This window comes from Gossypium hirsutum, chromosome D01, assembly GCF_007990345.1.
Source record: "Gossypium hirsutum isolate 1008001.06 chromosome D01, Gossypium_hirsutum_v2.1, whole genome shotgun sequence".
Taxonomy (NCBI): Eukaryota; Viridiplantae; Streptophyta; class Magnoliopsida; order Malvales; family Malvaceae; genus Gossypium; species Gossypium hirsutum.
In genome coordinates this window covers 48,297,363-48,358,548 of record NC_053437.1, presented here as the reverse complement: position 1 = coordinate 48,358,548, position 61,186 = coordinate 48,297,363, and the positions used below count along the sequence as shown (strand labels likewise).

The 61,186-nt window shown below is 33.7% G+C and overlaps 1 protein-coding gene and 1 long non-coding RNA gene across 15 annotated transcripts; both read right to left on the bottom strand.

The window, feature by feature from the left end:
* Positions 1–6,344: 6,344 nt before the first annotated feature.
* LOC107922420 (uncharacterized) lies at positions 6,345–10,575 on the bottom strand. Of its 14 annotated transcripts, none has more exons than XR_005909478.1 (6): positions 10,330–10,575; positions 9,738–9,995; positions 9,578–9,640; positions 7,899–7,988; positions 7,137–7,234; positions 6,345–6,756 (listed from the first exon to the last, which is right to left on the bottom strand). It is a non-coding gene; the product is annotated as an uncharacterized lncRNA (long non-coding RNA). The 14 variants fall into 14 exon arrangements; XR_005909479.1 differs by having other exon boundaries at positions 7,137–7,207; XR_001691260.2 differs by lacking the exon at positions 6,345–6,756 and adding an exon at positions 6,777–7,061.
* Positions 10,576–54,828: 44,253 nt separating this feature from the next.
* Positions 54,829–58,797, bottom strand: LOC107921494 (uncharacterized). Its single transcript, XM_016851338.1, has 6 exons — positions 58,585–58,797; positions 58,226–58,452; positions 57,904–58,072; positions 57,395–57,670; positions 56,308–56,314; positions 54,829–55,010 (listed from the first exon to the last, which is right to left on the bottom strand). Exons 1-6 carry the CDS (start codon positions 58,795–58,797, stop codon positions 54,829–54,831), a joined length of 1,074 nt encoding a protein of 357 aa, XP_016706827.1.
* Between the last annotated feature and the right edge of the window lie 2,389 nt (positions 58,798–61,186).

Below are 61,186 nucleotides of genomic sequence, written 5' to 3'. Positions count from 1 at the left end.
GATTAGTGGATAAAATTATATTTTTTATGTATTAAATATGTTTAATTTATAATAATTATAAGTTAAGTAATAAAAAAGAAAAAAAACATGGTTATCTTCCTTAATTTTCTTCCAAAGCCGTTTCCTCCATTAACAAAGAACCAAGCTAAAGCCATGGTTGAATTTGATGCATGTAAGTCATTTTCTCACCCGTTTTTCATGATTTTTATGTTTTTGATATTGCTGTAGTTTAATCCAGCTAACCCGGGATAGATCAAGAAACGGATCAATTGATAGACAAATGCGGAAAAGGAAAAATTGTTGATTAGACTTTGGAGTTATTTTTGCTGCAGAATCAATTTAGGTAATTTTGTATAATAACTGAATTAATTAAGTTGTTGTTTTGTGGATTATTAAATATCTAAGCATGTTGTATTTAGATTTTCTTGCATAGTAAATATTAAGTTTTGGAAATGGATCAAATTGAAATGAAATTATAATTGAGGGTCATGATTGAAAATGGAGAAAGTATATAGTTGAAATCATGTGAAAAAGAAATGTTTAAATAATTATATGATATTTTAATTATTATTTATGTTATGAATGGATTATTGATATATGAAAATTAGTAAATTGAACTAAATTGCATTATTAGCTAAATCGATGTATGTCTGATAAAAGAGAACTATATGGATGTGTGCTTGTAATGGTATAATGTGAAGAAAGTTAAATGAAATGGATATGAAATGTGGCTCGTATGAACCTCGTGAATGCTTAGGATACAAATGACAAGTCATTAGGGTATTTACTATTTCAGGTTCTAGTCTTGGATGTCCTACCGATAGTTGGGGTCTTGCATTTGTTGCAGATTCTCTACAGCTTGTGTGAGTAGCATCATGTAGCCTAACATCTCGACCCAAAGCTCATGTAAGCAGGCCCATTTCATAGCTTGCATGAGCATTTACCGTCACAGCTTGTGTGAGCATTGTTCTTGCGTATCCAACGCTATTTTATTATGGTTCATCGGGTGAAAAATGAGTAAACAGAAATGGTAATATGAAATGGATATATGAAATGTTTATATGGAAATAGATATATGAAATAGTTATATGAAGTGTTTATATGAATATACTTATGTGAAAAGGGACATTTGAAATGATTACTTGAAATAAATATGTTAAGTGTTAAATGATTATGCGATGGTTGATTTATTTACCGTGTTTTTGAGTACATGTTTGATAACATGATAAAGTTACATGTTTTATATATGAACTCACTAACCTTGTGAAACTTGTGATGTTTATAGGTAATTAATGAACTCATGTCCAGGATATTGAGTTATCTTGTAAAATGTTTAAATTACATCCTTTATGGTAAGTTAAAGTTAAAGTTTATTATGAACTTACTAAGCTTTACGTAAGCTTACTCTATTTGATTTTTCTTCTTAGTAGATCATCGAATACGAGCAATTGATTGGATTGCTTTTGGAGATCACAATATCCATCAAGTCTTTTGGTAGCTATTCGTTTATTTTGACTGGTTATAAGTGGTACGTAGATAGGAAATTTTGGTACATGTGAGTTTATTATCATTTGGTTATGTTTTGTGCCATTTGATATGTTAATCAATGTATAAGTTTGTTAGTTAAATGGTTGTTTTTAATGCCCGTGAATGTATGAACTTATTTTATATTGAACATGTACTTCGTTGCTTTTTGGAAGGTACCTTATGCTGTGGTTGGTTGAAGAATTTGGAGTGATGATTTGGTCATGTTAAGATAAAGTTTAAGTGATGGTTGATTGAGTATGAATTGTTAAGTAGCTGTATTTGAATGGTATATGTCTAAATGTTTGAATCGTGGTGCCAATGAGGGCATATTGATTAGGCACTTAGGTTGAATGTTTTTGGTATGTTTAAATGTGTTTTGAGTACGTAAAAATGGTTGGAAATGGTATGGCTTAGGAATTAAGATTTTGTAGGTGAAATGGCTTGGTTTGATGACACTTTTAGGTGCACACGACTTGTGACACAGTCTGCCACACGGTCATGTGGTCTATTTGATTTTTGAAATAGGATTGCCCTTACGGCCTCAAGGAGTTACACGGCCTTGTGACTAGACCTGTCCATGCCCGGCCCGGCCCGACGGCTCACCCGAAATATGGGAGGGTTCAGGTAAAAATATAGGCCCGAAATATGGGCTTTGGTAAAAAAACGAGGCCCGTTTAAAAAACGGGTCGGGCCTCGGGCACCACTTTTTTGGCCCGGGCCCGGCCCGGCCTGGCCCGAATATAATAAATATATATTTTTATTTTTATTTTTTAATTTTAAAATACTTTTAAAATATTTTTATTTTTATTTTTTTTATTTTTAAAATAATTTTTTAATGTTTATTAAAAAATGGGCTGGGCCGGGCTGGGCTTGGGCTTATGATATTTTTCCCGGGCCGGGCCTGGGCAAAATTTCAGGCCCATATTTCGGGCCGGGCCGAAAAATTTTTTCAGGCTCGGCACCAACCCGGCCCGGCCCGGCCCATGGACAGGTCTACTTGTGACCCCTGTTTACAGTATTTTTCATATTTTTCTACTTTGTTTTAGATTTGCCCTTACTTGCTTCTAAATTGATTATTAGGTTCCGTAGGCCCGATTTAAGTTTCATTTTTGCATATATGCTATGAATAATGATTGGCTATTGATTTATGATGATTAAATTGAACACTGAATTGTTTTGATTTACTATTGGACTTGTTAATTGTCATAACATCCTGTAACCCTAATCCGGTGAATGAGATGGGTTAGGGGTGTTACACATATGTAACTTAACATGTTGCCATCATAAACACACTTATATATATAACCATTAACAATCTAGAATCAAACATTAACCAAGTTTCAAATTAAACTATCATCCAAATTAACACACATATGATAACACCTACGTACATGCCACATAATCGGACCAAAAACAATTAAAAGACTACCATTAACAAGTTGATAGCGTGAGCTTGTCAACGATCCGACCAACACGTTTTGAAAACCAACAAATACAAGATAAAAGAAAGAGATGGTTAGCAAATTGAGTGTTTAGTAAGTTCATAATAGAAGTACTCAAATTACCTTAACATTACAACAAGTTAAATGATAGAAACACATTGGCACAAACATGATAATCTATGGTATTTGTATGCATTCATACTCAATCTATCAACATAACAAATGCATTAGTAACTTAACATAATAAGATCATACTTTTTAACTCAATTACATAAACATTCATGCCAATTTATACCATTTTCCATCCAATTCTTACTCATTTTGCAAACATGGAAATCAAAATCAAAATCAATCTTTCTATCCATTACATTTTCATTTAATTACTGTTTCTGCCCGAAGAACCTTAGAAATTTGAGTTTGGATACACGGAACTAATTTGCTCAAATAAGCTCTCGTATTTGGGTTGCTCATACAAGCTTCAAATCAGGGTTACTATACAAGCTTTATTTGATGCTACTTATACATGCTTTAGAGAATCCGCAACACGTGTTGGATTTCAAGCCATCAATAAATAATGATTCGATACTATTCACACAAGCTTCATAGAATCCACAACACATGTTGGATCTCAAGACATTGATCATTAAATCCCTAATTAAACACCAATTCCTTTTTGGACCCTAATGGCATACCATTCATGTCATAATCATTTACTAAGTTCACACGAGCATTATTATTATATTTGTACCATTACAATCTTTGTATCATCATTTTATATATATTTCAACCAATAACATAAACATTTCATATCTATTTGGCATTCTTGTATTTATTCATAAATGTTCTATATATCATACTTTACGATTTAGTCCATTCAATGCCAAAAGTTATTCTTTTCACATTAATTCAATCAACAAGAAAAATAATACAATACAAACATAACAAAAGTTAACATAGTAAGTTCACTATGAACTTACCTAGTAAAAACAGCAACAAGCAAGACATTGAGGACTAATCCATAATTTTACCTTTTCCTCGATTATCTTTCGATTGATTCAAATCTTGATCTATACAACTATTTATTTCAATTTATTAATTATAATTACCTTATATTAACCTATGAAATGCATATGAAAGTTCAATTTTACTTTTTGAGTGCTCCTTAAAGTTTTGCATTTTATTCAACTTAGTCCTTAACATCGAAATTGCTATAACTTTCAAATTTGAGCTTCAGTTTTGAAATCGATCTCAATTTAATCCTTACTGCTCCCTATTATCTATAATTATAGAAATTTAACATCAAATTTCAAATTTATGCACTTTAGTCCCTATGTTTAAAAATTAGCAATTAAACTTTACAACCTAGTCTTTTTCATTTCTATGCTTAAAATATAACAAAATAACACCAATTTCATCAAGTATTCAACAATGGAAACTTTTGAAAATTTTAATAGTTTTACAAATTGGTACCGAGCTTGCTAAATCAAGTTCCCAAGACCTCAAAAGCCTATAAATTACAAGAAAATGACTAAATTGAACTAACCAATTGAGGGACTAAAACTTGAACGAACCCTTTGGTTTCTTAGCTATGGAGAATCAGAGAATGAATAAGAAGAAAGGTATTTCTCTGTCTTGTCACATTATTTCCTTTATTTTTTGTTTTATAATTATAACATTTTAATATTATTTTCTCATAAAATATCAACCAACCGTCCACCATAATCTAAAGTGGTCTATTTGTCAATTAAATCCTTATTTTAATTACTAAATAAATCCTTTAAACCTTTGGCCAATTAAAAACCTATAGCAATTACTCTTTTACCACTTTTACAATTTAGTCATTGTACCTTAATTAACTACCTAATTGGCAAAATTAAAAGGCCAAACTTTAATGAAACTTTATATTAACATCGTTAATATTAAAATAATAATATTTACGGGATCAATCATCAAAAATGGGTTCCAAAACCACCATTTTCGACACTAGTGAAAAACGGGTTGTTACAAACTATCTCCATGTTGAATAAGAATGCATCCTCATCTTCCCCACCCTCACCATCAACATCGTCCCCACCCTTCGTCCTAGAATTTGCTCCCACCTTAGTATCAGTGTTTTCCCCAATCACAGTCCCTGTAGCACATATAACACCTTCACTAACAATATCCACCAAACCCTCACCAACACCAAACCCACCATTATTAAAGTTTTCACTACCTTGACCTACCACTATTTCTGGATGATCTTTAGATTGAAAGAATTCCCAATATAGGTCTACATTACCCCTCTTTTTCCAAAATTGTTATTACTTGCCTAACTGTATTGTCATCATGTATTAGGACTAACCCGTTAGAAACACAAAAATATATAGGCTTTTTAGCAACTTTTTAGCACTAATTCTTGCACTTTCTAAGTAATTTTTGTCAAATTTTATACTTTTATTATATAATAATTAATTTAAACTTAATTTATAAAACATTTTTAATTTTAGTTATTTTTATAGTAATTTTGCATAATTTGGGTTATTTTTTATAGTTTTCACAAGTGGTGAAAAATCAGCTCGATAATTACCTTGAAAGAATTAATTGTTGAGGCATATTTGAAGCAAAAGCTGATGAATTAATTCTTGAATTAATATTATTTTGGCTTCGAAAAATCACCGGGATTTGTTTTCTAGTTCCCTTCTCTTTATCTTTTTTTCCAGTTTATTCTATGATCATAAATATGAATACTTGTATGTTGATGTTCCTAATTTAATTAAAATGACTTAAATCTCATTCGTGTTAGATTAATTGTGTTCTATTACTTAAATTGTTAAAATCATGTTTGTATTGTTATAGGCCTTGGTAGTTTGTTCAATTAAATAAATCATGCCTATGTTCTATTAACTTTTATATCAATTGTTGTTTAATTTTACGTTTCATAAATATTCACTTGTATAGTCCCTGTGGGTACGATAACTCGACATACTTGTTACTTTATTACTTGATACAGTTGTGTACACTTGCACATTTTCGTCCTTCCACCCGTCCCCATTAAAGGCAACATCTAGGACCCTATAATAAGCATATGGTTTAGATTCATATCCTAAGTCTTTCACATTTTTTATAATATCCTAGTAGTATAATATATTAGGGTCTACTTGGAACTTTTCTAAGCTACTAGCCACATAGCTTAACACACACACCATTCTTCACAAGTAGAAACAAACAAACAAGCTAATGTCATACATAAATACATAAATGATGTCATACAAACAAACATACACATTGTATTCACGTAGCACTTTAACAAATATATTATAATAAATACCAATAAATAAAAAAATAGACAAGATAAATTATATTTAACAGTCATACACAAAAGACAAAATCATATCTAATGTTGAAATAAACTCATCATACAAATTTAATTAGAGACTTAAAATATAATTCAGTTAGAGGCTTGTAACACCCCTTACCAAATTCGATCGCCACATTTGTTTCCGGAGCAACTATCGTCATATACAACAATTATAACATTCAACCATACATTCAAGTCATAAACACATTCATATTAAGATACACAATCAATTCCGAGTCGCAATCAAGCTTACGAAAGCTCCTTTGTTCACTCAAGCAATATGACTAAGCTAAAAAGTTTCTAATGTGATAGGGCGGTATTGCGATATCCATATCTTGGTATCGTGATACCAAAGATAGTATCCAAACTTAAAAATATATCAGATGGGTATCGTGATATTGAAAGCTTGGTATTGCGATCTCGAAGGCAGTAGCCAAACTTCCCAACCTGAGGACCAAATTGCAAAATTATCAAAACATACAACAAAAGTTACATATCCAAACTTAAAAATTATAAGTACCATACACACAACATTACATATTACCAAACTTACATATACCAATTGACATTAACCTTGACAAGATCAAGCATTAACCAAAGTTCAAACCAAAACTATCATTTTAGGTTACCATAACAACACCTATGTACAAGACACATAATCAAGTCTAAAAACGATCATAAACTACAGAGTCTATCGTAGGATAGTGTGAGCTTCGGGACGATTCGATCGACACATTCTACAAGTCAACAATCTACAAAAAAAAAAGGAAACAACGGGTAACCATATTGAATGCTTAGTAACTCCATTAGAAATTTACTCAACTTACCATGACATTACAACAATTTAAGCAATTGAATCTCATTGGCATAATCATGGTATTCCCTTAGCATCCTTATACTTCCATGTACAATTCAACAAAACAACCTATAGGTTAGTTCATAAGCATAATAAGATCATAATGCTCAAATCATATACATTTACAATCATTCCAACTTAATTCATATACAATTCAGACTACTCAATTTGCAAATATAACAATTCAGTTCATGTTCAATCATCTCAACCGTTTCATTACTGTTTAATTACCGTTTTCGCCATGATAACTATAGTAAATTGAATTTGAATACGGGACTTGTGTGCTTTAATAACCTGGCATATTTGGGTTGCTTTCACAATTTTTTAGATTAGGTTCGATGATTGCTCACACAAGCTTTAGAGAATTCACAACATATGTTGGACCTCAAATCATTATATAAACCCTTGATTAGACATCTATTTTCCTTGTTTAGACTAAAATGGTATGCCATTTGTATCCTAATCATTTACTAAGTTCACATGGGAACCGTTACCATTATCGTATCATTTCAAACCCTGTAGTCGTATACACGCTTTTTATATTTCAAAAAAAAAAAATCCATATACATTTAAATTTTTCATACCAATTCAAAATAATCATAACTTTTAGATTTTATGATTCAGTCTAATTGAAGCCAAAACTAAAAATTTTACATTTAAATAGGCTATCAAACAAAGTAAGAAAAATTTAGTCATAAAATAATAAAATAATGTAAATTCCATATGAACTTACCTGGCAAAACATCAAGCAATTGAATCTTTAAGGACTAATAAACAATTTTGTATTTTCCCCGATTATCTTCAACTTGGTTCAATTCTCGATCTAAACAATAATTCATTTCAATTTATCATTTCTAAATATATTATATCATCCTATTATATGCATGTATCGGTTCAATATCACTTTTTGAATACTCCCTAAAGTTTTACATTTTATTCAATTTAGTCACTAAAACTGTAATTGTCATAACTTTCAAATTTGAGTTTCGATTTTAAAACCGATCTCAATTACAATATTTTATATCCCTTTATCATCTACTATTATAGAAATTTTGTACCACTATTTGTGATTTTTACACTTTAGTCTTTTTTTTTATAAAACTAACAAATTCACTTTACAAATTAGTCATTTTTTCACATCTAAGCTTAAAATCTATCCATTTGACACCAAAAAGTTCAAGAAATCATCAATGAAAACTTTTGAAAACTTTCAAATTTTTACAAATTGGTACATGTGTTAGCTAAACCAAGCTCCCAAGACCTCAAAAACATAAAAATGACAAGAAATGGACTTGAAATAACCTACCAATTGCAGAAGTAAAGTTTGAAAGCTTTGAAACCCTTTTTTTCTTCTTAGCTACGGTGGGGAGAAGATGAACTTGAAAAATGCCCATTTGTTTCTTTAATTTATCTTTTATATTGTTTAAACTTTAATTAACCTTAACTAAATTAATTAGAGATTAGTTAACTTAATATAATCATAATTAACCACTAGATAGTGGAAAATAATGTCACTTTCCACCGCCCACTAATAGGAAATGATTTAATTACTCATTTGGTTATTTATCTAATTAAAAATTCATAGCGATTGGACTTATACAACTTTTACGATTTAATCTTTGAATCTTAATTAATTATTGATTTAATAAAATAACTAGACCAAAATTCAATATATTACTAAATCAGACTCCTAAATATTAAATAATAATATTTACAGATTTGATCATCGAAAATGAAATTCTAAAACCACCGTTTCCAATACCATTGAAAAACAAACTATTACAAGGCTCAAATATAATTTAACTTAACATAATTTACTTAGAGACTTAAAATATAAGTTAACTTAATATAATTTATTTAAATACTTAAATATAATTTCAAACAACACTGTGTATATTTTTTTGTACAAATTGTTAGATCACATGTTTGAAACTCATTTCTACAACCGAGATAACCCAAAACTATATATTTAACTGGATCTAACTTAATGGAAATTAAGGGAATGGATTGTAGTGTTCTTCACCATGATCACTAAAATAGACTCCAAATTTTAAGGCTTTAGTTAATTTTAAAAAATTAAAACAATTGGTAATGAGTTCAATAAACAAACTATTTTAGTATTCACTTTATTTACTTATATAACAAAACTGAACAGAAAAATGGGGAAGAAAATGTTATGTCAATATTGTATTGTTAGCTTGTCACACTAAGCACCACATAAAAAATATTACTTACATATTCATTCAACAAATAAAAATAATTTATTTACTTTTATATCAATTGTTGTTTATGAAAGGGAATCTAAAACCTAACAAATGCACCCAATCTGATTGTCTTTTTATTATTTACTATTCAATATCAACCAAACAAATTCCAACGCAAAATTACAAATTTGGTCCAGTTGTTGCTTACCTGGCTACCATAAACACAAGCCTTTCACCAAAATCTTTACAATAAGCCCCTTCCTTTCTCAACCTAGAAAACATGCAAAGAAAAAGTTAGTTTCTTATTATTAGAAATAGTCAAAAACCCAAATAAAAGAACTCAATCTAGAAATATCACAAAAGCTTACCTACTCAACGTCTCAATTATCCTTTAAACCACTGGAATTATTCATTTGGTTCTTAAATTCAAGGAAAGCTACTGGCTTTTTAAAATAGGGTGTAATACCCAAATTTTACCCGGCCTACAAAAACAGTCTAAATTACAAGCAGGTCGTATGTGGCCCAAAATGAAATAAAACAAAGGCCCAAATTGCGGTGGCCCAAAATTGTCAGAAACACTAAGGTTTCTAATCTTCAGCCGCCGTAACCATCTCCACACATCGTACCTGCACAGCAAGAAAAGAAACAAGAGTATATGGCAAGAAAATCTGGAAATCACGAATCAAGTAGATACTAGAGAATTTTCTTTCCTTTTTTCTTGTTTCATTGTTTGCTATAAAAGCGAACTCAAAGCATTGTAAACAGGGGGGATTTTTGGGAGACGGAAAATAGAAATAAAGAGATTAAATACAGATACAAAAAATTTTTCGATTCATAGGTAATTTTTCCGTTTTACTTATTTGGTGTTCATCATTCTTTTAATTATTCGTTTTTTTATTTTCTTTTTTTATTATTTATTTTTCGCTTAAAATATAAAAAAAGGGGAGAGGAGAAACTTACCTGTTCGCCGGATTTACCAAGTTGATGCCATTTCAGTTGAAATCGGAGCTTGGGCATAAGGGAACGGCGGCACCCAAGGGTTGGAGGAACCCTAAAAGAACAGTTTTTTTTTTTTTTGCTTCAGGAAAATGGAGACAAACATGGGTTTTTTAAGTTTTTTTATTAATTCAAAGATGGAACAAATGGTGCTGTTCAGTTGGGGTTGGGTCCGCGCATTTCCACTCTAAATGGGAAAATTGCGCAACAAGCCCTCCCTCTTTTGCGCCATGTTTTTACTAAGCCAGTTGTTTCTTTTAATTTGGCACGAATGTTTCTACCTTGATTCATTTCAGCCCTTATCGCTGCACACCGTTTTGGAGAGGCGGATTATTTTCGATTTGGCTCTCCATGTAATTTGCGTGTCGCGATTTAGCTCACTATTTTGCTTAAATTACATTTATTTCTTGTTATTTTAGTTTTTTTTCGACTATTTGGTCTTTTTTTACAGTTTGTTGTTTTTTAAATTTATTTTCTCCTTCTTATTGTTATTATTATTATAATTATTATTGATATTGTAATTATTATTTTCATGTACATACAAACCTTTTTTTATAATATATATATACTTTTATATTTTTAATTTCAAAAACTTGTTTTTACTTTTGTAAATATGTACATACGTATACTTCTATTTTTTTTATATATTATTCTTCATTATTTTACAAATATATATATACATACTTTTATATATCTTCTATGTTTCATAATTTTATATACATACTTTTTTTTTACATATTAAAGTATGTATATATATTTTTTATTTTTATTTTTTTTAAACTTATATATGTACATATATATACTTATATTTTTAATACATATTTTATAATATATATATTTTTATAATTTCCTTTATTTTCGTAAATGCATTATATATTTTTTATTAATTTCATAATCCATATTTGTATATATAAATCCATATGTGTGTTTTTTTTATTCTTCATAATTTCAATGTATATATTATATACACACCTTATTCTTTACTTTTTAATTTAGTTTGTTTCCTTCACTCGTTTATTTATTTGTGTTTTCACTCATAATTTAAAAGAATGTTTTTATTTTGCTCATCTATTTGATATTTTGTATGTCATTGATTATTTTACCTTATTTGTGTTAATTTCGTGTATTTATTGTTCATATTATTCCTATATCATTGTTGTATTCATTATTTGTTAAAGCGACATTTATTTGCACCAAATGTAGGATTACACCGTTTTTTACTCGAATTTAAAAATAAAAAATTTCAAAATAAAGATAATACTCGTATTTAGGATTTTCAAGAAAGTTGAGTCCTAACGTATTGGGTTCCAATTTTCTTTGTAAAATCTAACAATCGAGGATTACTTTTTTAATCAAACAAAATAAAACTTGTCATTGGGAAGTCAATATGTTGTGTCCTAACGTATTGGATGTGACACGTTGATTTCTCGAGACAAAGATTTTTAAAAAAAAATAAGAATAAAAAATAAAGGAAATATTGAATGTTTGGGATTTTAAGAAATTGTGCCCTAACGTATTGGGCTGCGATTTCTTCATAACTTTAAAACAATTAAATATTTTCTTAAATTTTATCGCACGAGTATTTCTGGATAAACTCATTTTGAAGAAATAAAATATCGTGCCCTAACGTATTGGGTGTGATGTTTTCTGTTTCAAAATGAGGGTGTCTTAATAAATAATTTAATTAAGGATCGCATTTTTCAACTCTCGACATTAAGACATTTATTAATCAACTTGGTACCAATTTTTGGGCGTACGAGGGTGCTAATCCTTCCTCGTACGTAACTGACTCCCGAACCCGTTTTTCTAAAACTCGTAGACCAAAGTCATTTTTAGGTGATCCAATCACACCTTAATAAAAGATTAGTGGCGACTCTAGTTTTCATCGACAACTAATTTTTGTTTTTTCTAAAAATAAAAATGGTTTCGACATAGGGTTTTTTTCTAATTTGGGGTTTCGAGTAAGGTAAAGAGGTTTTTTTATTAAGGTTTGTGATTGAACAAAGGTTCTTGGAAAATGTGGTTTTCAATTTAGCAAAAGGGGTTTTTTATTCTACAATGTATCGTTGAAGATTTAGGGATTTAGTAAAGGGGTTTTTGATTCAATAAAAGGATTTTGACTTTCAATATAAGATTTCAACTTAAAAAACAAAAGGTTCTTGGAAAATGAGATTTCAACAATGATTCAAATGGCAAACAAAATTTCTTCCAACATTCACTGGTTGTGATTATTAAGAGAGTCTTTTTTGGTGTTTTTTTTATTTTTTTCTCTTAAAAAACTAAATGTGACGATTAAGTTTAGGGGTTAGAGTTACTATTTTTTTCTTTGGTTCAAATCATTTTAGAAATTGTAATTAAAATAATTAAATTAAATTAATTATAATAACAAATAAAAAGCCAGATCATGTAACACTCTTACTCAACCTGATTGCCGAATCTGGGTATGGAGTGTCACCACTGAACCGGGTTCATATACAAGATTAAAACTTATTATTTAAAAATTAAATTGTATTCTCTATTTATTTGAAAACCTTTACAATAGAGACAATAATTGTAAATAAAGGTTTACTGTCCCAACTTTGGACTCTTTCGACCCCATGAAAAAGTCTTTAAAAGTACCCCCTTCCTATGTGCATAACACTTTACTGACAATGATCCTTGATCCAACACAGTTTGGCTTGGTCCCTCTTCGAGTTTCCTTATCCTACGAATCATGCAAAACACAGGCCAACACTTTGATAAGTTCAATGAACTTAGTGAGTTCCTTTACTAAATTACAATAAAATAAACCCCATATTGCAAGGGATTTTAAATAGAAAGGAACCAAACACAATCCTCCCTATTAATTTTTGACGACCCTAGTGTGCCTGGGTGCCAAACATCGGTTCCACGTTCGCCTGTCTTTATTGCTAGAGTGATCACTGAGAGATATTTACTTGGTCGGCTTATGACCCTTTTGACTACTTATGGTGGGTTTTAGCTGATTTATCATCCTTACAGATTCCCACCCTTTTTTTTCTCAATTCATATTCTGTATTCTTTCTCTTCTCTACTCCTACCATGCTTAATCGTTCTGATTTTATCCTGGCTTGTGAACACACCATAGTTATGATGCATACATTGATATTTTGTCCATGATGTGTATCTACTCATAAGGTCTACTAGAAAGGTCTATGCATATTGGCGTTCTTATCTAGGTTCATTTTTACTGTTTCCACTCCACCCTTCGGTTTCAATGTTGTTTGGATTACTTCCTTGTATCCTGGCCTATCTCGGTATCTTACTTTTGAGGTGAAACATACTTGTCTACTATGGACTGCTTTGGCCTACATTACCTAATAGACCGTTATCTAGGTGATCGCCTGGGTTCATGATTCCTCTCACATGCCGGTTCCCTACTAAACTAGCCATTTGGCTAATACTTCCACACTAGTTTTCCCTTAAAGAGGAATAGTCTTAACAGACATGTCTGTTACTCGATGTTTCTCTTCTTGCCAACTCTCTCTATCTTTGGGTTCTAACTGACCCCTCATTTATTTATGGACTAACCAGCGTACTTCGATCAACCACTAGTATGCAAAGTCCCTTGAACAGCCTCTAGAGATTCTTAATGGCAGATCCTTATCTGTGATCCTCGGTTAGACCTTATTTCCTTTGCCTGTATACCAGGCACCACTGGTGCATCATCTCCCACGACTATTCCTAGCTGGGTTACCACCCATATGCGCTACTGGCTTTCACAACTACTATTCTAACAGTCTTTTCCCACTTCCACTATATTTCCCATTCATTAGAGGATTCTTTCGACCCATTGGTTGTATGTTATGTATCCATACTTTCATTTTCCTTCTACTCCTCTTTCCTTGTTTGCAAAATTCCCTAAAATTACCATCCTGATTATCCATCCGTGCTTATTTTCCTGACTGACTCCACATGCTTCTATAGCCGAACTATGGTCTTACTCGTAAGGTTCCATGTTTAATGTCCTGGCGGACTTCTTATGTTTACTGTCTCGGTGGACTCTCTATGTTGCCATAGCCGAGCTATGGTTTTACACCTAGTAATCCTCGTGTTTATTTTCCTGGCGGACTATCCTATATTTATTGTCCCAATAAACTATATTGGTTGCCATAGTCGAACTATGGTTTTAGACACTAGACCTCGTTTGCAGTGTCACCCCATAGGACCTTAATGCCGTTGCAGTGTTGCCCCATAGAGCTTGCTGATTGTCGTCACGATATTACTCTATGGAACCTTATAACCATCGATATTAACCTATCTTATATCTACCTTGATGCTCAAACACTGAAATGTCCCCCTGCAAAGCTCAGAGCTTCGCACTAGCAATACCATATGGCGGTATCTAACAAAGATTCCTATTCCCAATTCGGAACTTCATCTATCGTGTCAATAATTCCCTTTCGTATTCCATAATGAATCAACAAACATTACATGTAATTCATAAACATCTACACGTTGACAAATACTCATAAACCTATTCAACCTTATGCAAACAAGCAATCTCAAGCTATAGAAGTTATGCATCATCATAGAACCCATCCTGGACTCAATGTAATTCTATACCAAACATACAACATCCCAAAAGTATAGTATAGAAAATCACTTGACACTTCTTTTCCTCCTCCGCTTAGCTTTTTAGAGTTCCCACTCTCATGAAAGCTAAGCATGACAACCCAAAATCATGAGTTAAACTAATATTATCAATTTAAAACTCAAATTTCCAGAAACATGCAAAACCCCTAAAATGGTTCTGAAAACCCTTAACTTCATTTACTTAACCCTACGAGTACAGAAGGACTAAGAACCTTACCAGCTTAGTGGATTCTCCATTTTTCTGATTCAAACCTCATGATTACTGATCTATGCAGAGCTTTCTGTAATTGCCTCTTCTTCGAAACAATCCAAGAAGGGATTAAGAAGAGAGGAAAATGAATAAAAATGGAGATGAATCCTCCCTAGAAAGTCATTCCCTAACTAATTATAACCCTTCACGCATGGTCTTCCATCGTATAACAACCATCAATTGATAATCATTTTGTCTTCCACTAAGGAACCAATTAGTTCCAATCTAACCGAACCAGAATTGGTTCTCAACCATGTCCAATTTGATCACTAAGATTTCCTAATTTTCAAATGAAGTTGCCATCCCCTAATTATTTCGTAATTTCTGGACTTAAAAGAAACCGAGTGTGACACATCAAATAAAAATGTCGATGTCATCAATAATACATGTGGCATTCGAGGTGGCGTCTTAGTTGGCAAAAATGGAACAAAAAAGTCAAACTTAACTACCACATCATCTTAACAATTAAAAAGGAATGGTCAACGTCTGTCAAGGGGCCATTTTGCTGAGTTTTAATAGTTCAAGTACCCAATTGAGTGAAAAAAATTAAAAACCAAGGGCTTAATTACTTTTTTTGAAAAAGTTCAAGGGCTTTTTACACCCTTAAGCCTTTTCATTTGTACTTTTATTTTTTGAGAGATAATTGATGCTCTATAATTCGTGTAATAAAAAATGATATATATTTTTAATTTGAATAATACAAAGTTTTTACGGTAGAAAAAATAGATCTCAAAATTACACATAAATTTTTGTCATATCGTTTTTTAAAGTATACTTATTTTCTCATATTGGTGCTTAATTTTTTGTCAAAAGTAATACCTAATTTAATTTTTTCCATGTTTGTTAGTTATTGATTAATCAACTATGGTCAATAATGATATGGCCCTATTACATAGTGACACATGGGAAGAAAATACCACATAAGCAATGTTACATCATTATTTATACAAAATAATTTTAAAAATTAAAAATATATAATTGAAATAAAAAATTATAAAAATATGTAACATTAAATAAATAAATTTATGATTTTTTTCAAGTTCTTTCTTTTGTTTCATTTCTTCTTTTCTTCTCCTAAAAACTCTATTGCCACCACTAGTATTGACATGAATTGCCGCTCTCCAACATATGAAACTTAAGCAAAACTTGTTATGATTGTTACAGAAAAGACAAGAAGGATGATAGATATAAAAGGAAAATAGAAATTGAGAAAGAGAAGATTGAAGAAAGGAACGTGTAAAATAATAGCCAAAAGAAAATCCTACTCTCCCGTGCACTGTTACTGCATGTATTTAAGAAAAAACCCTAATAGCCCTAGCCATTACAACAACTTTAATTGCAACAAAATAGTACATAAAATAAAAACAAGGCAAAACGCCCCGTATCACTAAAGCCAAAACCCACTACTTTGGTCCATGCAAAAATAACGTGAAATATGAAATAAAGCAACCTGAAACTTTTATTCCATAATCGTTACTCTTTTGCTGCAAATTATCCTTGTCTTGAAGGATTAAAGTTTGGAAACTGTTGGAGCAACTCAAGCCACGATTCCTACGTTGAGTCATTTGGAAGGTATTTCTCCATTCAACCAAGACTTGTCTGCAGGAATGGTTCCCTTTTTTGACGATTCTTTGAACCACAATTCGGATAGGTTCTCTTGCTAAAGCCCCAACACTAAGGGTAGGTATTGCTATGAAGGAGCTTTACCGATGTGTTTCTTCAATTGTGACACATGGTAGGTGGGATGGATTCTTGATCCTTCTGGTAGCTTTAATCAATAGGCGACTTGGCAAATCTTGGCAATCACAGCAAACAAACAAAAGTATTTGGGTCCCAAATTTTGGTTTAGCATGCGTTGGACGGTGGTTTGTCGATATGGTTGGAGTTTTAAGTATACAAAATCCCCCACTTGGAAGTACCTTTCACTTTGTTTCTTGTGCACGTATTGCTTCATGTGATCTTATGCTCTTTTAATATGAAAGAGAATGAGCTTTTCTAGCTTATCCACTGAAGATGTGCTAATTAAGTAGAGCATGTGATGGGGGTGTTTAGCCATAGAGGGCCTCATAAGGCATTATTTGAATGGCTCAATGAAGCGTTGTATTATACCACCATTCGATAAATGGTAACCATGATGCCTAGTACCCTGGTCGTTCCCCACACATACAACAAGGTATCCTTTTAAGCATCGATTGAGAATTTCGGTTTGACCCTTAAATTCAAGGTGATAAGCCGTGGAGAAGTGAAGCTTAGTCTATAACCGTTTAGATAATTCCTGCAAAAAATGACTAATAAATACTTTGTCTTGGTTCGAAATGATACTTTCTGGTGCCCCATGCAATTTGTGGATGTTATTTAGGTATTCTTGAGCTACTGTCATGGCGGTAAAGGGATAGGATAGAGCAATGAAATGGCCATACTTAGTTAGTCTATCCACCACTACTAAAATTGTACCTTTTTGAATTTGGTAATCCCTCGATAAAGTCTATGCTTATGACTGACCATGGTTTTTGAAGGATGGGAAACGGTTGCAATAGCCCAAAAGAAGTGGCATGGTCGTACTTGCATCATTGGCAAAACTTGCATTCTTTGACCCGTTCTTGGACATCTTTGGATAGCCAATTCTAATAAACAATACCAGGCAATCGAATTTTTGTTGTGTGAACCCCTGAATGACTCCCTGTAGCACCAATGCAGAAATGATGGAATAACTCCCTTTTAACCCCATCGAGAGACCCGATTACAAGCTCCCTTTTCTCCCAAGGGTGATGCCGTCGTATGACTATTTGAGGTGTAGGGAGGCTTGGTGTTGTATCTTTGTACAAACCTTTTTGAGTTTGGTGTCTTATTGTCGGGAGTCTCGAGCCCTTTCTCATAGATTTGAGAGAGTTGTACTACTAGTTAGTTGGATCAATTAAGGTGTAAGAACTGTTAAATAAACTTAAATGAAAGTTAAGAGTAATGTAAGTGAAAGGTCAAGAGTTATGTTGTTTTTTTAATGGGTTTAAATTAGTAGTTTTTTGTTTAGGAAAATGAAAGGTCAAGAGTCATTGGTTTATGGTTATTATTAGATTTTAATATTTTCAATTTTTTTGTTGTTTTAAAGGGTAGACTACAGCCTATAAATAGTTTGTAAGCTTTTGATTTTATAAGAGAGAACAATTTTATATTGAGAACATTTTCTTCAATTTGGTATCTGAGCTATGGAGAGTGTGACTAGTAATGTGCCATTGCCTCGACTAACAAAGGTGAACTATGAGAATTGGAGCATCCAAATGAAACCTCTTCTCGGGTCTTAAGATGGTTGGGAGGTGGTCCAAGAAGGTTTCGTAGAACCGACAACTGCTGCGGGATATACGGCGGTTCAAAACAATGCGTTGAAAGAAATGCGATCGAAAGATAAAGCGGCATTGTACATGTTATTTCAAGCTGTTGATGAGTTGGGCTTTGAGAAGATTGCAAGTGCGACAACTTCAAAAGAAGCGTGGGACATTTTAGCAAAGGTGTACAAAGGAGCCGGTCGAGTTAAACAAGTCCGCCTTCAAACTCTTCGTGGCGAGCTGAAAGGCATAAAGATGAAGGAATCGGAAGGTGTCTCCGACTACATCACGCGTGTTCAAATCATGGTGAACCAACTCAACCGAAACGGAGAAGCGTTAACCAATGCACGAGTTGTGGAGAAGATTTTGAGATCATTAACTGACAGTTTCGAGAATGTCGTATGTGCCATAGAAGAGTCAAAAGATCTAGCAACGGTCACAGTCGATGAACTCGCCGGTTCTCTCGAGGCACATGAACAACGTAAGAAGAAGAAGAAAGATGAGACACTCGAGCAAGCACTTCAAACCAAGGCATCAATCAAAGACGAGAAGGTTTTCTATTTTCAAAGCCTTCGAGGTAGAGGTCGTGGTCGTGGAGATCGAGGAAATGGTCATGGTGGAAAAGGTCGTGGTCAAGAAGGGAATTATGAAGAAAAGGAGCATTCAAACCAACAAAATTGGCGTGGAAGAAGACGTGGTCGTGGAAGAGGCGGATGGTCAAATTATTCCAATGTCGAGTGCTACAAGTGTGGCAAATATGGTCACTATGCGAAGGATTGTAACTCTGATAAGTGTTACAATTGTGGTAAGGCGGGACATTCGCGAAAGAATGTCGTGTCTCAAAAAAGGTGGAAGAGACAACCAACCTAACCACGGAAAATGAGGAGGCAAAAGAAGGTTTTCTCTTGATGGCACACAACGAAGTCAACACCAACAACAACATGGTGTGGTACCTTGACACACGTGCAAGCAACCATATGTGTGGGTTCAAGCACCTATTCAAAGAGATGCAAAAGGTTGAAACGGGACATGTGTCATTTCGAGATGCGTCGAAGGTTGAGGTAAAAGGCCAAGGTACCATTTTTTATTTACAAAATGATGGGTTAGTTGGGTCAATCCATGATGTGTATTACGTACCAGACCTCAAGAGCAACATTTTGAGTCTGGGGCAACTCATGGAAAAAGGTTATTCGGTACTTATGAAAGATCGGGTGTTACACTTGAAAGATAAGGAAGGGTGTTTAGTCGCTCGAGTTGAAATGGAGAGAAATCACATGTTCAGGTTGAATCTGAGAAGTGTTCGAGGAAAATGTTTGCAAGTTGATGTTGAAGATAAGGCCTCGCTGTGGTATCTCCGTTTTGGCCATCTACATTATGGTGGTCTAAACGAGTTGGCGAAGAAGAATTTGGTGCATGGGCTACCAGACATGGACTATGAGGGAAAATTTTGTGAAGAATGTGTGCTCAGTAAGCATGCGAGAACTTCGTTTCAAAAGAAGGCAGAATATCAGGCTAAGAAACTTCTCGAATTGATTCATACCGACATATGTGGACCAATCACCCCCAAATCTTTTAGCGGTAAAAGGTATTTCATTTATTTTATCGATGATTTCTCACGAAAAACTTAGGTTTATTTTCTTAAAGAAAAATCCGAGGCATTTGAGGTGTTCAAGAAGTTCAAAGTGATGGTTGAAAAAGAAACTAGTAGACACATCAAATCTGTACGATCTGATAGAGGTGGTGAGTATACTTCGACGGCTTTCATGGAGTATTGTGAGGAGCAAGGCATAAGACTATTCCTAACTGCACAATACTCTCCCCAACAAAATGGTGTGGCCGGGAGGAAAAATCAGACTATTCTTGACATGGTTCGATCAATGCTCAAGAGCAAGAAGATGCCGAAGGAATTTTGGGTGGAAGCCGTGCAATGTGTCATCTATGTGCAAAATCGATGTCCACATGCGAAGTTGGATGATCAAACACCACAAGAGCCTTGGAGCGGACAAAAACCATCAATTTCTCATCTTAAAGTATTCGGTAGTGAGGCCTATGCACATGTGCCGGATCAGCGAAGAACAAAGCTTGAAGACAAAAGAAAAATGTTTATTTTTATTGGGTATGATGAGAAAACAAAAGGATACAAGCTACTCGACCCGATAAGTAAGAAGGTTGTGGTAAGTCGTGATGTACGATTCAATGAAGCAAGCGAGTTGAATTGGAATAACTCAACGGATGTTATCATCAAAGATGAAGGATCATCAATCGCTACACCAACAATCATACCGACAAATCCTGAAACTACCGATGATGAAGATGAACCGTAACAACCAAAAATGCGAAGTTTGCAAGATTTGTATGATTCAACAAATGAGGTACATATTGTATGTCTTTTGGCAGATTCCGAGATTATAAGTTTTGAAGAGGCGGTGCAAGACAAGAAGTGGCAAACTGCTATGGATGAGGAGATTAAAGCAATTGACCGCAACAACACATGGGAGTTAACGGAATTGCTGAATGGAAGTTAGCCCATTGGTGTGAAATGGGTGTTCAAAAGAAAGATGAATGCTCAAGGCAAGTTACAACAGTATAAGGCGCAACTTGTTGCAAAGGGATATAAGCAAAAGGAGGGGATCGATTATGATGAGGTATTTGCTCCCGTTGTAAGAATGGAGACAATCTGGTTGCTCATTGCACAAGCAACACAATTTAAATGGCTAATATTTCAAATGGATGTCAAGTCAGAATTCTTGAATGGTGTGCTCGAAGAAGAAGTCTATATCGAACAACCACCTGGGTATATGAAAAAAAGAGAGGAGAACTGAAATTGAAGAAGGCACTTTACGGGTTGAAGCAAGCACCGCGGGCATGGAATACTCGTATCGATACATACTTCAAGGAGAATGGGTTCCAACAACGTCCTTATGAACATGCCCTCTATGTGAAGAAGAATGGAGGTAATATGTTATTTCTTGCTCTTTATGTCGATGACCTCATTTTTATGGGGAACAATATTGAGATGATATTGGATTTTAAGAGCAAAATGACACAAGAATTCGAGATGACAGATTTGGGTTTAATGAAATTTTTCCTTGGTTTGGAGGTTCGACAAGAAAGACAGGTATTTTTGTGTCACAGGAGGCATATGCAAAGGAAATTTTGAAGAAGTACAAGATGGCACATTGCAACCCGGTATCAACACCAATGGAACCAGGTGTAAAACTCTCTAAATTCGATGGAGGAGAATGAGTCGACGCAAGTTAATACCGAAGTTTGGTGGGAAGCCTTCGCTATCTCACTTGCACAAGGCCTGACATTTCGCTAAGTGTTGACATTGTAAGTCGGTTCATGGAAGAGCCGGTTTATTCACTTTGGAAGGCGTTGAAGCGAATCCTACGGTACATTCAAGGAACGGTGTCACTCGAGTTATTTTATTCAAATATGGAAGATTACAAGTTGATTGGGTATTCTGACAGTGATTGGTGCGGAGGCTTAGATGATCGAAAAAGTACATCGGGATATGTGTTCTTTATGGGTAACACAGCATTTGCTTGGCTTTCAAAGAAGCAACCAATTGTGACACTATCGACATGTGAAGCTGAATATGTGGTAGTATATTGGTGTGTGTGTCATGCTATATGGCTCAGAAATTTGTTGGGCGAGTTGGAGTAACAACAACTTAGTGCAACTGAGATACGAGTTGACAATAAATCAGCGATTGAGTTGGCAAAGAACCCCGTGAATCATGAGAGAAGTAAACACATTGACATTCGTTTTCATTTCATCCGAGATCATGTAAAGGAAGGAAGTGTGGAATTAGTGCACGTGGCAAGTCGGGACCAAGTCGCGGATATCTTTACAAAACCACTACCGATGGTACTCTTCGACAACTACAAGAAATTAATCGGCATGATGGATGGCAGAAGCATTTAAGTTTACAGGGGAGTTTTGTTAAATAAACTTAAATAAAAGTTAAGAGTTATGTAAGTGAAAGGTCAAGAGTTGAAAGGTCAAGAGTTATGTTGTTTTTTAATGGGTTTAAATTAATAGTTTTTTGTTTAGGAAAATGAAAGGTCAAGCGTCATTGGTTTATGGTAGGCATCTTTTGACTAACACGATTCAGGTGGTTTGGTGGGTTGTAATAGTGATGGGTGTTGGTCGAGGTTTTACTGTAAATAAATAGAAAGGTCAAAGGTGTCCTCCAACGCTTACTATAAGTGGTTTTCTCCCAGTATTGGTCCCAATTGTCTCCACCTGCATAGCTAGTAAATACCTCTCCACCTAGTCTTTTGGCTTGAGGAAACTCAAGTATTGCCCGATGTCTGCCTTAAGGCTGCTCAGAAATATACTTTTTTTTTTACAAACAGAAATATACTTGGTGCATAGGGTTAGGGCAAGTGTAACTGGTTCAAAAAGCTTACAAACTCGTCGTGGTAGTGGTCGACTGTGGATACTTACCTAAGAGAAATCAAGTCTACCATAGGGTTTCGAAAGGATACAAAGCCAAACCTGTCCTTCAATATTCTTGCATAACTCTCCCAATTCAAGAGGTGGAAATCGCCTTGCCTTTGGGTATAAAAATGGTGCCAATCTAGTGCTTTCCCTTCTAGATGCAACATCACGGTGCAAACATTTGCCCCATCTGCTACCCCTTCAGCCTCAAAATATTGTTTGAGTTTGGACCACCACCCTTAATAGTCCGTGCCTTCAAAATTGGGGCAGTCAAGCTTGTGGAACTAAAACTGGTGATCGAAGTAGTCTTCATGCACATTTGAATGCAAGTTTTCGAGTGATATAACCGGTGTCACCGCTTGAGCTCCTCTTGGTGGGTTGCCCAAAACCCCCTTACCCTTATCATGCGATGAGCTTGATGCCAGAGCAAAAGGGAGTTGCTCCAAATACTACTCGAACAACCCTTGAACCTCATATTTAAACTCTTCACATACCCAGACCTACCATCAACTGTAGTAGTTATTTTAGTATATTTTCGCCCTTAAGGATCTTGTTTTCTAGCTATTTCAGTATTTATTATTGCATTTTCAGTAATTAGTAGTTTAGTATTAAAAGTTAATAAAGTAAGTGTTTTTAACACAATTTTGAGTGTTAGCGACCTATTACGCCGACATTAGCCTTAGGTAGTTTTAATTTGTGTAATTGAGTGTTCATGATGCTTAATTTAGGGCCAAATGGACATAGGATCGCTATGGAGTCCAAGCATTTCAAGGCTATTTTCATCACAATCAACTTTACATGAAGACCTAGGACATGCCGAAGACTTAATTCGGGCTGTTAACACCTTTATAAATAAAACCTTAGGGGTTTGATGTAACTAAGTCGCCTTAGACGCATCCAAAATCCTCGTAATTTAGGAGTAGGATTTAGGTTTAGTTTTCCTTTATTTTTCTAGAACATTTTGTTCTTTTCTCTTGGAATCGATTTCGATCAAAGATTTCTTTTATGCAATTGCAATATTTAAGTTTATTCTCCTTTGCAAGTGACAAGATTCGTTATCCCAATCGAGAGATTTACTATTTCACTCTAAATCGATACAAATCAGGATTATTGTATATCTATTTTATCTTTCGGTTTAATCTTGTTATTTACATGTTTATATAAACTGAGTTTGAGATTATAAATACCATGAGTAGCTAAATCCCTTAGGGGAGATTAACGAGTGGATAGGGAAGTGATTAACGGAGGATTAAGGGTTTGTTAGTTGGTATAAATTACGCGTTCTTAAACTATAGGCTTGACAGCCCTAGGAAGTAATCAAAGGCTAAATGAGGTTGGGAGATAAGTTTGCCGAGTAAATTGTAATTTATCCTGGTTGAGAACGTGAGCGTGGGAGATAAATGAGTCTCAACCAATTAATTAATCAGTTAGAGGCCGGGAGGTAATAATTGGTTAGTTAATAGCTAATCCCCTTTAAAACCCGAATTTGAAGTTAATTACAACCCTAAAATGAATTAATCTTCTTGATTGGTTTAATTGTTTGTTTATTTTATTGTTTGTTTATTTTAGTTATTTAATTTCTAATATTCATATCTTTTATGATTTTTTGTAATATAGAATTTAATTATTACTATTTAGACTTATTATTGTAAAGAGGTTTTCAATAGATTTAATTCATCCTTCCTTGGGTACGATCCTTGGAACACTTTCCTGTGTTCTGTTGTAACACATTACTATATTACAATTTGACTCGTATACTTGCACACACCATTGCTTTAGTTTCATATATATTTGGTGTAGTATTTTCCAGTCACAAGTTTACACATTTGACGGTGGCCATACCCCTTCTCAAAGCTCCTTAATTCGACTATCAAACTTGGCATCCAACCATTGTATTTCCACTAAGAATCGTGCTTGGAGTTGAAAAATTTCTTGTTGAAGTTGCCCAACGTCCTTCTACAATCTGGTGGTGGTACCGTCATTGGCCATAGAGGACTGGTAGCTCTAATATCTTTGTTGTGAACGTTACAAAAAATTCAAGGAGGAGGAGAGACATAGGAGAGAAACAAAAATTGTAAGAGAGAAGATTGAAGAAAGGGACGTGTGAAAAAACAGCCAAAAGAAGATCCTGCTCTCCCGTACTGCATGTATTTAAGTAGAAACCCGAGTAGCCTTAGCTGTTACAATAGCTGTCATTGCAACAAAATAGTATGTAAAATAAAACAAATTGAAACTTTTATTCCATAACAGAACCCATCAATCGATAGCTTGTAATCCATTCTACAAATCTATTGGCATGGATTATTCGCAATCAACCTTAAATTGGCGAAATCTCTGTCGAATATTTCAAAGAAAACAATTTCTAATCTAGCTTTGACTATTGGTTTGTCCTCTTGTAACCTTGACCAGACCTTCCTTTTGTGTCGATGAAATCCTTCACTATTCATATTGAACCATAAGCAAAAACAAAAAAAAAATCAAACTTTACAGTTTATTGTGAAGAATCCTTTGCATTGATGAAAGCCTTCACATCAAACTTTCCCTTTCAATTGATTCCCTTCATTTAATTTATTGGTCTTTCTCTTTTACCTAATCTCTTTTCCTGGCAATATTTCTTTCATTGCTTTTCCTTCTTTTTTCCTAGCATCATTTGTAACACCCCTAACCCTTATCTGTCGCTGGAATAGGGTTTCGGAGCATTATCAAACTTTTAGATCAAATACGAATATTTCATACCATTTAACATACACATCAAAAACTAATCATAATCACTCATATTGTCCCTTATATGAGCCCTCGTGGCCCAAAATACGCATTTAAAATAAATTGGGACTAAACCAAAAACTCAGAGAAATTTTTTAGAAAATATCAAATTTTTTTAATGAAGTAGAGGACACACGCCCGTGTGGCTAAGCCGTATGGATCACATGGTTAGGAGACACGCTTGTGTCTCAAGCTGTGTGGGCATTTGAAATAGGAGCACACAACCATGTCCCAGCCTGTGTCCAAATTAGGGTGCTTATTGGCTTGGGTCACACGACCAAGGCACACGCCCGTGTGCTAGGTCGTGTGAGTCTACTGACTTGTAATATTAAGATGTAGGGGTCACACGGCCAAGCCACACGCTCGTGTGCTAGGCCGTGTGAAAAATCCTGGGAATTCTATTTTGCAATTTAATAGTTGTAGGGGACACACTGCCAAACCACATGCCCATGGTGCTAGGACGTGTGTCACACACAGCTGAGACACATGCCCGTGTCTCTGCCTGTGTGGACGAAAATAGGCCATTTTAAAGCTACATTTCTCACCCATTTAGGTATCAACCTAAACACAACATTTTAACACATCAACATACCACAACAAAACAATCAAAATAAGCCAAAATCATGTTTTATACACAATATATATCATCTCATATACCCTAAATACTCAAACTTACCTATTTAGTCCATTTAACAAATTTTGCTAGGGTTTACTACTAGTTAAATACCTATAAGCATATATTATTCACACTCACATCACAAATTTACTTCATTACCAAACCAAAATATATTCCTAAGTTGATTATGTAAACAAAACATCATTCATAATATCTATACAAACCAACTTTGACATAATCTACATCAAACCCTATACTTGCCATATAAACCATATTTGACGCTTCAAAAACTACTGGAATAAGCTGGATAGTGTAACTTGATGTGTTGATCCGATCTTCTGACATCACAAAAATCTACAAAGACAGTAAACCACACAAGTAAGCTTAATAAAGCTTAGTAAGTTCGATGGATTAAACATAAATCTTACCAAACCTATTATAACAAACCAAATAAATAAATTCATTCATGATAACTCCCTGCCATTCAAAACTTCAATTGATGAATACACTAGTTTCAAATCAATACCAATAATAAACAAAATATCTTTCAATTTCAATACATAAATCACTTACCAAATCTTCCCAATTTGAAGAACGACTTACGGATAAGAGTACACCATTTTTAGAAGCCTGAAGGTTGAACAGAAGCTCATGAGAGCTAAATAGAAACCCATATGGGTTGAACGAAAGCTCGTAAGAGCTGAACGGGAACCCATAAGGGTTAAACAGAAGCTTAATAGAACTGAACAGAAACTCATATGAGTTAAACAGAAGCTCGTGAGAGCTAAACGGAAAGTAAACATGAAAGTTTGCAACAAATGCTGAACCTCAGTTTACTTGGGTAATTTTTTCTCATTTTCCTCCAATGCCGTCAATCCGTCGAATGCCGAATGTACTCAGACCCCACGTTTTATTTACTTTAAATATTCAATTCAAATTTATAACTTTAAGAATACTTTGTTTTCAAAAATGGAATAAATAAATAATATCATTCATAAATTCAATATAAATATTAAAGTTTAACCGTACGAACTTACATGGATTAAATTGTAATATTTGTATAAGTTTAGGGACTATTCTGCTAATTTTTCTTTTTCACGAGTATCTATGAGATCTTGATATAAAATATAAAATTACTCATTCATTAGCATATATTTTAGTTCTAATTCATTTCAAAATTAATACCCTTCAAATTTTCAAATTTACACAATTACCCCAAACATTCACATTTTTTACAATTTAGTCCTTAACTAACTACTCTTATCAAATTAACTAATTTTTTCTCAATTAAGAATTTATCTAAATATTCTAGGCTATCATAAAGCCCTTAATAAAATATAAATTTAATACCAAACCCTAATTCTTTAGTTCTTCACAATTTGATCCTAAAGTCAATATTTAACAAAATCACTTTATAAAATCATCATATAAAAAAATTAAAGCTCTAAATCCATGTTTATTCATCTAAAAAATCCTAAATTCAACAATGGTAACTTCCAAAATTTTCAATAAAATCAAAAACTAAGGTAATATTAAGTTGGACCTAGTTGTAAAAGTCTCAAAAACATAAAAATTACAAGAAAAGAGTAAGAATCAAAAACAATAGATAAGGTAGTTTGTCCTAGTTGCATGCTAACATGTCTCTTAAGTTGAGACACATGGAAGGTGGGATGAATGTGAGACCATGCTGGTAATTGGCGTTTGTAGGCCACCTTCCCCACTTTGGCTTCAACAATAAAGGGGCCAAAAAAAACTTAGGAAACAATTTCTGGTTCAACACCTTTTTGACTGTGGTTATCTTTAACACCCCTAAACTCAACCACTCATTATGGTCGAATTCGGAAACCTACATTGGTCACTGGAATGGCCTAGAAAAACTTTTCAAAAGTACTTTTTAAACCATTTGCGCAGTTCGTTCAAAACTAATAAAATCAAATATTCAACTTTATTTTCAATCACATTTCAAAACCATTTGTTCACGAAAATGGCCGAAATAATCTTTCAAAATTTTGAAAAATATTTTTAAACAGCTAACTTATCAATTCAAAACAAATGAAATAAAATATTTACTTTAATTTCGTAAAAACTTTGCAAATTTTAGGAATCAGAATATATAATATCTCAATTGTAGACATTTATAATTTTGAAAACTAAGTCTAATTTTATTAAAAAACTCATTTTTCATAAATGCATTGGAAAAATGTTTTATTGACAAATTTTATTTTAAAAATCGAGTTTCATGCGAAATCTTATCAAATACTAACTTATGGAGTTTTTAAAACTTAATTTCATGCAATTAAGTCATGCAAATCAGAATAAAATTCCCAAAGTAAAGTCTCATGCCACAGTCCATACATAAACTTATTACAAACCCAAAATATCAAAATAAAATTTAAGAACTTTAATTTAAGAAGACTTCTGAGAAACTCCTCCAAATGCTATCATCGAATCCTAACCTCGAGGTTATCTGTAAAATCAAAAAACTAAATGGGGGTGAGCTATAAAACTCATTGTGAGATTAACATAAACTCAATCACATACATATAAACATACATGTTATACAATCATAATAATCATATCAGTTTCATATAACTCAATATTTCACACTTATACTATGCATGATCATGTCAATGCATATTTCATAAAACGATGCAGATTTTGTGAAAACAATCCTACCCATCTCAGCTACACACCAAAATCAAGTTCTCCAGAACTCGTCCATCCAATAACATAACAATTGTGAATAGTGTCACAGTAACACTTATAAACTGCCAATAATCAATATCGTGGACAAGCCACTAAAATCGCAGATAAATTGCCAACAATCAATATCGTGGACAAGCCACCAAAATCATAGATAAACGTCCAATAACTTTCACCTTTCATATATCCCATCCCATGCATGTGATTTGGCCAAAATCACTCAAAATCATATAGGCATGTTTAACATGCAATTCACATATGTACACATGGTACCAAAAGTTCACATTTTCTAATCATGCAGGTATCACATATGCCATATGATCACATAACATGAGAATGAGATTTACATATTTTTAAAATCAATAATAATCATCAATATCACACAACAAGCTTTTCACAGCATATACGGTTTGGAAAGCACTTAGTTGACATAATCTATAACAATGGGTTTATCTCTCTTTATGGATACATAATGTATCCCCATCAAACAACATAATTTAAATAATAACATTTTTATCAATATAAAACAAAGACTTAATTTTGTTTAGTGTTAAAACCAACACCTGATCGTAATAATTCTAATGCAGAAACTTATTCTAATGCCCACTTCTGAATTTAATTAGATCTATCTCAGATTCTTTGTTAATCCAATATGAATCCACTCTTTGAATTATAGGAAATTAGACGTTTGAAATCAATCGATCTCAGAAATTGGGGATCGATATGGAAGAGAAGATGGCTGAGATTTGAGAGCAATAGCCAAAATATGGTTGTTTTCACGGTGACGGACGACGGTGGACAACGAAAAAGAGAAAGGGTTTTGACACTTGTGAAAATGAGGAGAAAAGAGAAGAAAGAGGTTGTCATGGTAGAGGAGGGCGACGCTAAGTGTGGCGGTGGAGAAAATAGAAGAGAAAAGTGGCGGGAAGGTTGAGGTCCGGTGGTGACGATGGTGGTTCGAGACAAAAGAGTAGTGGAAGAGAGGAGGAAAATAATACAAATGTGGTTGATGGTTAAAACAAAAGAAAAAGGGAGAAAATAAGGATAAGCAAAAGAGGGGGTTGCAAAAATTAATAGGAAAATAAAATATGGACAACAAAAGGTGTCATTCACTTTATCTAGGTTCAATGTATGACACACAAGGAATAGGCATGTAGAGGGGAGAAATGAGCAAAATAGGGACCATGAGAGTGAAAATAGGGCTTAATGAGGGAATGTTGACTCACACACAAGGAAAGAATCTTTCCTCATGCATTGTAACTAGGTTGGACGGTAATGAATGTTCACACTAGCTAAAGTTGCCAAAAAAATTAAATACAAATTTGAGAGTATGGGGAATTGGACATAGGACCTTTAGGAATTTTTTTAAGCACTCAACCACTTGACCACATTACTCCTAATGATCATTTTAACAGAAAATATTTAAAAACATGGGATGATCTTTTCTAAGGGTTTAAAACAAATTTGTACCAAATAGAAATTAATGAAAGGGAAGGGATTCAAAATCAAATCATTAAGGATGGCTCCACCACTACTCAATCACTATAATTGATAATTTTTTATTATCAAATGTGCTAAGGTCATCTAAAAAAATTCGAACGTGACCACTCTCATTTGAATAACCCAATTTTTATTAACCCAGTTTTTGGGATGTGACACTATCTGTACGACTACAACTTAAGGTATACCAACTCCCCAACTTGGAATGTTCTACACTTCTCCTACGATTTGCAAGTTGTCTCATCCTATCTTGGGCCCTCTTAAGATGAAATTGAATGAGTTTTTTCAATGCTTCACATTGTTGCAAACTTCTGTCAACACAGGCAACTGTTGATATCCCTACTAGATAAGATAAATGCTGAGGAGGTACCTATCGATATAAGGCTTTATAGGGCGTGGTCTGTATGGTTGAGTGGAAGGTGGAGATGAACCATCATTCAACTAGGGGTAACCAAGAGAAATAGTCCGTTTGTCTCAAACTAGTCATGCATCATAGGTAGCTTTCTAAACACCTATTGAGGACTTCTATTTGCCCATCATTTTCAAGGTGGCAGGAAATGGATAGGTGCAAACGCATGCCAAGCTTATTGAATAGATCCTGCCAAAACTGACTAAAATTTGTTGTCACAGTCAGGCACTATAGATTTAGGAAGACCATGTAGCTTATAGATTTGGTTGAGGTGGTATTGGGAAGCTATTAAGGCAAAAAAAGGTAAAACAGGTCCAGAAAGTGTCCATACTTAGTAAGCCTATCGACCACCACAAAGGTAGTGTTTTTTTCCTTTCGAAATAGGTAACCCTGCAATGAAGTCCGTACTTACAGCAACCCAAAGCTTGTGTGATATAAGTAAGGGTTGAAATAACCCAGGTGAACTTGTGTTGTCATACTTGCACCTTTGATAAACTATACACTCTAATACCCAATATTTAACATCGTTTGTCATTCCTTTATAATACAGGAGACTCGCCATACGATTCCGAGTAGCATAAATTCTTGAGCGCCCCTATAGAACTCTCATAAAAATAGTGGAGCAACTCCCTTTTAAGGTCTCAGTTAGCTTCCACCACAAGCTTCCCATTTCTTCTCAAAAACTTGCAATCCCATGTGTACTTGGAGTGTGAGGAGGTTTGTTTTTGAAGTCTCAAACATAGTTTGCTAATTTTAGGGTCACCCTACCATGAGTTTTAAACTCTTGTTAGTAACTCATTAATGATTGAGCTACTACTCATTTCAAGCAATTGACTAGAGTGAATCGGTTGCTTCTTAGAGAGAGCATTAGCCACTACATTGTGAACTTTCCTCCTATACACCACCTTATAATCATACCCTAACCTCTTGCCCCCTAGTGTTGTTGGAAGGATGTGATTGCTTGCTAATCAGAAAGGAACCTGAGGCTTTTGTGGTTAGTTTGAATTCTAAAATGGTAACTCACTAAATAAAGATGCCACTTTTTAACCACAAAAAGTACTGTCAACATTTCCTTTTTATATATAGACAAGGCTTAATGCCTCACCCATAATGCCTTACTAAAACTTTTAAGAGGTTGGCCTTTGTATTGTAAGACAACTCCCATTCCATAGCCAGTAGCATCTGTGTCAATATAAATTTTCAAATGGAAATTAGGAAACACTAAGACAGGTGCAATATTTAATGCATTTTTCAATGCCTGAAATGCCTTCTCAACCATTAAATTCCATCTTCATTCACCTTTTTTAAAGATATTAGTCAAAGGTTTAGCTATGGCACCATAATTCCTAATGAATCTATGATAATACCTCGAGAGTCCAAGGAATCATTGTAGTTCCTTTACTAATTTTGGAACGGGCCGAGTCACTACACATTCAACCTTAGAATAGTTTATAGTGATTGTCCCCCTTGAAATAACATGGCCAATGTATTCAACTTTTGTAGAAGCAAAGTTGTATTTACTTCTTTTGGCATACAATTGATGATTTCTCAAGATATGAAGGACTTCCTTGAGATGTAAAATGTGATCAAATCGAGAGAAAAAGGCATAACCAAGGATTGATTTCCTTAGTAGTGGTTTGAAAATTGAGTTAGTCAATGCTTGGAAGGTAAAAGGAGCATTGGTGAGGCCAACATGCATGCATAACCAAGAACTTGTAACGACCTTCATGTGTTTTAACTATCTTATGGATATCAAATTTCCAGATTCTAATTTGGTGGTAGTCAAATTTGAGATCCAATTTAGAAAAGAACACAACTTGTCCCAACTAATCCAACAATTCCTCAATAACTAGAATAAAAAACTTGTTTTTTATGGTAACTTGGTTGAGTTGTCAGTAGTCAACATACAGTCTCCAATTACCATCTTCCTTCTTGATCATGATAATGCGAGAAGCCAATGAGCTATTGTTGTCTTTAATATGCTTGCCTACAACATTTTCTGAATCAGCCTCTTCATTTCATTTTTCTGAACAGGGGGTGTGATCTATCGTAATTTGATATGTCAAATTAGGCTTCCCCGTTATACTTAAAGAGCTTGTTTTCAAGTGTTTTTGTGTCTTTTATGTAGTTTTTAATATTTTTTACGTTTCAATTGAATAAGTGAAAATTTCCTTGTTTTACTTATTTTTTATACTGAAATTGGCCATTTGTGCAATTGAGGGACCTAACATTTGATTGAGTGTTGTAGGTACTTGTTGGAGGCCTGAAATCATGTGAAAACATCTCCAAAGCAGGGGTATCATGACATTAGGGCATTAGAATCATGATAGCCCTATCAGTTCTGGGATCAAGGCATGAAGCAGTGGTATCGCAATATCCGCTTAGGGTATTGTGATATCCAAGTGACAAGAAGACCCCTCATTCCAAGACTGACGACGATATCGGTATGACAATATCACTGTCGTCAAGGGACAAAAAATTACACGAGGAATAATTTTTATCCAACTATTGCACCAATCAGGAGAGGACCATTCAAGGGCATTTTGGTCACAATTTTGGTCAAAATTTGCTGCTAAATTAGCCAAAATTGGCTGAAGAGAGAGGAGGCCACACTTAGGATAGCTTTTGCTTTAGTTTTCTTAGGTTTTCTCTTGGTTTTCTCTTCTTTTTTTTTCTAAGGTTTCATATTTTCTATTTTCTTCCTTAGTTGTAGATTTAAATTTTCTGCAATTTTCTTCTTGTTAGTTAAGTTAGTTATCACTATAGCTAGGATTTATTTACACTTTCAGTCCGTTTATTCTCTTATAATGACATTTTCATCTTTGTTTAATGAATTTTCAGTTTCCTTTAGTTTTAGCTGCTAAAGCTTTTACCTTTCATGTTCTTTACTTCTTATTTTATTAAATGTTCATCTTTAATTTTTTTAAGTTTTTCATTAGAAATCCCAACTTTCTTATTTTTCTTAAGTTTTACTTTAATGGATTTTATGTTTCTTTCTTTTATGCTTGTTAGTTTAGCTTTTAACGTGAGTAACTAAACCCCTAAGGAGGTTGGTTGATGAAGATGTGGGTAAGCTATTTTTTGGTTAAGGGACTAAATTGAACGAACGTAGAAACTTAGGAATGACGACTTAAGGGAAGATTTAGGCAAGTGAGACCGAGAAGTGATCTTGTTAAGCATTGATTCTTTAGTCCTGGGTTAGCTGGTGAGATCAATAGATAAATCGGACTAATCTGTCCAACTTGGTAAAGTTGAGGCCGAAAGGTAAAACGGAGTTAATTTATAAGTTTAAGCAAATTAGAACCTTAATTAAATTATTAGTGGACGACATCGAAGTCAACCAACCACCGCTTGTTATTTATTTGTAAGTTTCATAACTTTGCATCCCTTACGATTTAGTCCTCTAGGTTGTTAATTGATAGTTTAATTTAACCACTCTTCATTTTATTATTTAACGTAATATATCATTTAGCGGTTAGTTATTTAGACTCTTTCTTTTGCATGCTCTTAACTAGGAATTGCACAATCTCTTCCTCCCTTGGGTTCGACCCCTTGGAACACTCCGAGATCCATTGGAACTATAAATTGTTGGAAAATCAAGTTTGGAAAACGCTACAAAAAATATGTTTTAGGGAAAACATGTAAGACGCCTAACTTATCCCCATCGCTGGATCGGGGTCACAAGGTATTACAATGACATTCTAAACATTTTACAATTCATACCAACAAATATTCAATCATAATTACAATTGATCAATCTTAATTCATTTGTAATCTAACATACACATACGGGCCTTAAAACGAGTCTACGAGGCTTAAAAATAAATTAGAAACATTTTGGGATCAATTTGAAACCAAACAGAAAAGTTAAGAAAATTTGAAAGTTTTTTGAAAACAGGGGACACACATCTGTGTGCACCAAATTTTCTTCAAGAACAAGGTAAACTTTACACCTAACTTGGCCACCAATCCAAACCTAAAACCATATTAAAACCATAATGAAAAATACTTTCAAACAAGACAAAACATACCAATTACCTATAATACATGTGCCTAACTAATGTGCTATTCAAAGGCAACTCATACAAAGACTAATTATTCCATAACCTTGTTAAAGAGCATATGACATTAATCACTTTCTCATCCTCAATCAACATTCACCAAAATGACCAAATATAACCAACCTTACCAAGTTGTCCTTTCACAAAGCATTTACCAATTCACATCAACAATTATACACATCCAAAAGAGTCAAGCTTATCAACATGCTTATTTCATTCATAACTATATACAAACATTTGTTTCAAGACAAAACATAATTCTAAAGTTTATATGACTTTCAATATAAGTAAATTATACTAGATTCAACCATAGACCATCAGATTATGACTAAAAATATCATTATCCTACGTACATGCCATGACACAAAAAGAAATACATCACCAACGTTGAGTTCGGGATTTTTCGTGGATGCTGAGTCGATGGACAAAAGTAACTACCTAACCTGCATTAAAAGAAGGGTTCAAACATTAAGAAAACTTATTCTTTGAAAGAATCACACTTACACCTAGTGACCTAAATTTACATTCCATAATGTATAAGTTTATCTCCATGAAATTTAGCATACTACTCAATAATTCATTTAATACCTCTTCCATGATATCTTTCACATATCAATCTTTTCCACTGGATTTATTATACCTTGTCAATATGAGTCATTCAATAAATGGAACCCGTTGCCTAATGGTTAAACTGTAATCAAGTTTTGCGCCCCACGTTAGTCAGATAAACCGACATATATATTGATGTGCCCATCACTAGTCATATAAACTGAAAAAGTTGCACCCAGTGCTAGTTGGATAAACCGATAGATATAACGATGTACCCAGTACTAGTCAAATAAACTGACGAAAGTTGTGCCCAGTGCTAGCCGGATAAACCGACAGATATAATGATGTGCCCAGCACTAGTCAGATAAACTGACGAAAGTTGTGCCCAGCGCTAGTCGAATAAACCGACAAATATAATCGTGTGCCCAACACTAGGAAGATAAACTGATAATATTCGTTATACAGTTATTACATCCTCAATACCTTGTTTCACAATTCCATCAAACACAACCACAACTAAATTACATTTTTTGTTTATCTCATATTCAATCATATAATCATTCATATTCCTCAATTCAATTGAATTAATCAATTATATTAAAATATATATCATTAACATTAAGTACTAACTAAATTAACTAAAATGAATTAATGAGTTCAAGTTCAAGGACTATGAACTTACCGAATTACAGAAGCTACTAAAATCGAAGACGATCGCTCGATAACCTTCTCCTTTCCACGATTAGCAACTGATCCTCTCGTTTCTTGATCTAAAAACAATAATTTAATTTCATAATTTAACCACCAAGAATATTTATACCCTAACATTTAACCCTTTAAACAAATTTCACATCTTTGTATTCAATATATATACCATTCAATCCTTAATCCAAAACTCCCAAATTTTAGTTTTCCCAAGTCAATTCCCAACTAACCAATTTATATTATTTTCCAATAGTCCCTTAATCATTATAATTCATGACTTAAACCATGTTATTTTGAGTTTACAACATTTAACTCCCTAGAGACTAATATCAACAAAAATCACCCCTTAATTTAACCAAACTAGCCCATAAGACTTATAATTTAATCCATCACCTCAAGGACATTTAGCATTCTAAAAAAATAGTACCTACACTCTTCATGATTTATCAAATCAGTCCCTACTTAAGCTTGGTCTAGCTTCAACAATTAAAAAATGCAAAATTTACTAAAATGGTAGCTCAAAACACTTATATATATAAATATAAAGGTTTATTGGGCTTTAGTTATTAAATAAAGTATGGGTCAAATATGTGTAGATACTTTAGTAACTAATTTTTAATTAATGATGGGCTAATTAGAAACTAGGGCTAATGTGTCAAAGTTATATATATTAGGGTTATGGTCCCCAAATTACACATAAGATAACATTTCTAATATCCCATCCTTTGGAAAGAGAGAGCAAATAGTCTCTGAATTTCTTGTGTGCTAATTTGAAAGATCAAATCCCTAAGATCCAAAAAAAAAACTTTAAGGAATTCATGGATTCAGGTACACTTTCGCATCTAGTTCTGTTATCATTTTGTTCTTAATGATTTGACATGATAGATTCTGGTTTATGGTTTATTACGTTTTATATCATATCTTGATTTATGATTCTAACAAGTGGCATCCGAGCCTCGTCATGTCAAATCATTGGGAATTGATTAAGGTTGTTTCTTCTTTGAATGATTGATTCATAAAATTTCATTGGTTTTATATTTTGGATATATGTGTTAATCTTTGAAGGTTTTTATTAATTTCTTGTTTAGATCTTGAATATCTTGAATTCAAATATATATAATTATAAGGTTTAGAATATTTATGTAATATTTGATAGCTGCCTTTCAATCTTTTATTTGCAAATCTTGCGATTCAATTTCTGCTTACAATCCTTTGTTTTATAATAAATAACTAAAGGTCGCATGAAGATCAAGTCGATGATTACCTGATTTGTGTTTCAATTCGGTGATTGCATGAAGGTCAATTCAGTGCTTTTGCGATATGTATCTTATGCTATCTGAATATATGTGTATATATTAATCTTGGGTTTTGTTTTTTCTTCAAAAAATTTCTATTTGCATGATTTGTGCTTTAGTTTTTAGTACCTACAAGTATATACGCCAAAAGTATATTACGTATATTAAGTTCAATTGATAAAGTTTTGCATGATCTGTGCTCCAATTTTTACTTTATTCATACGGCTTTAAAAAAACAAAAAGAGGTTAATAGCATGTACGCATGGCTTAGTTCTTTTATATATATTTTATTATATATACATATATAATATATGCCTGTTATTTTGGAAAAGTAGATAAATACATATATGTATATACGGTTATCTTTTAATATGATTGAAAGACAAGATTAAGATAAATATTTTGAAAGAAATAAATTCAGATTTTGGCTTTTAATTAAGGATGTCTAATATTTTAAATAGATTAATTGAAACAAAATACAACCAAAGTGACCTCTTTTGTATAGATTAGCTTATTTAAAATATCAAGATGATTGTATGTTTTTTTTGTGATTAATGCATTTATTAATTGACCTAAAGGGAAGTTAATATTTGGCCAAATTTCAACGGCATTTGTGGTGATAAATGTGTGACAATTATAAGGTATTTTATAGGAGCAATAAGTTAGTCCAAAGATTAATTAATTGTTTTACATAATTTACTGTCAATGTTGATTGCTACAACAAGAGTATCGCTTACTAGTAATATTATTGTCCAAAGACTTGATATTAATGTTGTGTTTGGTATCTTGAGATGGGATTAACCATTATCTTGAATTTATTGTTTACTTATGAGTATTCATGTAAGCTTTTTTTTTATTTGTTCTATATTCAGCTAGTTCATCTTCTACTGCCACAATATCTGCTAATATAAATTTTATACCCATTCTTAATGGGACTAATTTTAAGAAATGGTGCTTGGTTGTATGAACATAGACCTTGCACTAAGGGAAGAAAAACATGCACCTCTCACTGCAGAAAGCACCCCTGATGTTAAGAGGGATTTTGAGAGGTGAAATTGTTCAAATCGCATGAGTCTAATGATTATGAAACATAGCATTCCAGAAGCCTTTAGGAGCAAAGAATCTGAAGAGATTACTCAGGCCAAAGGTTTCCTTAAAGAAATAGAGAAATGTTTTCCTAAAAATGATAAATTTGAGATGACATCACTTTTAACTTATTTGATGTCTATGAGGTATAACGGTCAAGGAAACGTAAGGAAGTACATTATGGAGATGTTCCATGTTGCTTCAAGACTTAAGGCACTTAAGATCAAGCTTTCTGAAGAATTGCTTGTTCTTATGGTTTAGGTATCGCTTCTTGCACAGTTCGATCAATTTAAAATTAGTTATAACTGTCAAAAGGAGAAATGAACTCTAAATGAGCTCATTTCTCATTGTGTGCAAGAGGAAGATAGGTTGAAGCATGATAAGTCTGAATGTGCTCATTTGGCCAATGCCCCTAAAGACAATAGCAAAAAAAAAAAAGAAAATATCATAATGAAATTGCTAAGGGTCCAGCTTAAAAGAAACAACAGCATGCTACAGAGAGTTGTTTCTTTTGTAACAAGTCTGGACAAGTGAAGAAAGAATGTACCAAATATCATGCCTAGCATGCAAAGAAAGGTATAATTCTTAATTTGGTATGTTCTGAGGTTAATTTAGCTTCAGTACTTAGAAACATTTAGTGGATAGATTTTGGTGTTACTACTCACGTAAGTGTTTCTATGCAGGGTTGCCTGACTTACTGAAAGCCAAGTGATGGTGAAAGAAACATCTTCATGGGCAATAGAAAATCAATAGAAGTGGAAGAAATTGGGCATTTTAGGTAGTTATTAGGAACTAGTTTTTATTTGGATTTAAAAGACATTTTTATTGTATCATCATTTAGACAGAATTTAGTTTATGTTTCTTAGTTGGACAAATTTGGATATTATTGTTCATTCGGAAACAATCAATTTAGTTTGTCCTTAAATTCGGATGTTGTTGGAACTAGTTATTTAAATATTTATGACAACTTTTATTTACTAGAAATAGTTGCATCCTATAATGAAACCTTGCATGTGGAATCATGTGGTATTAAACGCAAATTAAATAAGGAAAATTCAACATCGTTATGGCATAAGTGCTTAGGTCATATCTCAAAAGTTAGAGTTGAACACCTTGTGTCTGATGGTATTTTAGAGTCTCTTGACTTCACAGACTTTAATGTTTGTGTTGATTGTAATAAGGGAAAATAGAACAAAACTAAGAGATTGGGTGCCAACAGATCTTTAAACGTCTTAGAATTAATTTATACAGATATTTGTGGGTCATTCCCTCCGGCATCTTGGATTGGTGAATAATATTTCATAACATTCATAGACGATTACTCATGTTATGGGTACCTATATCTCATTCATGAGAAATCTCAGTCTCTGGATGTGTTCAAAGCTTATAAAGCTGAAGTTGAGAATCAATTCAACAAAAGGATTAAGAAGGTCAGATTTGACTGTAGTGTTGAGTACTACGGTAGATATGATGGCTTAGGTGAATAATGTCCAGGACCATTTGTGAAATACCTAGATGAATGTAGAATTGTCCTACAGTACACCATGCCAGGATCACCCAGTATGAATGGTGTAACTGAAAGATGAAACAAGACTCTTAATCATATAGTAAGGAGAATGGTTGCTCATTCTACCTTACCTGAGTCCCTCTAGGGAGAAGCTTTAAAGATGGCAGCTTACATTCTAAATAGAGTACCCACTAAAGCAGTTGTAAAAGCACCTTATGAGCTTTGGACAGGTCAAAAGCCTAGTCTAAAGCACTTTCACATTTGGGGATATCTAGTTGAAGCAAAGCCTTATAGGCCACATGAAAAGAAATTGGACTCCAAAATAGTAAGCAACTACTTTATTGGTTATTTTGAGCGATCTAGGGGCTATAAGTTTTATGATCACAAAATTAGGAATATTTTTTAGACGAGATTTGTAACATTTTTTCAGGATGTTCAGTTTGGATAGAGAAATAAGGTTAGAGACATTGCTTTTGAGGAGGAATTCTAACCCAGTTCTTACTTTCACTTTTGACGATATTCAGGTTCTCATACCTATCATTGATAAAGAAGTGAATCTAGAACTTCAACAAGACAATGTTGAACAACTCCTTATTCAAGATGAGGTAATTGTTCCAGAATAACAAACTCAACAACCTCAAGAACAAGTGCCATTAAGTAGATCTATAAAAGAAAGGAGAAATGCTATTCTAGACAATTATGTTGTATTTCTCCAAGAACATGAGGATGATAATGGAATTATGATAGATGATCTAATCAACTTTCATTAGGCCATGAAAAGTTCTAATTCTCAAAAGTGGATTGATGCCATGAAAGATAAGTATCAATCTATGCAAGACAATAAAGTTTGGGAAATTGTATCAATACCTGCAGGTGTAAGACCAATTGGTTGTAAATGAATATTTAAAACCAAGAGGGATGCAAATGGTAATGTGGAGAGGTATAATATACTCAGAAAGAATGCATTGATTTTACATAGACTTTCTCTCCAATTTCATCGCACGACTCTTTTGGGATAATCATGGAGCTTATTGCTCATTTTGATCTTGAGTTACATTAGATGGATGTTAAGACTATGTTTCTCAATTAAGACTGTTTTTCTCAATGGCTACATTGAAGAAAAAATTTATATGGTGCAACAAAAAAACTTTAAGTTGGAAGAACTAAAGAATATGGTTTGCAAATTGAGAAAATTCATCCATGGACTCAAACAAGATTTTCGTCAATGGTACCACAAGTTCCATCAAGTAATTATTTCATTCGGTTTTGAGATGAATATTGTTGCTGATTGTGTGTATCACAAATTCAGTGGGAGTAAGTACATATTTCTGGTTCTATATGTTGATGACATTTTTCTTACCGCTAATGATATAGGCTTATTATAAGAAACCATGAGGTTTTTATCTAAGCATTTTGAGATGAAAGATCTTGGGGCGCCTTTTTTATTTTAGGAATTCAGATAAATTGAGATTGATCTCGAGGTATTCTTGGATTGTCACAAAAAAGCTATATTGATAAAGTACTCAAAGGGTTTAGCATGCAAAGTTGTAGACCAGGTGACACCGCTATCGCTAAAGGAGACAAATTTAGTCTTACTCAATTCTTGAAAAGTAACCTTGAAATTCAAGAAATGCAAAAGATTTCCTAAGCATCAGCTTTCAGGAGTTTTGTATATGCTCAAGTATGTACGCGTCTGAATATTGCGTACATTGTTGGGATGTTAGGCAGATATTTAAGTAACCTTGGTATGGACCATTGGATAGCAGCCAAAAGGGTTATGAGGTATCTTTAAAAAACAAAAGATTACGTGCTCACTTATAAGAAATCAAATCATTTTGAGGTCATTGGGTATTCTAATTATGATTTTGCTGGGCACCAAGATAGTAGGAAATCTACATCAGATTATATTTACCTGTTAGCTGGAGGAGGTATATCCTGGAAAAGTGTCAAACAAAAACTTGTAGCTTCTTCCACTATGGCGGTAGAGTTTGTAGCATGCTATGAGGCATCAAACCATGGAATATGAATGCGGAACTTTATCACTAGACTGCGCATATTGGAGAATGTGGAAAAACCACTCAAATTATTTTGTGACAATAAGTCAGCAGTGCTGTATTCCAACAACAACAGGAGTTCATTTAAGCCAAAGCATATTGGTATAAAATTCCTAGTTGTGAAAGAAAGAGTGCAAAATGGACAAATATCCATAGAGCACATTGGGACAAACTCCATGATAGTGGATCCGCTCACAAAAGGTTTACCACCCAAGGTCTTTCATGAGCACACTGCTCATATGGGTGTTACATTATTTGAGGATATCATGATTTAGTGGGAGTTTGTATTTCTTTACTTTATGCTTGTTTTCAAACATTTATGTATTTGGTTATTTTCTGATCAGAAATGAAGTATTTAGTTTATTCACTCTATTTTGTTATTTTTATACTAACTTCTTGTAAGTTTAAAGAGGACCAGTTGGAAATAGACATGTTAAGGATGGACTTAGTTACGATATATGTAATGAAAGTCGTCTTGGTTCTATGTTAGCATAATTAATAGACGAGATTGTTCAGAATACCTTTTGGATATGATAGTAAAATTTTTAAGCTCATAAGGTTATATAATGACATTTAATTATAGAGTAATTAGTATATATATGTGGTTTAAGTGGGGGATTGTTGGAAAATATGGATATCACATATATAATAAGGGTAATTACATATTATTTACTATCATGACAGGTTAGCCCAAATTAAAAGTGATCTAATTTGTTTAAGGTTTATTGGATTTTAATTATTAAATAAAGTATGAGTCAAATATGTGTAGATACTCTAGTAACTAATTTCTAATTAATGATGGGATAATTAGGAATTAGGGCTAATGTGCCAAAGTTATATATATTAGGGTTATGGTCCCCAAATTACACATAAGATAACTTTTCTAATATCTCATCCTTAGGAAAGAGAGTACAAATAGTCTCTGAATTTCTTATATGCTAATTTGGAAGATCAAATCCCCAAGATCCAAAAAAAAAACTTCAAGGAATTCATGGATTTAGGTACGCTTCTGCATCTAGCTCTGTTATCATTTTGTTCTTAATGATTTGACATGATAGATTCTAGTTTATGGTTTATTAAGTTTTATATCATATATTGATTTTATGATTTTAACATTATAATCACTCACAAATTTAACACCCAACAAAATAACACCAATCATTTGAATTTCTTATCAATGGCAACTTCCACAAATATTATTAATTCTCAAAATTTTAACATGGACAAATTAACTCATAAGATTAAGACTTCAAAAACATAAATTTCATATAAAAATAACCAAAATTTACTAACCAAATTAAAGATGCAACAATGAGCTCTTGGTCGTGCGACTTCTCCCCCCATTCCTTTTTGTTTCAAAAACAAAAAAAATTAAAAGAAATATCCTTGGCTTTCTTCTCTCCACTCACTAATATCCCCTTTTGTTATTAATATTATATATTATTTTATAACAAAGATTTAGCTTAATTATTATAATGACTTAACACATATAATACTTATAATATTACTATAATCGTCCACCATCATATACTTATATAAATAATGGCTTATTTATTTAATGAGTCCTTTAATCTGGATCCACCTTATAATGTAGTATTAATTCCTACTTTTATCACTTATTTAATTTAGTCCCTTTACTTTAATTAAACACATAATACTTAAAATTGTCTAACTATCATTCAATTAAAATTGTCTAACTATCATTCAATTCCCTTCTAGGGCAACTATATAAATATTTAATAATAAAAAATAATAATAAAATATTTATAAGCCCGATTCGCGAGAACGAAGTCTAGGGAGTACATTTCTCGACACCACTGATAGGTCGTTACAAAACAAGAGTTTTAAAAATTTTCTAAAATAAGAACTTGGTTGTGTTATCTAAAGTAATAAACACTTAATCAAAATTGTACCTTTTGATCTATCTAGAATGAATGCTTTGACCGAGTAGTCTTCTCAGTTACCCTCAAGCTCACGTTTGCCAAGTGTATGCTAGCTTCGAATCAGAAAATTTTTCACAAAATTACCAGTGTAGTAATTTCATAATTTCTCTAAACTTCTGGGCCAAGTTGTAAATAAGAACAATATCTCTAGAAATTTTCTAAAATAATTTCATCAGTGAATATTTTCTCTACAAGACTACAAGTTGTAAATAAATATTATCTTAATTCATATGTGTGAAAAATAATGACCTAAGACTCTCTTTATATAAAGAGAGTTTAGAAAGTTCAACTATGGTTAAACTTAATCACTTTAATATTAAATTAATATAATATTTATCAAGATAAATATTAGTTTAAATCTATTATTAAATATTATTAATTAATAGAATATTTGTCTATAAGATAAATATTATATTAAATATAATATTAAATATATTAAAATAATATTATTTTTAGAATAGTTAACTTGAAATCAAATTATCCGCTAGAGTCCTAATAAAAGTGTCATTCCTCCACTGCTCAACCGCTAAATGACCACCCGTCAGCCCTCGGAATGCCACCACTGCTACCGCTGACATCGTTGTGTTCGGTGGTGCCATTGCAGATGTGACACTCTCATAGCACCCGACTGGTTCGGTCTTGCCACTTGTTGGACCGTCGGTAAGGTTTCACATGCCAAGCCTGGTTCGACTAGTTTTTGGGTCTCAGTTTTTGGTTCTCGAGCCCAATTTTCAAGTTCATTTATCCATTGGGCCAATTGTCTGACTTGAAAATTATTTTCCAAAAATATCATATTAATTTTAACTAATTTTTTAAATTTAATTTTACTTTATCAGAATTAATTTTCCCAAAAATCACTTAGATTTTCCAAATTAATTTTTTTTACAAAATTCTTTAATCAAATTTTCTATTTGAACAATTCTCATGACCGCCTAATTTAATTTCATGTCGACTAAATCGACTCAATTAAATTATTTTCAAAGTCATAGAATTTTCTTCTAATTCAAATGCAGTTCGATTGAGTTTTTGTTGAGTTAGCGGAGGGACCAATCAAACATATACGATTAGGCTCTAGTAATTGCAATTATGTCCAAAAGCATCGTTTTGATAATTAGCAATTTAATTAATCACGGAGTCAGTCCTCAAGAAGTATCATGACCGAAAACTCCTTATTGTATACTTTTTATGAAAGAAATTCAACACACTTCTTTGTTCAATGATATTGTATGTGTGTGTTACCCTCATATGATAGCCTTGATTCCATTGAGTTAATTACATTCACTCAATACAATCATATTTTATTTCTTTGTCACCACTGTGTCTTCTTAATGATTAATATGATCACTTACAACAAATAATTGTGATAAATTGCTCATTCTAGAACTAGAAACCCATAGCCACATTCCATATTTATCAATCCACGGAATGCCGATAAGAGAATATTATTAAAGCTTTAATCGAGTGATGAATTCCACTGTTGCTAGTAAAACCATGACCTACACAAGTCATGTACCCAAGATGTCAGTTATAGGCTCAATCATCTTTAGAGCATAAGCTTCCACTTATATCAAAGCACATGAGTTACATACACATGGTCAGTGACTAACTCAAGATTTAGGTAAATCACACTATGAACATCACAAGTGAATTAATTCATAAACGAATTCAGAATTCATTTATCTTGGGTCTAGTCCAATGTATCATTCTTCTAATGAATACATCTATGTCTTTACCCGTGGAGTCAATTGCTCCGATAGCCAAAACTAGTCATCTCCCCGATTAGAATTGTAGACAACATAATAATCCTTCTAAGTATTTGAATCAAATGCTCAATTTGATTCTTTTACGGATTACAGACTCATTTAGATTATCTACTAAAATAAGTTGTCTTTCTAGCAATGTAAACGTTCTTATACTCCCACTTACCACCAATTTAAACTTAGACAATCAATAAGCTAATATTTGTTTGTCTCAATTTCGCTATGCATGCAAAACATGAAAGAAATAAACACAAAAGACATATTAGTGAAATGTGAAATTAACTTTATTTATTTATTCATCGTTCAAATTACGACCTGGTTTTTAATGGTGTCAGAAATTACGGTTATGAAATGTTATTTTTTGTAGACCGTGTTTGTAAATATTATTATTTAATATTTATGAGGCTAATATTGAATTATATTAATTTTTTTCTACTAAGTTTGTTTCATTGATAGTTATCTAAGGTACAAATGTAATGATCTTAAAGCCAGTGGTATCGAAAAATGTTGTTTCGGGACCCTATTCCTGTAAACTGAACCTGTAAATATTTTTATTAAATATTTACGGAGTTATATTATTGGTGAATTGAATTTTGGATAGGTAATTTTATCAAATTAGTGGTTAACTAAGGTATAAGGACTAAATTGTAAAAATGATAATAGTTAACATTTACTATAGATTCTTAATTGGAAACTTAAACTAGGGACCAATATGGTAATTATACCATATTGAAATTATAGTGGACGGTGGTGGAAAGCTTTATGTCTAATCATAAAGTTTTATAATATTTAAAATTTATATTATATATAATAAAACATAAGTGGGAAGGGAGCGAAAGCATTTTCTCGTCTTCTTCCCTAAAAAGAAAAAGTTGAAACCACTTTTCTATTTGAGAGCTTTCGATTTAGGGCTCCAAAACTTCATATTTTTAATCAGTTAGTGTAATTTAATCATTTTCTTATAATGTTTATATTTTTGAAATCCCGAAAGTTTAATTTAGCTGACTCGTGTGTTAATTTTCGAAACTATTAAAGTTTTAAAAATTTATCATTGATGATTCCTTGGAGCTTTTGGTGTTAAATAGTTATATTTTAAGTTTAGATATGAAAAAGGACTGATTTGTAAGGTGAAAATTGTTAGTTGTTCCATGTAAGTACTAATGAGATTTATTTGTAAATTTGTTTTGAGATTTTGATAAAAATAGACAGTAGAGGGTTTATAGAGGATGAGATTGAAATCGTATTGTAAAATGAAGCTTAAAATTGAACTGATACATGCTTAGAATAGGATGATATAAGATGTTTGGAATTGATAAATTGAACTTAATTATTTTATAGATCAAGAACTGAACCAAATCAAGGCTAGTCGCAGAAAAACAAAAAATTGTCGAATAGTCCTTAAAAGCTCATTTGGTTGTTGTTTTGCTAGGTAAGTTCATATGGAACTTACTAAGTTAATTCATGTTATTATTGTATTTCTATAAATTGAATCATTATATTTGTTACATATTTATTTTGTTTTGCAAAGTATGATACTGAAGGAAATTGAAAATGATTATTTGAGTTTAAAATACTATGTTTGAGATTGATTATCGAACTAGAGGACCAATTTGAAAAGAAATAAGAATTTATGTAACTTAGTGATTTTATGTTTTGACAATGAATTTGATTGGAATGTAGTATGTTATATAACGAAACAAGAAAAACTTACTTAATCAAATCATGGAAGAGCAAAATGTTTCACTAAACACTTTATGGACAGCAATGGTAGTACAACTTTGAAAATTCACAAGATATTATAAGGATCAAGTTAGAGGTTGAATAAAATATGAACCTAAATCTTGTTGAGTCTAGTTTTTCATAAATCAATGGTGAAAGCAATGGAATTGTAGATTATGTTATATAATACTTTTTATGAGACAATATCATAATGATTTCGGGTTCCCTTGTTCTAACTTTGAAAAATCATTATAAATTGTACAAATATGTTTAGAAAATTAAATTTATATGCCTAAAATTTTAATGAGCCTAGTTTCAAAGGAAATAAACCATAACATAATATGAGACTTGTACTGAAAGATATTTAATTTTTAGTGAAGAAGAGTCGAAGCTGCCTAGTAGCAGAACAGGGGTGATTTAAAAAAATGGTATTAATATACTTTGAAAAAAATTATGATTTTTTTATGGTAAAAATTTCATTAAGTCTAGATTCAAAAATAAAAAACGGATCTTAATGAAAGCATGGCATACTAAGGCTAAAGATTTTTTTATAAATACTTGTAAATAAAGGAAGTGGAACGGAGAGGAGGAGGAGGAAAAAATAAAAATAATAGAAGAGTTATAAAATAGGTCAATAGTTAATTATGATTGATTGAATCATATTGGTGTGAATTTAATTGATTATTGAGATAGCAGATTAAAGCGAATAAAAGTGAAAATATTACAACAAAATGAAATGGTGAAATTGGTTTGGATTTGAGATGGTAAGCTATGTTATGTATGAAATAGTTTCATGGGTGATGAATTGATGATATTAAGATCGATAGAATGAGAATTGAACTTATAAGTGAATTGGATAAATGATTACCCTATTAACTACTTGGGCAGAGTTATTTTGATTATATGTCGATGAGCGCTAGGCGCATTTTACTTCGAACATTCCGATGAGTGTTGGACACAACATTTACTTCAGTTATATTGATGAGCGTTGGGTGCAAACTAATTAGTTTAGACGTTCTGATGAGGCACTAGGTGCCAAATGGTTACTTCACCTACGTGTCGATAAGTGTTGGGCACAATTTTTACTTCAGTTAAACCGATGAGCATTGGGCGCAATCTATTTTCTTCCAAAACTGTCCAATAAGGCATTACATGCTAAATTGGGGTGTTGATGTTTGAGTCAAGTTAATAAGGATTTAATATATAAAAAATATAATGATAATGAAAAGAATTATTAGTGTGAAAGAAATTTGTAAACTGGATTTATAAGTCCAGAAGATTGGTATGAAATTGTGACGAATTCAATGATTCCATTTGGGAAATGGCATGTGAATATGATATATTTCTAACTAGTTATTTGTTCATATTTAAGATGATTCATAAGACACATTTATCATGAGATATTGCGTGTTGATGATGAATTGAATTGTGATTCTGAAATTGAATGTGAATATACATTGGATTGAATTGTAATGAAATCGTTGTCATACGATAAGAACAGTGTACAATATATGAGTATGCAAATACAACCGAATTCAGGGTATGATATGTAATTGAAAATAATTGTAGGATATGATATGTGAAATATGAATGGCTTCATCGGACGTGATATTATAATTGGAATTGGAAACTTGAAAATGAAATGAAATAGATTGACAATAAAATAATATAATGAAATAAGTTATGTGAAATTGGTATGAGTTTGCGACTTGATAAAAGATATCAAAATGAAATAGTATATAATGTTATGACATCAATTATGCATATATATATGTGTGTGGATCATGATAAAGGAAATACGTGAAATTTTGTGTGAATAAATTGGAAACGGGCACTAGGGGAGGCTAAAATGAATATGAATGAGTTGACCAACTTTAGAAAGAGACTTTAATGGTTTGTTATTATGGAACGAAAATGCAATTGATTGTGTAACACCCCTCACCCGGTCTAGTCACTAGACTTGAGTAACAAGATACCACATCAACAAATGTAACTGTAACGCCCCAAAATTTCTAATTTCGTTATTGTGAAAATATGACACAAATATTTGTCAGATTTAGTGGTTATGTGTTTTGGAAGTGTTTGGGAAGTCTTAAGTTTAAGCCTTCGCTTGGAAAAATTTTGGTATTTTGAATGAATTGGGCCTTACTCTTATTCTGTAGGCTTTTATTTCATTGTTGGGTAAATTACAACAGAATGGGTCTGCTAGTCTGGTGGTTAAATGGTGTGTTATTATGGTGGAGGTCATGGGTTCGAATCTTTGGAAAGGTAAAGGTTGTATTTTTTTGCTCCTAATTTCTACAAGAGTTGTGCTAAACTGGGTTTCTGAGTGATGGATGTGTAGTGGGAAGTGGGGGAGCGATTTTAGGAGTGAATTAGGGGATTATAGGGGAGTATATCCAAAATCTGATCATATTTTTTCTTTTTCGAAAAAAAGTCGCTTTTCTCTCCATCTTTCTGACGTTTTCTCCCCCATCTCTATCGAATATTTATTTTTTCTTTGCTTCTTACTCGATTATCTTTTCTTTTCTTTCCTCTACTACTGTCAAAGTTCCCTCGTTTCCCCTAATCCATTCTTTCCTCTTGATTTCGTAGTGTTAAGCAGCACTTGTGCAAATTCATAAGTTGTTGGGTATCATATTAAGATATTTTTTTTGTGTTCAATAGTCTAATTCTAGGGTGTTGGCGGCAGCATTTCGTGAGGATTAAGGCTCTCATCGTAATTTTCGTGAACGTACCGATTTAAAATTTTGCGGTAAGTGTTCACGTTTTATGAGTAAATATTTTGGTTTTGAGAAGACTGATTATGGTGTTATTTGTTCAATTATAGGCTTTGGAGTGTTCAGGGACTGTTTTAGCATCAAACAAAATCAGATGTGTACCCGAAACACAAAATTAAGGGATTCGGCGAAAAGCTGAAATTGCTTGTTGTTTGGACAGCAGCAGTAGGCTAACTTTGAAAAATCACCATAAATTGTGTAAATTGAATTAGAGGATGAAAAAAATATTCAATGAAATATATTTGAGTCTAGTTTCTCATAAAAGAAACAAAGTAAGCAAAAGAATTTCATATTATGAGATATTTGAATTTTAGTGAGGCATAGTCAGAATGATTTCGGAATCCACTGTCCTGACTTTGGAAAATTATTAAAAATTGTATAAAATAATTATGGGTTAGAATTTATATTTTTAAAATCCTGAATGAGTCTACGTTCATGATAAACAAATGGGAACATCATCCGAATTGTTTACAAGAAGATAATTAATTTTTAGTACGAAAAGGTCAAAACTGTCAGACAGTTATACAAGGGAAACTTTAAAGAATAAACTGTATTTTTTGGCTAAACCAATAATTTTGAAAATTTTATGGTAAGACGATAGGTGAGTCTGGTTTCAGGAAAAATTTGCAGATCTTAATTCGAAATTCTGTAGCTTAAGATACAAATAATTTAGTAACAGTGACTTAAGTAGATAGCTTTGAAGGATCATATGAGTAAATAGTGGAAACACATATGAATAATTAACTAGCACGGGTTACATTAAAATGGATCACGAGCCAAAGGCCAATTTGGGTCATGTGGGCCACACGGGCGTGTGGGTCTTGTAGGCCCATTTTCACTGTTTGACTGATAAGGTTGCATGAGTCACCGAAGTCGATTGTGAACCTACTGTAGGGTGGGTAAGCTTACCTAGACCCTTAATTGACTGAAATGACTATATGACTGATATGTTTAAGCCTGATGATATCCCACTAATTTGATACTGTATGCCCTGTTTACATGCATGATATTATGTTATAGCATGTCATATTTGTATATTATATTGCATTGGGTTGGGGGATTGTAATGTTCGGAGGAAGTGTACTGAAAGGCCTCGAGCCTAATTTATTGGCAGCTCATCTACAAACTACTGTCTAGTGCCGCATTCGGTACTACTTAGAGTGTAGGGATGGGTGGGTTGATTATATCCCCACATGGAGCATAAGGTTGGACGGAGATGGTGTGTAGAGGCTGGATGGGTAGGATTTTTATGACTGCATATCTATTACTGCTACTAATACTGTGATGAGCTAAAGCCCTACTGCATGACTATTTTTGTACTGAGATGGGCTAAGGCCCAAAGTCGACTGATACCGATCCTGAAAAGGGATTAAGCCCAGACTATTATTATCTGTTTACTGACAGTATATTTGTATGGGGATTACACAATGAGTTTACGTAAGCTCACCCCTTTTGTTTAATCTGTACAAGTAATCCCCAAATATAGGCGGATCGGTGCGGCGGAGGACTCAGTGGTAGCCACACAACTTCTTTTACACTATTTATTACCTATTTATGATTTTACTTTTATTTGGGTGATGCGGTCATTGAAAGCACTAAAAATATCCTATCCCTAATAAATAATGAAAAAAAATAGTAAAAGAGAAGTAAGGTCGAATTCTCAAGGACTAGGTTTACATAATATCTTGTTTCGTGAAGTCTCAGGCAGAATCTTGCCCAAGAAAACCTGTGTTCCTGGAAAAAAATAACAGAATTAAAGGTTTTGATCTGGAAACGAAAAATAAAATAAAAACAAAATTAAGAATATTGAATAAAAAATTCGAGAAATTAAAAATAGAGTTGAGAGAAAGGAAATTCTTATGAGAGATTCCAGCCTCCAGTTGTCTCGTTCCGCCTTGGGTTAAATCCTTAGCTTTTAGATGATCCTTCCCAAACCGAATAAGCCAGTTATAGTGAAAGAGGACGCCTACGACCACCAACTCCAAGGATTTAGACTTACGATTTAGTGGAACCTAACTTTAGCCAGCAATCGCTTCAGTGGGATCGTCTTATGCTAGATCAACGTTTCTCAATGGCGAATCCCACGCCATTTTATCTCTTGGGCTCGCCAACCTCTGACGCAGTAAGCTAACAAACCGACTGTGCAACCTTCCCAAAACATACAAACCGGTCGCCTTTGCATACGTTGAAAAGCTTACTTCTTAAGGGACATGGACGGAAGCGTCAGCCCTGTACTGCGGAGAAACAATGAGTACCCAGCGAGGAGGATAAGTACGGACTCTAAGCCTCAATAACTCTTTTTGGGGAATATCGACAACTTTCGGCTAGATGGGTTTAGCGGCTCATGGTTGTGGTGGAAAAGAAAATAAATATAATAAAAATGGAGATTTTATTGAAAGGAAATATAAGAAGAACAAAAGCCTAGACTTTGGTGAGAGAGTGTTTATAGAAAAAGATGGATCTCTTTTGAGTTACTTCACCGCCTATTTATAGTGCTAGGGGAGATAGTCTAATCCTACTTAAATTCCCAAAAGATAAATAAAATTAAATCCTAAAATTAAATAATTCTTAATAATTATCTTAATATTAATTATCTTAATATAATTAAAATAGAGTCTGATAGAATAAAATCTCTTCTTTTTACATTTCAACCCTTGTGTCCTCCATGCTTGCACTTTTGGCACCAAATTTTCCTTGTGTCGCATATTGGCCCATTTTATCTCTAAATTCACTCTTTTGGCCCTTAATTTTGCTTTTGCCTCAAATTTAATCCCGATGAGATAAAAGATCATAAATAGCTCAAATTAGCAGGATCATACTTAGAATAAATACATAATTAATATATAAAAATATGTTATCCTAGAGTGTTATAAATTCCCACCTACTTAGCCCATGCTTGTCCTCAAGTATGGTTCTTATCTATTGTGAAAGTTAGATTTTGCCATAAAAGAAATATCACTCCAAAGTTTTATAAAAATCAGTCAAAAATGCATTTGAAAAATAAAGAGAACCCTAAGCTTGCTTTAAGTAAAACAGAAAAAGTTTTCTAATTAATACACATAAAAATTAGAATCGACTTGAATTATTTAATGAAAATTAGGTAAATTACCAAACTTACCAAGACACCCTATTTGTTTCCTCCTTTAGTCCCCAAATTAAATTTTTTCTTTTTCTTTCTTTTTCTTTTTTTATTTATTTGGATTTATATTTATTTATTTTTTATATTTTTTATACTTTAGGAATATATTGGACCTTTTGACGCGAAGAGAGATGGCAGCCAAGCACCCCACCCCGGTTACTCAGCCCAGTAGACTCTTAATTATATTTTTTTCTTAAGAACACATCGAACCTTTTGACGCGAACAGAGATAACAACCAAGCACCTCACCTCGGTTACTCAGCCCAACATGTTCTTAAAAATTAATTCCGGTTAGCGGAGTTTTACCTAACATGTCACACAACCTTTTGACGCGAAATAGGATGACAAACCAAGCACCCTACCCCGGTTACTCAGTCAGTCACGTTTTTAAGCTGCATTCATAACCACGGAAGCATTAAACGACATTTTATTAATAACTTTTTTATGAGGACTTTAGAGAAAAACAATCAAGTGTCAAAAATAAGTTTCAGTAATTACCTTAATAGTCATAAACATATTTTAGCATGCAAACATATTAAGTGTCCACTTTGTATTAAACTTGATCAATTTTACGAAAAGCAAGATAAAGTTAACTCTATGAATCACAATTATTTTTAGCCTAATAAGAATAAAATAGTGGAGATGGCATCAATTATGGAAAATCCGTAATTTCCTCAAAAAACAAGAATCATGCTTGTAGGTCAAACAGTAGGCAATTCTTGGTAAAAATATTTGGCATGAAAAGAGGTAGGAGATTCTAAATAAATATGGAGAAGATAGAGCCTCAAGCAGCAACACCAGCCAAAAATAATCACAGCAACATCAACAACAACCAAAATCACAGTAATAACGAAGAGTACCTCTCCCTACTAAAAGCACATTGTCTTCAATATGGACGAAAAGAAATAAATAGGTAGAAAATTTTAGATATACTCCCCGTGTTGTTACTATCGATCGCATATGACGGCAATGAGCTCGGTCAATTGCTGGCCGAAGGTTTCAAGACTGGCCTCAATGTGCTCTAAGCGTTGTTCAACGGTTTTCTTCGCATTTTCCTTCTATTTTATCTAAGCATAAGAAGAGAAATTTATTAATATCCAAATAAGTAATAAATAATAAAATAAATTAAAGTAATAAATAAATTAAAGAATAAATAATAAATAATAAATAATAAAAATAAAAATTGGGTTGCCTCCCAACAAGCGCTTATTTAACGTTGTTAGATCGACACCGTTATTGGTTCTATGGTGGTTCCAAATGGATTTTCACAACCATGTGGGCTTGAAAATTCTCATAAAATGGCTTCAACCGCTGGCTATTGACTACGAACCACTTTCCAGATTCTTCACTCTCTATTTCAATCACTCCATGTGTGAACACTTCAGTAACAATAAAAGGTCCTTGCCATCGTGATCGAAGCTTACCTGGGAATAACTTTAACATGGAGTTATAAAATAAAACTTTTTGTCCTACCGAAAAATTCTTGCTATTTTCTTATCGTGAAACAACTTTATATTGTCTTTATAAATGCGAGCATTCTCGTAGGCATCATTGTGAATTTCTTCTAACTCTTGGATGTCTAATTTTCTTGCCTTTCCTGTGGGTTCTAACTCCATGTTACATTGTCGAATGGCCCAATAGGATTTATGTTCCAATTCGACCTGAAGTTGACAAGCTTTGCCAAAAACAAGTTGATATAGGGTCACGTCAATCGGTCCCTTATACGCAGTCTGATAGGCCAAAAGTGCATCATTTAGCCAAAGGCTCCAATACTTTCGGTTGGGACAAACTATTTTCTCCAAAATAGTATTGATTTCCCTGTTTGAGACCTCGGCTTGACCGTTCGGATGGTAAGCCGTAGCTATACGGTGGTGGACTTCGTATTTAGCCAACAGTGCCTCCATGAACTTATTGCAAAAGTGGGTGCCATGATCACTGATTAGGGCTCGAGGTGCGCCAAACTTGGAAAAAAAATTGTTTTAGAAACCCCACAGCAATTTTGGCATTATGATTGTGAGTAGGCTTTGCTTCTATCCACTTAGAAGCATAGTCTACTGCAAGAATTATATATACATTGCTAAATGAAGAAATAAATGGGCCCATGAAATTGATGCCCAATACAACAAAGATTTCGTATACATGAATCGGGGAAAGGGGCATTTATTTCGTTTAGTGATGTTACCTGTATGTTGGCACCTATCGGAAGACTTACAGAAGTTATATGCATCTCGAAAAATTGTGGGACAATATAGCCCACATTTTAACACCTTATGAGCGGTCCGCTTAGGGCCAAAGTGACATCTGCAAGCTTCAGCATGACAAAAATTAAGGATAGAAGTTACCTCAGTTTCTGGAACCCATCTTCATATTATCTGATCTGAACAGTGTTTCCACAAGTGTGGGTCATCCCAAATGTAATGCCGAGTGTCGCGTTTAAGCTTGTCCCTCACGGAACGTGCTAACTCAGTGGGTAACAATCCTGTAGCTATAAAGTTTACTATATTTGCATACCATGGGAGACATGCCTCGGTCGAGAATAGGCTCTCATTAGGGAATTTTTCCTTAATAGGGATGTCATCAAAATGTACTTTTATTCTGCTTAAATGGTCAGCCACTAAATTCTCGCATCCCTTTTTGTCTCGAATCTCGATGTCAAATTCTTGGAGTAGCAAAATCCACCTAATGAGCCTCGGTTTTGCTTCCTTCTTCGTGATCAAGTACCTGGGGGCTGCATGATCAGAAAAAATAATTACATTAGATCCCAATAAATAAGGTCAAAATTTATCTAAAGCAAATACAACTGCTAAGAGTTCTTTTTTCGTAGTGGTGTAGTTGCTCTGTGCAGTATCTAGGGTTTTCGAGGCATAACATATGACATGTGGTTCTTTGTCTATCCTTTGCCCCTAACATGGCTCCTACACTGCGCTCGCTGGCATCACACATAATTTCAAACGGGTATTTCCAATCTGGCGGTTACACTATAGGAGCGGAGACTAACTTTTGCTTGAGTGTATCAAATGCCTCATTATATTTTGGGCCAAACTCAAATTTCTTATCCTTCTGCAACAACTTACATAGTGGTTCAGCTACCTTCAAGAAGTTCTTTATGAAGCGCCTGTAGAACTCTGCATGACTAAGGAAAGAACGAATTTCCGTCACAGTGGAGGGATAAGACAAAGAATTTATAATATCAATTTTGGCCTTATGGACCTTAATTCCTTTAAATGAAACAACATGACCCAAAATTAAACTATTTTCTACCATAAAATAACACTTTTCATAATTCAAGACAAGATTAAATTCTATGCACCTCATTAAAATTATCGTTAGGTTTTTAAGGCATTCATCAAAACAATTCTCATATACAGTAAAATCATCTATAAAAACTTCGATAATTTTTTCCACATATTCAGAAAATATACTCATCATGCATCTCTAGAAGGTGGCTAGCGCATTGCAAAGACTGAATGGCATCCTTCTGTACGCAAATGTACCGAATGGGCATGTAAAAGTGGTCTTTTCCTGGTCGTCCGGTGCAACTGGAATTTGAAAGAAACCTGAGTATCCATCAAGACAACAAAAGTGAGTTTCTCGGGCTAATCTTTCAAGCATTTGATCTATAAAAGGAAGAGGGAAATGATCTTTTCAAGTGTATGAGTTCAACTTCTTGTAATCAATGCAGACGCGCCACCCTTTTTGTACTCGAGTAGGTACCAAGTCACCTTTAGCATTTTTCTTTACTGTCACACCCGTTAATAGGGTAAATTATGGCAGTGTCCAGAAGCTTGATTATTTATTTTTTTACTACCTCAATCATATTCGGATTTATCCATCTTTGTGCCTCTCGCCTCAGTTTCTTGTCTTCTTCCAAGTAGATCCTGTGTGTGCACGTCAAAAGGCTTATCCCTTTTAAGTATGCAATGGTCCAGCCAATCGCCTCCTTATGACTTTTTAGTACATGAATCAAACTTTCCTCTTCATGTGTGGAGAGTCTATTGGAGATTATGACTGGTAGAGTATTACTCTTCCCCAAAAATGCATATTTCAGATGCTCAGGAAGCGGTTTCAACTCCAACTCTAGTGCCTGTATAACAGAGGGTACCAGTTTAGTATTTGGAGATAATAACTCATTAACAAATTCAAATTCATCAAGTTCAGAATTATCTCCATAAATTGACTCAAAATTCTCTTCCACCAAAGAGTCAATTATGCCGATACAATTTACGCTCAAGATTTTGCTTGGATGGCAATGGCGTCTTAGCCATTAAACTTTATGATCTCCCCATCAAACTCCATCGTGAGAGTTCCACTTCAAACGTCGATTTTAGTACTAGCTTTAATATGGAATGGTCGACCCAACAAGAGATCTGAAGATCTAGGAGTGCTATCCTCCTCCATTTTGATCACATAAAAATCTGCAGGGAAAATAAGCTTGTTAGCTTTTACCAGAACATCATCAAGGACTCCTTCTGGATGTACAACAGACCTGTCCACCAATTGAATGATAACACATGTTTTTGTCAAAAAATCCGCGTTAAGCGATTCATAAATAGAATACGACATTACATTTATAGAAGCCCCTAAATCACACATAGCCTTCTTAATTCCCAGATGGCCTATTTTGCATGGTATTGTAAACATGCCCCTATCCTTGCATGTAGCTGGAATTTTCTGCTGTAACACTGCGGATACATTCTCACCAACATTCACCCTTTCATTACCTGTTAATTTTCGCTTGTTGGTGCAAAGATCTTTAAGAAATTTAGCATACTGCGGTATTTTCCAGATGGCGTCCAACAGCGGAATGTTGATCTCGACATTCCTAAATGTTTCGAGGATTTCCTTGTCCTCTTTACCTCTTCGACACTGGTTGAATCGTTCTGGAAATGGAGGTTGAATTTTAGGCAATGGAGGCTTCGGTCAGACCTATTCATCTTTCTCAGGTTTTTCCTGGGCGATTTCTTGGCCAATATTCCTGTCAGGAATTGGTTCTGGTACCTTTTCGCTTCGCAACGTTACTGCATTTGCATTTCGTCTAGGGTTTGGTTCTGTTTGTGACGGCAGCTTCTCTTGAGCGGTTAATTTCTCGATCGATGTGGTCAACTCTCTGATGGACGCCTCAGTTTTCTGTTGGAAATCCTTCGTCTCTTTTTGGAAATTAAGAGTTTGTTGTTGAAAATCAAGAACATTAGCTGCTAACTTATTGACCATGGTTTCTAGAAAATTACCTGAACCTTACGGCTGTTGCGGAAACCGATTTTGGTATGGCTGGTTATTTTGTGGATTGACCCCATAACTTAAGTTAGGATGGTCCTTCCACCCTGGGTTGCAGGTAATAGCGTAGGGGTCGTATCGCCTTTGTAGTGGCCCAGGGAAATTTCCCACAGCATCCAAATGAGCCGTTGTATCATCATACAAACTGGGACATGCATTAGTTGCATGATCAGGTGTAGCACATATTCTGCATAATCAGGCTGTCTTCACTTTTTCTGCAATAAAAGAGTTCATCATATTAGTAAGTCTATCAACTTTATCCTCTAAGGTTAAATTACTTAGCTGGTGAACCCTACTAGGGGGTTCAATATTGGCTCAGAACTGCTGAGAATTTGTAGCCATCGTGGAGATCAAGTCTCTCGCTTGTTGGGGAGTCATGTTGACCAATGCTCCTCCACTAGCGGTGTCTACCATATTCATTTCCATGGGCTTCAAACCTTCATAAAATTATTGGAGGAGAGATTGCTTCGTCATACCATGTTGTGGGCAGCTTGCACACAACTTCTTTAACCGCTCTCAATAATCGTAAAGGGACTCAACTTCTTTTTGCCTTATTCCAACGATCTTTCTTCTTAGCTCAGCTGCTCGAGACGCTGGAAAAAACCTGTTCAGAAACAAACGAGATAGATCAGCCAAAGTTGTAATAGATCCAGGGGGTAAATAAAATAACCATTCCTTAGCGGAATCTGCTAGGGAGAAAGGAAAAGCACACAATTTAATCTGATCCTCAGTTACCCCCTGAGGTTTCATGCTAAGACAAACCATATTAAATTCTTTCAGATGCTTGTGGGGATTTTCATTTTGCAACCCATGAAAAGTTGAAAGTAACTGGATTAAACCTAACTTCAAATCAAAATCAGTATCCACAGTCGGATACGCAATGCACAATGGCAATTGTTCTGTCAGAGCTTCGGCCAGTTGCCGAATCGTTTGAGCCATTAGTTGGTGTGCTAGATTCAGGTTTTCATTAACCCTAGCATTAAGCACTTCTTCTGGTGAGTTGACTTCTAATTTTTCGCTTTCAAGTGTTCGAGGAGGGTTTTCGTTAACCCTAGACTCAGCTTCATCGTCGACTTCAATTTCTGGCGGTGGGTTACTTTGAGTTCCAACCACCGCTGACTGCTTTTTTCGTAACTTTGTCTCCTTGCGATTGGCTCTAGCAGTCTTCTCAATTTTTAAGTTGAACGCAAGAGTACCTAGAGCAGATCTGATCATAAGAAACAAAAAAAAAACAAGATTAGTACGTTGCCAGTCCCCGGCAACGGTGCCAAAATTTGATGCGATCGTTGAAAGCACCAAAAATATCCTATCCCTAATAAATAATGAAAAAGAATAGCAAGGGAAGTAAGGTCGAATCCTTAGGGACTGTATTTGCACAATATCTTGTTCTGTGAAATCCCAGACAGAATCTTGCCCAAGAAAACCTGCGTTCCTGGAAAAAAATAAAAAAATTAATAGAATTAAAGGTTTATATCTGGAAACATAAAATAAAATAAAAATATAATTAAGAATATTGAATAAAAAATTCGAGAAATTAAAAATAAAGTTGAGAGAAAGGAAATTCTTATGGGAGATTCCAGCCTCTAGTTGTCTCGTTCCACCTTGGGTTCAATCCTCGGCTTTTAGCTGATCCTTCCAAAATCGAATAAGCCAGTTATAGTGGAAGAAGACGCCTACGACCACCAGCTCCAAGGATTTAGACTTATGATATAGTGGAACCTGACTCCAGCCAACAATCACTTCTGTGGGATCGTCTTATGCTAGATCAACGTTTCTCAATGGCGAATCCCATGCCATTTTGTCTCTTGGGCTCGCCAACCTCTGACGCAGTAAGTTAACAAACCGACTGTGCAACCTTCCCAAAACATACAAACCGACCGCCTTTGCATACGTTGAAAAGCTTACTTCTTAAGGGACATGGATGGAAGCGTCAGCCCCGTAGTACGGAGAAACGATGAATACTCAGCGAGGAGGCTAAGTACGGACTCTAAGCCTCAAGAACCGTTTTGGGGGAATATCGACAACTTTCGGCTAGATGGGTTTAGTGGCTCATGGTTGTGGTGGAAAAGAAAATAAATATAATAAAAATGGAGATTTTATTGAAAGGAAATATGAGAAGAACAAAAGCCTAGACTTTTAGGGAGAGAGTGTTTACAGAAAAAGATGGATCTCTTTTGAGTTACTTCACCCCCTATTTATAGTGCTAGGGGAGATAGTTTAATCCTACTTAAATTCCTAAAAGATAAATACATTTAATTGAAGATAAATAAAGATAAATAAAATTAAATCCTAAAATTAAATAATTCTTAATAATTGTCTTAATATT

What these genes read in the sequence shown, in the direction of transcription:
- LOC107921494 (XM_016851338.1), bottom strand. Translation starts at nt 58,797, where the DNA reads ATGGTCAATAAGTTAGCAGCTAATGTTCTTGATTTTCAACAACAAACT. An exon ending in TAACGTTGCGAAGCGAAAAG is followed by an intron (nt 58,453 to 58,584) that starts GTACCAGAACCA and finishes CGATTCAACCAG; the next exon opens with TGTCGAAGAGGTAAAGAGGA. An exon ending in ACATGCAAGGATAGGGGCAT is followed by an intron (nt 58,073 to 58,225) that starts GTTTACAATACC and finishes ATTGGTGGACAG; the next exon opens with GTCTGTTGTACATCCAGAAG.